The sequence below is a fragment of the Procambarus clarkii genome, chromosome 52 (assembly GCF_040958095.1).
Source record: "Procambarus clarkii isolate CNS0578487 chromosome 52, FALCON_Pclarkii_2.0, whole genome shotgun sequence".
In the NCBI taxonomy this organism is placed as follows: domain Eukaryota; kingdom Metazoa; phylum Arthropoda; class Malacostraca; order Decapoda; family Cambaridae; genus Procambarus; species Procambarus clarkii.
In genome coordinates, this window is record NC_091201.1 from 7,175,848 (window position 1) to 7,247,936 (window position 72,089).

Below are 72,089 nucleotides of genomic sequence, written 5' to 3' on the forward strand. Positions count from 1 at the left end.
GAGGAGCGCCTGAAGGAACTGTGCCTTACGACACTGGAAACAAGAAGGGAGAGGGGGGACATGATAGGAACGTATAAAAAACTCAGGGGGATTGAGAGAGTGGACAGAGACGAAATGTTCACACGGAATAGTAACAGAACGAGGGGACATGTGTGGTAGCTGGAAACTCAGATGAGCCACAGAGATGTTAGGAAGTATTCTTTTAGCGTGAGAGTAGTGGAAAAATGGAATGCACTTAAGGAACAGGTTGTGGAAGCAAATACTATTCATAATTTTAAAACCAGGTATGATAGGGAAATGGGACCGGAGTCAATGCTGTAAACAACCGATGCTCGAAAGGCGGGATCCAAGAGTCAATGCTCGATCCTGAAGACACAACAAATAGGTGAAGACACACACACACACACACACACACACACACACACACACACACACACACACACACACACACACACACACACACACACACACACACACACACACACACACACACACACACACACCACACACACACACACACACACACACATTCCGCATTTGGTGGAATGTAAAGTTATGGAAATGGGATCAGGTGACAGGAGACCAAAGGGACAGTACACAATGAAGGGGAACAGCCTACCTGTAACGATTCGAGAAAGAGACCTGGGAGTGGATGTGACACCTAATCTAACTCCTGAGGCACATATAAATAGGATAACGACAGCAGCGTACTCTACACTGGCGAAAATTAGAACTTCATTCAGAAACCTAAATGAGGAAGCTTTTAGGGCGCTTTACACTGCCTACGGGAGACCCGTCTTAGAGTATGCCGCGCCATCATGGAGCCCCCACCTGAAGAAACACATAAAGAAACTGGAGAAGGTTCAGAGGTTTGCGACGAGGCTTGTCCCAGAGCTACGAGGGATGGGATATGAAGAGCGGCTGAAGGAACTGAACCTTACGACACTAGAGAAAAGAAGGGAGAGAGGAGATATGATAGGGACATATAAAATACTCAGGGGAATTGACAAAGTGGAAATAGATGAAATGTTCACACGTAATAATAACAGAACGAGGGGACATGGGTGGAAACTGGAAACTCAGATGAGTCACAGAGATGTTAGGAAGTTTTCTTTTAGCGTGAGAGTAGTAGAAAAATGGAATGCACTTGGGGAACAGGTTGTGGAAGCAAATACTATTCATACTTTTAAAACTAGGTATGATAGGGAAATGGGACAGGAGTCATTGCTGTAAACAACCGATAGCTAGAAAGGCGGGATCCAAGAGTCAATGCTCGATCCTGCAAGCACATATAGGTGAGTACATATAGGTGAGTACACACACACACACACACACACACCACACACACACACACACACACACACACACACAGACACACACACACACACACACACACACACACACACACACACACACACACACACACACACACACACACACACACACACACACATTTGGTGGAATTACAAATAAAGCAAATGAGCTTGGAGAATGGGTACTAGAGGAGAACTCAGACATAATAGCCCTCACAGAAACAAAGCTCACAAAAACGATAACAAACGCAGTGTTCCCACAGGACTATTATGTTATGAGGAAAGAGAGGGAAGGAAGAGGTGGGAGTGGTGTAGCTCTGCTGGTAAGAAAAGGCTGGGATTTTGAGGAGATGGATATTCAGGGCTGTGAAGGTTTCAGTGACTACATAGCAGGTACTGTAACAAATGGAGGGAAAAAAAACATAGTCGTAGTCATATATAATCCACCACCAAATGACAGAAGACCTAGACAGGAATATGATAGAAACAACATGGCCACCATTAACATAATAGAAAGAGCAGCTTCTGTTGCTAGCAGGAATGGATCTGGACTACTAATTATGGGAGACTTCAACCATGGGAAGATAGATTGGAAGAACAGAGACCCGCATGGAAGACCAGAAACATGGAGAGCTAAGCTGCTGGACGTGGCAACAAGAAACTTTCTAAGCCAGCACATCAAAGAACCAACAAGAATGAGAGGAGAAGATGAACCAGCAATGCTTGATTTGATATTAACCCTAAATGAGTGGGATATAAGGGAAGTTAAGATGGAAGCGCCCTTGGGAATGAGTGACCACAGTGTACTGAACTTTGAGTACCTGGTAGAGCTAGGACTTATCTCCCCCAAAAAAGAACTGGGAATCAAAAGGCTGGCATACCGAAAGGGGAATTATGAACAGATGAGAAGTTTCCTAAGTGAAATACCTTGGGACACAGACCTCAGAGATAAGTCTGTTCAGGGTATGATGGACTATGTTACCCAAAAGTGTCAGGAGGCAGTAAACAGGTTCATCCCGGCCCAAAGGGAAAAATCCGAGAAGCAACAGAAGAATCCATGGTATAATAGGGCATGTATGGAAGCGAAGAAACTGAACAAAAGGGCGTGGAGGAACTTCCGGAATAACAGAACACCAGAAAGCAGAGAGAGATACCAGAGAACCAGGAATGAGTACGTCAGGGTGAAATGAGAAGCAGAGAAAAGTTTTGAAAATGATATAGTAAACAAAGCCAAGTCCGTACCAAAGCTACTCCACAGTCACATCAGAAGGAAAACAACAGTGAAAGAACAGGTATTGAAACTTCGAACAGGAGAGGACAGGTATACAGAGAATGACAGAGAGGTGTGTGAAGAACTCAACAAGAGGTTCCAGGAGGTCTTCACAATAGAACAAGGTGAGGTCACTGTGCTAGGAGAAAGGTAGGTAAACCAGGCGGCCTTGGAAGAGTTCGAAATTACGAGAGAGGAGGTCAAGAGACACCTGCTGGATCTGGATGTTAGAAAGACTGTTGGCCCAGATGGGATCTCACCATGGATACTGAAAGAGTGTGCAGAGGCACTTTGCTTGCCACTCTCCATAGTGTATTGTAAGTCACTGGAGACGGGAGACCTACCAGAAATATGAAAGACGGCGGATGTGGTCCCAATATACAAAAAGGGCGACAGGCAAGAGACACTGAACTACAGGCCAGTGTCCTTGACATGTATACCATGCAAGGTGATGGAGAAGATCGTGAGAAAAAAACTGGTAACACATCTGGAGAGAAAGGACTTCGTGACAAATCGCCAACATGGGTTCAGGGAGAGTAAATCTTGCCTTACAGGCTTGATAGAATTCTACGATCAGGTGACAGATTAAGCAAGAAAGAGAGGGCTGGGCGGACTGCATTTTCTTGGATTATCGGAAAGCCTTTGACACAGTACCGCATAAGAGGCTGGTACATAAGCTGGAGAGACAGGCAGGTGTAGCTGGTAAGGTGCTCCAGTGGATAAGGGAGTATCTAAGCAATAGGAAGCAGAGAGTTACGGTGAGGGGTGAGACCTCCGATTGGCGTGAAGTCACCAGTGGAGTCCCACAGGGCTCTGTACTCGGCCCTATCTTGTTTCTGATATATGTAAATGATCTCCCGGAGGGTATCAATTCATTTCTCTCGATGTTTGCGGACGATGCTAAAATTATGAGAAGGATTAAAACAGGAAAGGACTGTTTGAGGCTTTAAGAAGACCTAGACAAGCTAAATGAATGGTCGAACAAATGGTTGTTAGAGTTTAACCCAACCAAATGTAATGTAATGAAGATAGGTGTAGGGAGCAGAAGGCCAGATACAAGGTATCATCTGGGAGAGGAAATTCTTCAGGAGTCAGAGAAGGAAAAAGACTTGGGGGTTGATATCACGCCAGACCTGTCTCCTGCAGCACATATCAAGCGGATAACATCAGCGGCATATGCCAGGCTGGCCAACATATGCACGGCATTCAGAAACTTGTGTAAAGAATCATTCAGAACTTTTTATACCACATATGTCAGGCCAATCCTGGAGTATGCAGCCCCAGCATGGAGTCTATATCTAGTCAAGGATAAGACTAAACTGGAAAAGGTTCAAAGGTTTGCCACCAAACTAGTACCCTAGCTAAGAGGTATGAGCTACGAGGAGAGACTACGGGAATTAAACCTCACTTCGCTGGAAGACAGAAGAGTTAGGGCGGACATGATCACCACATTCAAGATTCTGAAGGGAATTGATAGGGTAGATAAAGACAGTCTATTTAACACAAGGGGAACACGCACAAGGGGACACAGGTGGAAACTGAGTGCCCAAATGAGCCACCGAGATATTAGAAAGAACTTTTTTAGTGTCAGAGTGGTTGAGAAATGGAATGCATTAGGAAGTGATGTGGTGGAGACTGACTCCATACACAGCTTCAAGTGTAGATATGATAGAGCCCCATAGGCTCAGGAATCTGTACACCTGTGTATTGACGGGTGAGAGGCGGGACCAAAGAGCCAGAGCTCAACCCTCGCAAACATAACTAGGTGAGTACAATTAGGTGAGTACACGCACACGCACACGCACACACGGAGTTTCAAATGTAGTTATGATAGAGCCCAGGAGGCTCAGGAATCTGTACGCCAATTGATTGACAGTTGAGAGGCGGGACCAAAGAGCCAAAGCTCATCCCCCGCAAGCACAATTAGGTGAGTACACGCACACACGCACATACACACAACGAGTTATTTCAGCATATACATGATGCAGTAGAGAGGCAGAAACAGGAGCTTATGCTCTATATTCAGGAAGAGATTAGGAAGGGAAGAGAGGACTGGGAGAGGGAATGTGCTCGGATCACACACGAATTAGGAAGGATTAACAGCATGGCTAAGGACAGAAGATTAGTGGGGGATGGGTTAGTGAGTGCGGTTGGGATGGGGAATCCCCATGGGACGGGCTACCAGCATGACAATGAATTACTAAAGAGATGGACCATTATAATACAAAGGTTATTCGAATCTGGGACACCAACAAGACAAGAGAGGATAGAGACGAAAAAATATGAATTGCATGAGATATTCTGATGTATTGGACCCGATTTTCAATTGCCGTATGTGTGATGGTAGCCCTGACAGATCGAGTGAATTAAAAAATTATTGGATAATTAACTGCTTCATCTTCTTCCGAAACAATGTCGACGAACTTGTATGTGACTGCCTCGCTTTGAATGTTAGACTGAATAATATTGTTAAGGTTTTAAACGTTTTGTTCTTGGCCACAAGAATAGCTCGTTCACTCAGCCAGTCGTGATTCTTATAATTGATCTGAATATTGGGAAATACTTTTTCAACCAATTCTTCTTTTGACGTCACTAAATTGCAGAAGTTATGAGGCAATGAAATTCGTCGTGAGGTCAGATCAACCGGCACGTTTACGTTCCCTAGTTCCAGAAATTGATATGAGAATATCTCAGCTGATGGATCGTTTTGCAGTAGCTACATAACTACACGCATATTTGTAGCTAATTTAAATGTCTTTACGTGGCACCGCAAAGTAGAGTATTTCAGGCAAGCATTTATTTCGTCCGCTGGTGTCGATCGAGGAATTACAAGTAATATTGGCCTGAAATTTACTGCAAGCAATATTAATGCGTTCCCAAATGGTCTGATGTTTCCACGTAAATCTTGTAATGATCGATCAAGAGCCTCGAGCGATTTTTTGTGGGGCATTGTGCATTCATCCCAAACAATAAATTTACATTTCTGCAATACTTTTCCCCATGCCGGATGCTTTGGAAATGTTGCACGTGGGAGTTTCAATGAATTGCATGTTCAATGGCGATTTCACAGCCGAAGTAGCAGTTCTTCCACCTGGTAGCAATGTTTCAGCAATTCCGGATGATGCAAGAGCTAAGGTTAAGCCGTTTTGGGATCGAAATGCTGCCAGAATCAATCTAATTAGGAAGGTTTTACAGTTCCTCCTGGCGCATCTAAGAATATTTCTCCAAGACCGTTATTGACAGTTTGAAGTATTTGATTGTTAATGCCTTTTCGCTCAAGCGTTAGCTTAGGAATATTTGATAAAACATACGACAACAGATCACCTGTGTTGTAATTTTCTTCACAACACAATTCTACATCGAACGAAGCAGCAGTAGATTGATTCGGTGATGGAATTTCCAATTGATTGATTGAGAAATTTGAGAATTGAGTTGAAAATTGAGAAATTTTCCAATTGAGAAAATTTGTGCACTATTTCTAAGCACAAGTCTTCAATCATTATAAACGCTGCGTTGCAGATTTTTGCTGTAAAATCCATGTTCATATTTGAATTTTCCTTTGCGTATTCGACGGATAATATCTTCAGCCATGTACAATATATATTTCTTCAATAACTCTGTTGAAGATAACAGAGAGCAGGTGGTCAATATGATTGTAAACAATGCACGAATTTTATTTGGATGTGACGTGTTGGAGGCGTCATTAATGCATACATCCCAGTGTCGGTCGTTCTCTAATAAATTCAGAGTTTGACATGAACTACGGGAAGTGGCACGTGTTACACTGTTGACAAATCTCAATTGCTGGATAGACGTTGGACCGGGCACATTTACCAACAGCATGCGAAGAAAAAAGCATTCATCCTGATTGGGATGCACGGTGTACAGTCTGCCTATCATAGTTTATTTGAATATGCCAGGTTGTCCATCGACTCGCTCTCCTCGTTTGCGTTGTTCAAATTATTTTCTACTGGTATTCCATGTGTAATACGTAGGCTCTTCCGAATATAACATTGTTTTCGCAAATACGTCATTTTGGCATAACGTGAAAAAAACAGTTAACGTTGTAGCCGGTGGATTCACAGCTGTTTGTTGCACATTTGCAGCTGTGAAATAAACGTGTTGTCCATTTTCGTGTTTTCAAAACAAAAACAAAAAACACTAACGAAATATTTCAATTCAAACACAGATCAATCGACACAGCTCAATTTTACCACCAATTGCATGGAAAAATAATAAGAACAGATAAAAAAAAACGAAATTAAAAACAATGAAAAAAGAAACAAATAAACTATACCCACGAAATTAACGGTATGGTAAACAATACAGCTCAATTCCAACGCAATGTCACACAAAATAATTAAATCAAAATTAAAATAAATGAAAATATATGAAAATTCAATTTATCAATGCAATCGGAAACAATGAAATGGAATCGTAACATATTTTGTATAGCTTGCGTTGGTCTTACGTGCAACAGATGGCGCTGCTTTAAAGAAGCATGTTTTTACCTGCCACAGGTGTGTCATCTAAATAGTAGGTATATAAAAATATGTACGTATTCAAATGGAACGGTGTGTCAAAATTTCCAAGCATTCGATGAAGAACTTTCGGAGTTTAAAGCATGTACTGCTCCTACGTCCTACAGATGGCACTGTTTTTAAAAAAAGCATGTTTTTTCCTGTCACAGGTGAAGCATGTATATAGTAGGTATCTAAAAACTCTCGCCTATTATAATGCAACTTTGTATCAAAATTTCAAAGCAGTTGGTAAAGAGGTTTCGAAGATTTCCCTTACATACAAAATGCATGAAAAACACAGTTTTTCAGAAAAAAAAAAATTTTTTACAGTCACAGACGTAACATCTATATTCTATGTATATATAAAACTGGCCGGATGCGAATGGAACATTGTGTGAAAATTTCAAAGCAATCGGTGAAGAACTTTCGGATATTAGCGATTTTGAACAAACGAACACTTCCATTTATATATATATATATATATATATATATATATATATATATATATATATATATATATATATATATATATATATATATATGTCGTACCTAGTAGCCAGAACGCACTTCTCAGCCTACTATGCAAGGCCCGATTTGCCTAATAAGCCAATTTTTCATGAATTAATTGTTTTTCGACTACCTAACCTACCTAACCTAACCTAACCTAACTTTTTTGGCTACCTAACCTAACCTAACCTATAAAGATAGGTTAGGTTAGGTTAGGTAGGGTTGGTTAGGTTCGGTCATATATCTACGTTAATTTTAACTTCAATTAAAAAAATTGACCTCATACATAATCAAATGGGTAGCTTTATCATTTCATAAGAAAAAAAATAGAGAAAATATATTAATTCAGGAAAACTTGGCTTATTAGGCAAATCGGGCCTTGCATAGTAAGCTGACAAGTGCGTTCTGGCTACTAGGTACGACATATATATATATATATGTCGTACCTAGTAGCCAGAACTCACTTCTCAGCCTACTATGCGAGGCCCGATTTGCCTAATAAGCCAAGTTTTACTGAATTAATATATTTTCTCTAATTTTTTTCTTATGAAATGATAAAGCTACCCATTTCATTATGTATGAGGTCAATTTTTTTTTATTGGAGTTAAAATTAACGTAGATATATGACCGAACCTAACCAACCCCTACCTAACCTAACCTAACCTATCTTGATAGGTTAGGTTAGGTTAGGTAGCCGAAAACGTTAGGTTAGGTTAGGTTAGGTAGGTTAGGTAGCCGAAAACGTTAGGTTAGGTTAGGTTAGGTAGGTTAGGTTGTCGAAAAAACATTAATTCATGAAAACTAGGCTTATTAGGCAAGTCGGGCCATGCATAGTAGGCTGAGAAGTGAGTTCTAGCTACTAGGTACGACATATATATATATATATATATATATATATATATATATATATATATATATATATATATATATATATATATATATATATATATATATATATATATATATATATATATATATATATATGTCGTACCTAGTAGCCAGAACGCACTTCTCAGCCTACTATGCATGGCCCGATTTGCCTAATAAACCAAGTTTTCATGAATTAATTGTTTTTCGACTACCTAACCTACCTAACCTAACCTAACCTAACTATTTCGGCTACCTAACCTAACCTAACCTATAAAGATAGGTTAGGTTAGGTTAGGTAGGGTTGGTTAGGTTCTGTCATATATCTACGTTAATTTTAACTCCAATAAAAAAAAATTGACCTCATACATAATGAAATGAGTAGCTTTATCATTTCATAAGAAAAAAAATGGAGAAAATATAATAATTCAGGAAAACTTGGCTTAGTAGGCAAATCGGACCTTGCATAGTAGGCTGAGAAGTGCGTTCTGGCTACTAGGTACGACATATATATATATATATATATATATATATATATATATATATATATATATATATATATATATATATATATATATATATATATATATATATATATATATATATATATATATATATATATATATATATATATGCGAACTAGCCTGAATGGTCCCCAGGACAATATGCAACTGAAAACTCACACCCCAGAAGTGACTCGAACCCATACTCCCAGGAGCAACGCAACTGGTATGTACAAGACGCCTTAATCCACTTGACCATCACGACCGGACATAATGAGGTGATAGCCGAGGCTATTTGAACCACCCCACCGCCGGCACTCGGATAGTAATCTTGGGCATAGCATTTTACCAAATCACCTCATTCTTTGGGGCACACGTGAGGAACACAAATGCGAACAAGCCTGAATGGTCCCCAGGACAATATGCAACTGAAAACTCACACCCCAGAAGTGACTCGAACCCATACTCCTAGGAGCAAGTGACTATTCGAGTCACTTCTGGGGTGTGAGTTTTCAGTTGCATATTGTCCTGGGGACCATTCAGGCTTGTTCGCATTTGTGTTCCTCACGTGTGCCCCAAAGAATGAGGTGATTTGGTAAAATGCTATGCCCAAGATTACTATCCGAGTGCCGGCGGTGGGGTGGTTCAAATAGCCTCGGCTATCACCTCATTATGTCCGGTCGTGATGGTCAAGTGGATTAAGGCGTCTTGTACATACCAGTTGCGTTGCTCCTGGGAGTATGGGTTCGAGTCACTTCTGGGGTGTGAGTTTTCAGTTATATATATATATATATATATATATATATATATATATATATATATATATATATATATATATATATATATATATATATATAAAATATATATATATATATATGTCGTACCTAGTAGCCAGAACTCACTTCTCAGCCTACTATGCAAGGCCCAATTTGCCTAATAAGCCAGGTTTTCATGAATTAATTGTTTTTCGACTACCTAACCTACCTAACCAAACCTAACCTAACTTCTTCGGCTACCTAACCAAACCTAACCTATAAAGATAGGTTAGGTTAGGTTAGGTTGGGTCGGTTAGGTTCGATCATATATTTACGTTAATTTTAACTCCAATAAAAACAAATTGACCTCATACATAATGAAATGGGTAGCTTTATCATTTCATAAGAAAAAAATTAGAGAAAATATATAAATTCAGGAAAACTTGGCTTATTAGGCAAATCGGGCCATGCATAGTAGGCTGAGAAGTGCGTTCTGGCTACTAGGTACGACATATATATGTCGTACCTAGTAGCCAGAACGCACATCTCGGCCTACTATGCAAGGCCCGATTTGCCTAATAAACCAAGTTTTCATGAATTAATTGTTTTTCGACTACCTAGCCTACCTAACCTAACCTAACCTATCTTTTTCTGCTACCTAACCTAACCTAACGTATAAAGATAGGTTAGGTTAGGTTAGGTAGGGTTGGTTGGGTTCGGTCATATATCTACGTTAATTTTAACTCCAATAAAAAAAAATTGACCTCATACATAATAAAATGGGTAGCTTTATCATTTCATAAGAAAAAAATTAGAGAAAATATATTAATTCAGGAAAACTTGGCTTATTAGGCAAATCAGGCCTTGCATAGTAGGCCGAGTACAACGTTCTGGCTACTAGGTACAACATATATATATATATATATATATATATATATATATATATATATATATATATATATATATATATATATGTCGTACCTAATAGCCAGAACGCACTTCTCAGCCTACTATTCAAGGCCCGATTTGCCTAATAAGCCAAGTTTTCATGAATTAATGTTTTTTCGTCTACCTAACCTACCTAACCTAACCTAACCTAACTTTTTTTGGCTACCTAACCTAACCTTACCTATAAATATAGGTTAGGTTAGGTTAGGTAGGGTTGGTTAGGTTCGGTCATATATCTACGTTAATTTTAACTCCAATAAAAAAAAATTGACCTCATACATAGAGAAAAGGGTTACTTTATCATTTCATAAGAAAAAAATTATAGTAAATATATTAATTCAGGAAAACTTGGCTTATTAGGCAAATCGGGCCTTGAATAGTAGGCTGAGAAGTGAGTTCTGGCTACTAGGTACGACATATATATATATATATATATATATATATATATATATATATATATATATATATATATATATATATATATATATATATATATATATATATATCGTACTTAGTAGCCAGAATGCACTTTTCAACCTACTATGCAAGGCCCGATTTGCCTAATAAGCCAAGTTTTCCTGAATTAATATATTTTCTCTAATTTTTTTCTTATGAAATGATAAAGCAACCCATTTCATTATGTATGAGGTCAATTATTTTTTATTGGAGTTAAAATTAACGTAGATATATGACCGAACCTAACAAACCTTACCTAACCTAACCTAACCTATCTTTATAGGTTAGGTTAGGTTAGGTAGCCGAAAAAGTTAGGTTAGGTTAGGTTAGGTAGGTTAGGTAGTCGAAAAACAATTAATTCATGAAAACTTGGCTTATTAGGCAAATCGGGCCTTGCATAGTAGGCTGACAAGTGCGTTCTGGCTAATAGATACGACATATATATATATATATATATATATATATATATATATATATATATATATATATATATATATATATATATATATATATATATATATATATATATATATATATATATTAGTATATTTTGGTAGCAGTCTTTCCTGTAGACATATATTATTAAATATGACCGAAAAAGTAAGATTAATAATTCTAACACGAATTTTCTCAATCTTTCGTACATTACGCTTCACTGTTGGAGGTAAATCAAAAATCACTTCTCCAAAATTCATTTTTATTTCTAGTCTGACGCGACACGGGCTCGTTTCGTAAAACTTATTACATTTTCAAAGACTTCACAAATACACAACTGATTAGAACTTACGTATCTCTGCTATTATATCTACATTTGAGTGAGGTGGGAGGGATGATGTGGCACATAGTGACGTGGCATTAACACAAGACAGAACATGAGAGGATATTAATAGGGTATTAAAAGTATCAACACAAGACAGAACAGAAACAATGGGTATTGAATAGAAGTGTTTGTAGAAAGCCTATTGGTCCATATTTCTTGATGCTTCTATATTGGAGCGGAGTCTTGAGGTGGGTAGAATATAGTTGTGCAATAATTGGCTGTTGAATGCTGGTGTTGACTTCTTGATGTGTAGTGCCTCGCAAACGTCAAGCCGCCTGCTATCGCTGTATCTATCGATGATTTCTGTGTTGTTTACTAGGATTTCTCTGGCGATGGTTTGGTTATGGGAAGAGATCATTAAGGAACATATAATCTCTTCCCATAACCAAACCATCGCCAGAGAAATCCTAGTAAACAACACAGAAATCATCGATAGATACAGCGATAGCAGGCGGCTTGACGTTTGCGAGGCACTACACATCAAGAAGTCAACACCAGCAATCAACAGCCAATTATTGCACAACTATATTCTACCCACCTCAAGACTCCGCTCCAATATAGAAGCATCAAGAAATATGGACCAATAGGCTTTCTACAAACACTTCTATTCAATACCCATTGTTTCTGTTCTGTCTTGTGTTGATACTTTTAATACCCTATTAATATCCTCTCATGTTCTGTCTTGTGTTAATGCCACGTCACTATATGCCACATCATCCCTCCCACCTCACTCAAATGTAGATATAATAGCAGAGATACGTAAGTTCTAATCAGTTGTGTATTTGTGAAGTCTTTGAAAATGTAATAAGTTTTACGAAACGCGCCCGTGTCGCGTCAGACTAGAAATAAAAATGAATTTTGGAGAAGTGATTTTTTATTTACCTCCAACAGTGAAGCGTAATGTACGAAAGATTGAGAAAATTCGTGTTAGAATTATTAATCTTACTTTTTCGGTCATATTTAATAATATATTTATATATATATATATATATATATATATATATATATATATATATATATATATATATATATATATATATATATATTATTAAATATGACCGAAAAAGTAAGATTAATAACTCTAACACGAATTTTCTCAATCTTTCGTACATTTCTTTTCACTGTTGGTGGTAATTCAAAAATCAATTCTCCAAAATTCATTTTTATTTCTAGTCTGACGCAACACTTGAGCGCGTTTCGTAAAACTTATTACATTTTCAAAGACTTTAGTTTACACATACACAACTGAATAGAACTTGCACATCTCCGATTTGTTTATATCGTTGTCAGTTATTTGTTGTCTTGAAGAGACAACTAACACAACACCTATACCCCCTATTAGACTATTTTACAGGAACTTCTTTTCCACAGCTCATAAAACGGAGGAAAGGGTCCTGAAAGATATTATTAATAGAAAAGTTATCCCTACAGACAAAAATCAGAGGATACAACTGACGATTTACTACAAAACCAGAAAAATGGCCAGCCTACTCATGAGAAACTCTCCAGACACAAAGCAGAACGCTTTAAAAGAGACCAACGTCGTCTATGCCTTCAAATGCCCTCTTGGGGACTGTAAGCTCCAAAAAACCCAGTATATAGGCAAGACAACAACATCTCTTTCTAGGCGTTTAACGATGCATAAGCAACAAGGCTCCATTAAGGAACATATAATCTCTTCCCACAACCAAACCATCGCCAGAGAAATCCTAGTAAACAACACAGGAATCATCGATAGATACAGCGATAGCAGACGGCTTGACGTTTGCGAGGCACTACACATCAAGAAGTCAACACCAGCAATCAACAGCCAATTAATGCACAACTATATTCTACCGACCTCAAGACTCCGCTCCAATATAGAAGCATCAAGAAATATGGACCAATAGGCTTTCTACAATCACTTCCATTCAATACCCATTGTTTCGTGTCTGTCTTGTGTTGATGAATTTAATACCCTATTAAATACCACCTCACCCCATCCACCTCACTCAAATGTAGATATAAACAAATCGGAGGTGTGTAAGTTCTATTCAATTGTGTATGTGTAAACTAAAGTCTTTGAAAATGTAATAAGTTTTACGAAACACGCTCAAGTGTCGCGTCAGACTAGAAATAAAAATGAATTTTGGAGAATTGATTTTTGAATTACCACCAACAGTGAAAAGAAATGTACGAAAGATTGAGAAAATTCGTGTTAGAATTATTAATCTTACTTTTTCGGTCATATTTAATAATATATGTCTACAGGAAAGACTGCAGCCAAAATATACTAATATATATATATATATATATATATATATATATATATATATATATATATATATATATATATATATATATATATATATATATATATATATGCGAAAAGCTTGAATGGACCCCAGGACTATATGCGACTGAAAACTCACACCCCAGAAGTGACTCGAACCCATACTCCCAGGAGCAACGAAACTGGTAACTACAGGGCGCCTTAATCCGCTTGCCCATCACGGCCGGACAAAAGGAAGTGATCACCACTACAATTTTGTCCCCATTGCTTCTGAGACACTCGGCGCCTGGGGTAAAAGTGCTACCAGTTTTTTGAAGGAACTGGGTTCTAGGCTCATTGAAACAACAAGGGACCCTAGAGCTGCCAGCTTTCTTTTCCAGCGCCTCAGCATGGCGATACAGAGGGGAAATGCGCACTGCATCCAGGGTTCCTGTCCGCCATCTGAGGAGCTGGAGGAACTCGACAACCTATGATAACCATCTTTGTAACCTATATGTAACTCATTTTTTGTAACAAAGTTCAAATAAAGCAAATATATATGTGTACATACAAAAGAATGGGGGTGGTAGAAGATAATATTAGTGTTCAGTGAGAAACCACAAGGTCTCCTCTGAATACTTTTTATTTTCTTCTCCGAGGCTATGGGTCCCCACATTGGCACCAGAGGTGGTACCCTCACAAATTTAAAAAAAAAAAATATATATATATATATATATATATATATATATATATATATATATATATATATATATATATATATATATATATATATATATATATATATATATATATATATATATATATGTATATATTATTAAATATGACCGAAAAAGTAAGACTAATAATTCTAACACGAATTTTCTCAATCTTTCGTACATTTCTTTTCACTGTTGAAGGTAAATCAAAAATCAATTCTCCAAAATTCATTTTTATTTCTAGTCTGACGCGACACGAGCGCGTTTCGTAAAACTTATTACATTTTCAAAGACTTTAGTTTACAAATACACAACTGAATAGAACTTACGCATCTCCGCTTTTATATCTACATTTGAGTGAGGTGGATGGGGTGAGGTGGCATTAATAGGGTATTAATTTCATCAACGCAAGACAGAACAAGAGGTGGCATTAATAGGGTATTAATTTCATCAACACAAGACAGAACACGAAACAATGGGTATTGAATAGAAGTGTTTGTAGAAAGCCTATTGGTCCATATTTCTTGATGCTTCTATATTGGAGCGGAGTCTTGAGGTGGGTAGAATATAGTTGTGCATTAATTGGCTGTTGATTGCTGGTGTTGACTTCTTGATGTGTAGTGCCTCGCAAACGTCAAGCCGCCTGCTATCGCTGTATCTATCGATGATTTCTGTGTTGTTTACTAGGATTTCTCTGGCGATGGTTTGGTTGTGGGAAGAGATTATATGTTCCTTAATGGAGCCCTGTTGCTTATGCATCGTTAAACGCCTAGAAAGAGATGTTGTTGTCTTGCCTATATACTGTTTTTTTTGGAGCTTACAGTCCCCAAGAGGGCATTTGAAGGCATAGACGACGTTAGTCTCTTTTAAAGCGTTCTGTTTTGTGTCTGGAGAGTTTCTCATGAGTAGGCTGGCCGTTTTTCTGGTTTTATAGTAAATCGTCAGTTGTATCCTCTGATTTTTGTCTGTAGGGATAACGTTTCTATTAACAATATCTTTCAGGACCCTTTCCTCCGTTTTATGAGCTGTGGAAAAGAAGTTCCTGTAAAATAGTCTAATAGGGGGTATAAGTGTTGTGTTAGTTGTCTCTTCAGAGGTTGCATGGCGTTTCACTTTCCTTCTTATGATGTCTTCGACGGAACCATTGGAGAAGCCGTTGTTGACTAGGACCTGCCTTACCCTACAGAGTTCTTCGTCGACTTGCTTCCATTCTGAGCTGTGGCTGAGAGCACGGTCGACATATGCATTAACAACACTCCTCTTGTACCTGTCTGGGCAGTCGCTGTTGGCATTTAGGCACATTCCTATGTTCGTTTCCTTAGTGTAGACTGCAGTGTGGAAACCTCCGCTCTTTTCCATGACTGTTACATCTAGAAAGGGCAGCTTCCCATCCTTTTCCATCTCGTAAATGAAACGCAGCACGGAACTCTGCTCAAATGCCTCCTTCAGCTCCTGCAGATGTCTGACATCAGGTACCTGTGTAAAAATGTCGTCAACATACCTGCAGTATATGGCCGGTTTCAAGTTCATGTCGACTAAGACTTTTTGCTCGATGGTACCCATGTAGAAGTTTGCAAACAGGACACCTAGGGGAGAACCCATAGCGACCCCATCTACTTGCTTATACATGTGCCCATCCGGGCTCAAGAAGGGTGCCTCTTTAGTACAAGCTTGGAGTAGTTTCCTCAGAATATTTTCTGGTATGTCCAGAGGAGTACAGGCTGGATCACGATGAATTTTGGAGAATTGATTTTTGATTTACCTCCAACAGTGAAAAGAAATGTACGAAAGATTGAGAAAATTCGTGTTAGAATTATTAATCTTACTTTTTCGGTCATATTTAATAATATATGTCTACAGGAAAGACTGCTACCAAAATTTAGTAATATATGTATATATATATATATATATATGCGAACAAGCCTGAATGGTCCCCAGGACTATATGCGAATGAAAACTCACACCACAGAAGTGACTCGAACCCATACTCCCAGAAGCAACGCAACTGGTAACTACAGGGCGCCTTAATCCGCTTGACCATCACGGCCGTCAACCAGTTGCGTTGCTTCTGGGAGTATGGGTTCGAGTCACTTCTGGGGTGTGAGTTTTCATTCATATATATATATATATATATATATATATATATATATATATATATATATATATATATATATATATATATATGTCGTACCTAGTAGCCAGAACTCACTTCTCAGCCTACTATTCAAGGCCCGATTTGCCTAATAAGCCAAGTTTTCCTGAATTAATATATTTACTATAATTTTTTTCTTATGAAATGATAAAGCAACCCTTTTCTCTATGTATGAGGTCAATTTTTTTTATTGGAGTTAAAATTAACGTAGATATATGACCTAACCTAACCAACCCTACCTAACCTAACCTAACCTATATTTATAGGCAAGGTTAGGTTAGGTAGCCAAAAAAGCTAGGTTAGGTTAGGTTAGGTAGGTTAGGTAGACGAAAAAACATTAATTCATGAAAACTTGGCTTATTAGGCAAATTGGGCCTTGAATAGTAGGCTGAGAAGTGCGTTCTGGCTATTAGGTACGACATATATATATATATATATATATATATATATATATATATATATATATATATATATATATATATATATATATATATATATATATATATATATTTAAGAAATTATGTGCAATAGCGCACTAACCAATAAAAAAAAATTTCCAAGGTATTTTGAAAATACAAGAAAACGAAGACCATATTTCCCAAACCGGGACCCTCTTCAGCAGTGAGCAGGAATGACAGCTGTCGTTGCCATTATGGCGTTAAGTAACGTGTCCTGGGGAGATACGGTGAGCGACTATATAACCCAGAGGTTATTTCTCACTAACTTTACGGGCTATTCATGCCCGTGCCACCTCTTGGGTGGCTTAATCTTTATCAATCAATCAATCTCACTAACTTTACGGGCTATTCATGCCCGTGCCACCTCTTGGGTGGCTTAATCTTCATCAATCAATCTGACTAACAACAAAGCGACGAGTAGTTTCATGCAACATTAATCTACCTTCACTTCTCTTCACTTCTCTTCACTTCTCTTCAGTTGTCAAATTTGTCCAAAGTTCTTTGTCTGATCTTATCATAAGAATGTTCTGATCAGTTCACCAGAAGAACAGATGAGAAGGGAACCCAATAAATTATTAAATAAATTTGTTAAGGAAGAAACAGAAGAAGAAAAAAATTGGTTCCAGGTGGAGAGATAGATGGAGAAATTAATGTCCCTATGGAAGTAAGCCTATAAGCCAGAGATTCGTATAGGCATACGCGGAAGTCTACGTCTATCAGAGGCTTCAGTGGATAGTAACATTTCACTGCTGAAAATAACCTTACTAGATTGATCCTTAATCTGTAGTTAAAATAAGAAATTTACCTCTGTCGTATCGTAATATTTCTCATGAAGAAGTTAACATAAGAACTCTTCAGATCTTACCTCTGTCGTATCGTAATATTTCTCATGAAGAAGTTAACATAAGAACTCTTCAGATCTTACCTCTGTCGTATCGTTAGCTCCCTCATAACGAAGAACTTGAAGCCGTGGAACGAAGTTTCCTGGCAGAACTCCGAGACACTTTCCACAGCTGTGAGGGCATCACAGTGCTTGCTAACGTCTCCCTCACACACGCCCTGGTCAGGCACCCAGCGCTCTGCTGGATACATCGGGTTGGCCTCAGCCCGTCGCATCTTGTCCCTTGAGAACGAGTCCCTCCACGCTGCCATTCGTGACCGGTTCATGGGAAATGGAAGAGCTGCAGTGGTCATATTGATCGCCTCTTGCTTGCAGGTCCCTTCAACCTTCCTAGAAGAGAGAGAGAGGAGAGGAGAGGAGTATGATTTAAGATGCTTCGAAGATATCGAAACCAATACTACCTTGTTTCCGGATTTGTTGTTCTTTGTGTTCAGGTTGACCTTGATATTTTTCATTGGACAGTCTTGTACGGTCAAAGTTGACCCGTGGTCTCATCACGTGTGAGTGGTCAAGGCCCTCTACTTGTCAGGTGTGGGTGGTTAAGGCCTTCTACTCGTCAGGGGTGGGTGGTCAAGGCCCTCTACTCGTCAGGGGTGGGTGGTCAAGGCCCTCTACTCGTCAGGTGTGGGTGGTCAAGGCCCTCTACTCGTCAGGTGTGGGTGGTCAAGGCCCTGTACTCGTCAGGTGTGGGTGGTCAAGGCCCTGTACTCGTCAGGTGTGGGTGGTCAAGGCCCTCTACTTGTCAGGTGTGGGTGGTCAAGGCCCTCTACTCGTCAGGTGAGGGTGGTCAAGACTGTATTACTCCTCTGTTGGTTTGAGAGGTCAAGGGTGGCCCTGTCATGGTCAAGCGTGAGTGGTTAAGGCTGGCTCCCTCCTCGTCAGGTGTGAGAGGTCAAGGGTGGCCCACACTCCCCGCACTAACAATGTCTCACCTGTGGAGGCAGGTGGTCCACTGAGCTCCCGACTGGTGTCGGCTCACTCCTGATCAATATCAATCACTCATTGTAGACAGAGGGAGGCAGGTCCTGTACCACCCTGTAGGCAGAGGGAGGCAGGTCCTGTACCACCCTGCAGGCAGAGGGAGGCAGGTCCTGTACCACCCTGCAGGCAGAGGGAGGCAGGTCCTGTACCACCCTGCAGGCAGAGGGAGGCAGGTCCTGTACCACCCTGCAGGCAGAGGGAGGCAGGTCCTGTACCACCCTGCAGGCACAGGGAGGCAGGTCCGGTACCACCCTGCAGGCATAGGGAGGCAGGTCCTGTACCACCCTGCAGGCAGAGGGAGGCAGGTCCTGTACCACCCTGCAGGCAGAGGGAGGCAGGTCCTGTACCACCCTGCAGGCAGAGGGAGGCAGGTCCTGTACCACCCTGCAGGCACAGGGAGGCAGGTCCTGTACCACCCTGCAGGCACAGGGAGGCAGGTCCTGTACCACCCTACAGGCAGAGGGAGGCAGGTCCTGTACTACCCTGCAGGCAGAGGGAGGCAGGTCCTGTACTACCCTGCAGGCAGGTCCTATACCACCCTGCAGACAGAGAGAGGCAGGTCCTGTACTACCCTGCAGGCAGGTCCTATACCACCCTACAGGCAGAGAGAGGCACTACCTGTACTACCCTGCAGGCAGAGAGAGGCAGGTCCTGTACCACCCTGCAGGCAGAGGGATATAAGAGAAGGGATGCTACTCATATATGAATGTAAGAATATTATTATTTGTTGGTATAGTTGAACATCTGTGTATGTTCGAGAATTTGTGTATTAAAAATGTGTACTTTATGTGTTGTTTTTGCTGACTCCAAGAGGGTTTATATTAATTTGCAAAGTTGGTATTGTATAGTTGACCTGTGGAGACAGGGAGGAGCAATCTTGACTGGTCTGTTAGTTTGGGTAGGCGGTCCCACCTTGTTGTGTGGGCTCTGTTTGAGCAATGTTTTATAGTAGGGATAGATAGCTATTGTCTTCTTACCAGTAAGATAAGAATGGGATTATTGTGTGGATCAGAGTTAATAAGTGTTATCACTAAATTCTCAAATTGCAATGCCTGTGTGGACTGTAACTCTGGAGAGGAGATTCGAGACATAGTCAAATTTACACACAGACATCACAATAGCGTGAGGTATCAAATGAACAAATCCACCAGGGCCGTGACGAGGATTCGAATCTACGTCCGAGAGCATCCCAGACGCTTGCTTAATAGACTGAGCTACGACATGGTCAAAAGAGTTGAAACCAGAAGTTCTACTGAACTTACTTGGATCCTGCAGCCTCAGGAGAAGGTTTGTGTCTCGGAGAGGCTGCAGGATCCAAGTAAGTTCAGTAGAACTTCTGGTTTCAACTCTTTTGACCATGTCGTAGCTCAGTCGATTAAGCAAGCGTCTGGGATGCTCTCGGACGTAGGTTCGAATCCTCGTCTCGGCCCTTGTGGATTTGTTCATTAGTCAAATTTCATTGTTTGTGAACTTTAATTTTTGAGAGGAGACTTCACTAGATTTTTCAGCTACTGTGAACTTTAACTTTTGAAGACGAGTAATTGACTTTGCCATTCGTCAGTCTTAATGACTCTAACTTCAGCAGAGTTTCTTGACTCGGTCATAGTTTCAGTCATTGTGGATTCTGACTTGTGAGAAGAGTTTTTCGACTTTGTCATTTGTCAATCCATTTGGGACTTAGTTTTTCAGAAAGCAAAGTGATAGTTTACTGACGTGCGTTTACTGATGTTCATGCTGAGACATTAAACACACTGGTTACTTAACATCACCACTCACCATCTCCACAACTTAGCAGGCAGTCTTAAGCTCTCTAGTGTACCCATGGTATTAAGTCATCTTTCCTTAGTGACATCTAGCTACTGTGGCTTGTGCTTTGATAGTTAACTTCCTTGATAGTTACATAGTTGTGGGTATGTATCCCTATTGTAAATAAACTGTGTCATGTTGATAAGTTCGCCCCAGTAAACTGGTGGGTCTTACTTACCCTTTCACTCAGCCCTTTCACTCATTTTGAACTTGCATATTTGAATCCAGGAGTTTCACTGTTTCGTGGGAAAAGTTCTACTCCACGAGCCTTACTTGGGATTCATGACGTGACAAAACTCCCCCACACGCCTGTTCACAAAGTACCTTGTTTCTATTTGCTGCTTGAACAGGGTCATTAGATGAACGGCACCGTGCCAAACAATTTCCTTCCCGACTGGAAATGGCTTGTGTATGTAAACGTGCCTCAACTTGTCGCTGTGTCTGGCTACTGAAGTTCGCTCTAACATACACAATAACATTATTGTGCAGAACTGTGATTACAGCTGTACCACAGTAATTACAGCTGTATCGCAGTGATTACAGCTTATAACAAGTTTCTTATCGTGTTATCAGGTGTTTGCTACGGACTCCACGGGTGAGTGTGTTGACGGAGCATGACAAACACCGCTCAAACTTCGGGCGCCGCTTAACATGGTGACACAACGAGTCTGTTATCGACCACCTCCACACAGCGCCACCTGCCTTAAAGAACCGGGAACGTACAGCATATGTTAACGGTATGTATACCATACCGGTATACCGGTATATTTAGCATGTATGGAAGGGAGTACCACCTTGGGCTGGAAGAAGGGGACCCTTAGCCTCGGAGGAAACCACGCATAACGTATTAGAGGGAATGTTTAGATCCCCTCCAATACTGTTTCCGTGTGCTTTTCTCCTACCACCCGCTTCCTTTTGATTTTTTTTGCTTTATTATGTATTAAAAGGTTAAACCTTTAAAGGTTATTATGCATTTTATTATATATAAATAATAAATAAATATATATATATATATATATATATATATATATATATATATATATATATATAATATATATATATATATATATATATATATATATATATATATACATACATATATATATATATATACATATATATATATATATATATATATATATATACATATATATATACATATTACTGAAAACTCACACCCACTCACTCACACCCGCGACTGAGTTTTCAGTCGCATATAGTCCTGGGGACCATTCAGGCTTGTTCGCATTTGTGTTCCTCACGTGTGCCCCAAAGAATGAAGTGATTTGATAAAATGCTATGCCCAAGATTACCATCCGAGTGCCGGCGGGGAAGTGGTTCAAATAGTTTCAGCTATCACTTCCTTTTGTCCGGTCGTGATGGTCAAGCGGATTAAGGCGTCCTGTATATACCAGTTGCATTGCTCCTGGCAGTATGGGTTCGAGTCACTTCTGGGGTGTGAGTTTTCAGTCGCACATAGTCCTGGGGACCATTCAGGCTTGTTCGCATATATACATATATATACATATATATATATATATATATATATATATATATATATATATATATATATATATATATATATATATATATATATATATATATATATATATATATATATGGCTCCAGCTCTGCTCCCAGATACAGACTGCAGCGGATACAGGCAATGTAAGGGGAATGTATGACGGCATCAAGCAGGCCCTTGGCCCAATCCAGAGGAAGACCGCTCCTCTGAAATCTGCCACTGGCGAGGTGATTCAGGACCAGACACTGCAGCTGAAGCGCTGGGTCGTGCACTACTCTGAGCTATACGCCAGGGACAATGTGGTCACCGAAGATGCCCTGAGCGCCATTGAGTGTCTGCCTGTGTTAATGGAGCTCGACAGTGAACCGACCCTGGAAGAACTCAGCGATGCCCTAGACTCCCTTGCTTCTGGTAAAGCTCCTGGCAAAGATGGCATTCCTGCTGAGACCTTGAAGTGCTGCAGAGGTAGCCTGCTCATGGAGCTGCACGAAATTCTCTGCCTCTGCTGGGAAGAAGGAGAGGTGCCACAGGACATGAGGGATGCCAACATCGTCACACTGTATAAGAATAAAGGTGACAGGGGCGACTGCAACAACTACCGTGGAATCTCCCTCCTCAGTATTGTCGGAAAGCTGTTTGCTCGAGTCGCATTGAAGAGGCTCCAAGTACTTGCAGAGAGAGTTTATCCAGAATCACAATGTGGATTCAGAGCTGGCAGGTCCACCATCGACATGGTCTTTTCCCTCAGACAACTGCAGAAGAAATGCAGGGAACAGAAGCAGCCACTCTTTGTAGCCTTCATAGACCTGACGAAGGCCTTCGACCTCGTCAGCAGGGATGGCCTGTTCAAGATCCTCCCCAAGATCGGATGCCCACCCAGGCTCCTCAGCATCATCAGATCTTTCCATGAGAACATGAGGGGCACCGTGGTCTTTGATGGCCTAACATCAGGCGCCTTTGACATCCGAAGTGGAGTAAAGCAGGGCTGCGTACTGGCTCCAACCCTATTCGGGATTTTCTTCGCAGTTATGCTGCGGCACGCCTTCGGATCTGTCACGGAAGGCATTTACCTCCGGACCAGGTCGGATGGGAAGCTCTTTAACCTCGCCAGGCTGAGAGCCAAGACAAAGGTTCGGCTGAGGTGTCTGCGCGACTTCCTCTTTGCCGACGACGCAGCAGTCACTGCCCACTCAGCTGAAGACCTCCAACGGCTCATAACCCGCTTCAGCGAGGCCTCTCAGGCTTTCGGACTCACCATCAGTCTGAAGAAAATACAAGTCATGGGACAAGGAGTGGACTCCCCACCTGACATCGGCATCTCTGATTCCAAACTGGAAGTTGTTCACGACTTCGTGTACCTGGGCTCCACAATCTCTGACTCCCTCTCTCTTGATATGGAGCTAAACAAACGCATCGGTAAGGCATCTACTACTATGTCCAAACTGACAAAGAGAGTGTGGGCCAATAATAGGCTAACTGAGTATACTAAGATTCAGGTTTACAGATCCTGTGTCCTGAGCACTCTCCTTTATGGCAGTGAGTCTTGGACACTCCGCGCCCGTCAGGAAAGACGGCTGAATGCCTACCACATGCGCTGCCTTAGACACATCTTGGACATCACCTGGCAGGACAAGGTGACAAACAACAACGTCTTGGGGAGAGCAAGAATCACCAGCATGTACACAATGCTGAAACAGAGACGAATGCGCTGGCTCGGGCACGTTGTGCGAATGGGCGACGGCAGGATCCCCAAGGATCTCCTGTATGGAGAGCTGAGGCAGGGAAAGCGTCCAGTAGGCAAGCCCCAGCTACGGTACAAAGACGTATGCAAAAGGGACCTGAAAGCCATGGACGTCGATCTCGCTATATGGGAGACACTGGCTGCAGACCGTTCAGCCTGGAGGCAGTCTGTTCAACGAGGTCTCTCCAAGTTCGAGGAGTCACTTGCCAAGGAATCGGAGGCAAAGAGACAGAGAAGGAAAGCCGGTAACCAGGAAGACAGACCAGAATCGGACTTCGTTTGTGCTCGGTGTGGGATGGACTGCCACTCTCGGATTGGCCTCATCAGTCACACCAGACGCTGCACCAGGATTGACAACTAGGGCGCAACTCCATTGTCTCCCGAGACTGAAGGATGCCTACTACTATATATATATATATATATATATATATATATATATATATATATATATATATATATATATATATATATATATATATATATATATATATATATATATATATATATATATATATTTATATATATATATATATATATATATATATATATATATATATATATATATATATATATATATATATATATATATATATTAGTATATTTTGGTAGCAGTCTTTCCTGTAGACATATATTATTAAATATGACCGAAAAAGTAAGATTAATAATTCTAACACGAATTTTCTCAATCTTTCGTACATTTCTTTTCACTGTTGGTGGTAATTCAAAAATCAATTCTCCAAAATTCATTTTTATTTCTAGTCTGACGCGACACTTGAGCGCGTTTCGTAAAACTTATTACATTTTCAAAGACTTTAGTTTACATATACACAACTGAATAGAACTTACACATCTCCGATTTGTTTATATCTACATTTGAGTGAGGTGGATGGGGTGAGGTGGTATTAATAGGGTATTAAATTCATCAACACAAGACAGAACACGAAACAATGGGTATTGAATAGAAGTGATTGTAGAAAGCCTATTGGTCCATATTTCTTAAAAGCTTTTATATTGGAGCGGAGTCTTGAGGTGGGTAGAATATAGTTGTGCATTAATTAGCTGTTGATTGCTGGTGTTGACTTTTTAATGTGTAGTGCCTCGCAAACGTCAAGCTGTCTGCTATCGCTTTATCTATCGATGATTTCTGTGTTGTTTACTAGGATTTCTCTGGCGATGGTTTGGTTGTGGGAAGAGATTATATGTTCCTTAATGGAGCCCTGTTGCTTATGCATCGTTAAACGCCTAGAAAGAGATGTTGTTGTCTTGCCTATATACTGGGTTTTTTGGAGCTTACAATCCCCAAGAGGGCATTTGAAGGCATAGACGACGTTGGTCTCTTTTAAAGCGTTCTGCTTTGTGTCTGGAGAGTTTCTCATGAGTAGGCTGGCCGTTTTTCTGGTTTTATAGTAAATCGTCAGTTGTATCCTCTGATTTTTGTCTGTAGGGATAACGTTTCTATTAACAATATCTTTCAGGACCCTTTCCTCCGTTTTATGAGCTGTGGAAAGAAGTTCCTGTAAAATAGTCTAATAGGGGGTATAGGTGTTGTGTTAGTTGTCTCTTCAGAGGTTGCTTGGCGTTTCACTTTCCTTCTTATGATGTCTTCAACGAAACCATTGGAGAAGCCGTTGTTGACTAGGACCTGCCTTACCCTACAGAGTTCTTCGTCGACTTGTATCTATCGATAGATACAACGATAGCAGGCGGCTTGACGTTTGTGAGGCACTACACATTAAGAAGTCAACACCAGCAATCAACAGCCAATTAATGCACAACTATATTCTACCCACCTCAAGACTCCGCTCCAATATAGAAGCATCAAGAAATATGGACCAATAGGCTTTCTACAATCACTTCCATTTCAATAACCATTGTTTCGTGTTTTGTCTTGTGTTGATGAAATTAATACCCTATTAATGCCACCTCTTGTTCTGTCTTGTGTTGATGAAATTAATACCCTATTAATGCCACCTCACCCCATCCACCTCACTCAAATGTAGATATAAACAAAATCGGAGATGTTTAAGTTCTATTCAGTTGTGTATTTGTAAACTAAAGTCTTTGAAAATGTAATAAGTTTTACGAAACGCGCTCGTGTCGCGTCAGACTAGAAATAAAAATGAATTTTGGAGAATTGATTTTTGAATTACCTCCAACAGTGAAAAGAAATGTACGAAAGATTGAGAAAATTCGTGTTAGAATTATTAATCTTACTTTTTTGGTCATATTTAATAATATATATAAATATGTATGTATATTTTGGTAGCAGTCTTTCCTGTAGACATATATTATTAAATATGACCGAAAAGTAAGATTAATAATTGTAACACGAATTTTCTCGATCTTTCTTATGTTTCTTTTCACTGTTGATGGTAATTGAAAAATCAATTCTCCAAAATTCATTTTTATTTCTAGTCTGACGCGACACTTGAACGCGTTTCGAAATAATTTATTACATTTTCAATGACTTTTAGTTTACACACACACAACTATATCCTGCAAACACTAAACAGAGTTCTTACTTATGCTATTATTTAAACAGCTTTCATTTTTCATTTTATACCCGCATTTTGGTGAGGTGATATGTTACAACAGTTTTTGGATGAGGTGAACAAAACTTTCAACACAGGATAGAACACGAAACAATGGGTATTGAAGGTAAGAATGGAAGTAATTGCAGAGGGCCTATTGGCCCATATTTCTTGATGCTTCTATATTGGAGCGGAGTCTTGAAGTGGGTAGAATATAGTTGTGCATTAATTGACTGTTGATTGCTGGTGTTGACTTCTTGATGTGTAGTGCCTCGCAGATGTCAAGCCGCCTGCTATCGCTGTATCTATCGATGATTTCTGTGTTGTTTGCTAAGATTTCTCTGGTGATGGTTTGGTTGTGGGAAGAGATTATATGTTCCTTAATGGAGCCGTGTTGCTTATGCATCGTTAATCGCATGGAAAGAGATGTTGTTTTTCTTGCCTATATACTGAGTTTTTTGAGGCTTACAGTCCCCAAGAGGGCATTTGAAGGCATAGACGACGTTGGTCTCTTTTAAAGCGTTCTGCTTTGTGTCTGGAGAGTTTCTCGTGAGTAGGCTGGCCGTTTTTTTGGTTTTATAGTAAATCGTCAGTTGTATCTTCTGATTTTTCTCTGTAGGGATAACGTTTCTATTAACAATATCTTTCAGGACCCTTTCCTCCGTTTTATGAGCTGTGGAAAAGAAGTTCCTGTAAAATAGTCTAATAAGGGGTATAGGTGTTGTGTTATTTGTCACTTCAGAGGTTGCATGGCGTTTCACTTTCCTTCTTATGATGTCTTCAACGAAACCATTGGAGAAACCGTTGTTGACTAGGACCTGCCTTACCCTACAGAGTTCTTTGTGGACTTGCTTCCATCCTGAGCTGTGGCTGAGAGCACGGTCGACATATGCGTTAACAACACTCCTCTTGTACCTGTCTCGGCAGTCACTGTTGGCATTTAGGCACATTCCTATGTTTGTTTCCTTAGTGTAGACTGCAGTGTGGAAACCTCCGCTCCTTTCCATGACTGTTACATCTAGAAAGGGCAGCTTCCCATCCTTCTCCATCTCGTAAGTGAAACGCAACACAGAATTCTGCTCAAATGCCTCCTTCAGCTCCTGCAGATGTCTGACATCAGGTACCTGTGTAAAAATGTCGTCAACATACCTGCAGTATATTGCCGGTTTCAAGTTCATGTCGACTAAGACTTTTTGCTCGATGGTACCCATGTAGAAGTTTGCAAACAGGACACCTAGGGGAGAACCCATGGCGGTCCCCATCTACTTGCTTATACATGTGCCCATCCGGGCTCAAGAAGGGTGCCTCTTTAGTACAGGCTTGGAGTAGTTTCCTTAGAATGTTTTCTGGTTTGTCAAGAGGAGTACAGGCCCGATCATGATACACTCTGTCCGCTATCATCCCGATTGTTTCATCGACAGGTACGTTGGTAAACAGTGATTCTACGTCCAACGAGGCTCTTATCCCTGTGGCCCGTGTTCCCCGCAGTAAGTCAACAAATTCCTTTTGAGACTTCAGGCTGAAGGCGCAAGGGACATAAGGAGTCTGCAAGCCATTGAGTCATTTCGCCAGTCTGTACGTGGGTGTGGGTATCTGGCTGATGATTGGCCGACATCATCAGTCTTAGTCGACATGATCTTGAAACCGGCCATATACCGTTAATTGTTAAAGATTAAAATTCCACAGGATAGTTACCAGTTGCCACGTTATCCTGTTTCTGACATTTACCATATCACAACTATATTCGTTGTACATTTATTTGCTATATTTCACCATGTTTCGTCTCCAAGCTTTTCATAACGATCCAGCAGGTGAAATAGGGACCTTATGTTGTGCCAAGACGACTGAATTACAAACTCTTGCACACGAGTATCAACAAGATGTTCCCCATGGAGCCAACAAAAATGAATTGCATAACTTAATTATGGATCACCTCTTAGATGAAGGGAAGATTGACTCTGAAACTCACGAAACTTATTCTATTGCAGATAAACATGATCTGGCAACTTTGAAACTCAAACTCGAACTTGCAAAACTTGAAAGGGAGCAACAGCAAGAAGCTCTTCAGATCAGAGAACGAGAGGCCGCCTTGAGGAAAGAAGAACAAGAACGAGAGGCCGCCTTGAGGAAAGAAGAACAAGAACGAGAGGCCGCCTTGAGGAAAGAAGAACAAGAACGAGAGGCCGCCTTGAGGAAAGAAGAATAAGAACGAGAGGCCGCCTTGAGGAAAGAAGAACAAGAACGAGAGGCTGCCCTGGCGAAAGAAGCTCTACAAATAAGGAAAGAAGAAACTGCAATAAGGGAAAGAGCGGCTGTAATCAGGAAAGAAGAACAGGAACGTGAGACTGTACTACTCAGAGAGCGTGAGCGAGTACAGCTTGAAGCAAAACATCGTCACCTGGAGATGCAACGCGAGCATGATAAAAAGCAAGCGGATATGGCTATAGAATGTCGTCAATGAGAACTCACGTTGGAAACTACACACCACACTCAGCGCCAACAAGCTACCGCTAGTCTTCCAGTAAGTTTCAATGTCTCCCATGCAAGTAAGTTATTGCCACCATTCGTTGAGACAGAGATTGACGTCTTTTTTACCACCTTTGAGACCCTAGCTAATAAACTTAGCTGGCCTGCAGATCAATGGTCTACCCTTCTCAGAGTGCATATCACAGGTAGAGCTGCAGTTACTCTCAGTACCTTAGCGTCTGAGAATGACTACCAGACCCTGAAGCAAGCAGTTTTGGACGCCTACCTTCTCTCCACCGAAAGTTACAGACGAAAATTCCGTGATTATCTAAAGGCAAGTACCACCACCTTTTTAGAATTTGCCAATACCAAGAAAAGATATTTCATGAAATGACTGGAAGCAGCACATGTCTCTACATTTGCAGAACTCATCAACCTCATGCTATTTGAGGAATTCTTGAGACGTGTTCCCCCTTCCGTCCATTTATATCTAGCAGATAAAGAAGAAACCGACTACATCAAATGTGCGAAGTCGGCTGACACCTACAGCCTCATCCACCGGCTGACACCATCACCACCTCCCAGTAAGAAGTCTTGGTACAGTTACGATAAAGTGAGTACAGATGAAGCGAGCTCACAATTGTATTATAAGTAGTGCAAACTCTATGGACATACCATAGATAGATGTGCGAAGGCTCAATACAAGAGCAATGAATCTACTAAACACAAACAGACTCCTCCTAAGTCAGGTAAGCCTGTGATGAATGTTGGTGTTCATGTTAATGATCTTTCTCTCTTCAGTAAACACCTGTATCCTGGAACTGTCTCTACCAACGGTACAGATTCGGAGGGACGTTTCAAATTGAAGATCTTGAGGGACACAGCGGCTCTTCAGTCCATTATATTGAAATCAGCTGTGCCTAACATCACCTACACCGGGGAAACAGTCCTTATCACTGACCTCACTGCTACCACTCCGTATCCACTCGCCAGAGTCCATCTGGATTGTCCCTTCGTGACCGGTGAAGTCCAAGTCGCCATCAGGGAAAAGCCTTTTCCCATGCCTGGAGTGCAACTTCTCCTGGGCAACGACTTGCCAGAAGATCTGCAACCGTCCAACCTGATCACCACGGACAAACCCCAGGTGTGTACCTCTGTAATGGATAATCCCATCTTTGAATATGTTCCAGCAGAGGTCCAAGAAAGTGATAAAGTTTCTCCTCCGGTTTTGGTGACCACCCGTGCACAAGCTGCACGACCGCAACCAGCTGACTCTACTGCTACCGCAGTCCCTCAAGACCCTCAGAATCTACCCCCAAATCTTACCAGTTTGGAGTTCCGTAAGTTACAGAGGGAAGATCAATCATTAACACCATTGTTCTTCCAGGCTGAGACTCAACCTGACAGTATCCCTGGGTTCTTCCTAGAGAATGAGTTGCTCTACCGCAGATACAGACCCAGCAAGCTGAAGGAGGATGACGATTGGGCCAATGTCGAACAACTAGTGATTCCCACCAGCCTACGGCCCGATATTCTACACCTGGCCCACGGAGCTCTTTCTCACTATGGTTTCAACAAAACCTACCACGGAATCAGACAAGACTACTACTGGCCAGGTATGGTAAAAGACGTTAAAAAGTACGTACAACAGTGTCATACATGTCAGATGGCAGGTAAACCTAACATCTCTATTCCCCTGGCTCCACTAAAACCCATCCAGGTGCCTGCGGAACCTTTCCACAGACTCATCATAGACTGTGTTGGTCCTTTACCCCGGACCAGTTCTGGCAACGCCTATATATTAACTATCATGTGTCCTACTACCAGATTCCCCATAGCAGTTCCAGTAAAGAACATTACGGCTGCTACTGTGGTGAAACACTTATTGAAGATCTTCACCCAGTATGGATTTCCAAGAGAGGTTCAAAGCGACTGTGGCACCAACTTCACCAGTGATCTCTTCAAGAAGACACTGGAGGAGTTCAACATCACACAGGTACTGTCCAGCCCCTATCATCCTGCTTCACAGGGTTCTCTTGAACGTAGTCATCAGACTATTAAAGCACTCCTAAAGAAATTCTGCAATGACACCTTGAAGGACTGGGATAAACAACTTGATCTCATTATGTGCATTTTCAGAAGTCTCCCCAATGAGTCTTTTGGAGTATCTCCTTATAAGATGCTCTACGGACGTAAGTGCCGTACTCCTCTCAAAGCTTTCAAAGACTCTCTACATAATGCCACCTTCAGTGACCCTCAGAATGTGCCCCAGTTTCTTCAAAACTTAAAACACATTCTAGAGAGAGTACGTAAATTATTTGCTAATGACAATCTATTGAAAGCTCCGGAGAGGATGAAGACTCATTTTGACCAAAGCAGCAAATTAAGGAAATTTAAACTAGGAGACTTCGTGTTGGCATATTTTCCTATCCCAGGTTCTCCATTGCAAAACAAGTTTTCAGGACCCTACCGCATCAAGGAGTGCAGAAACAATCACAACTACGTTCTTGAGACTCCAGATAGGCGGCGGAAGACCCAGTAATGCCACGTCAACCTCCTGAAGCAATATCAAGGTACTCCCCCACTGTGTTGGCATCAGTCTCCACATTTAAAGGTCCATACCTCCACAGTGAAACCTTCCCTGCTTCTCCCGAAAGCACTAACACCGAGTCGGTGCCTTCCAACTCGGAAATCCTTACTAATCTTCATACCTATTTGCAGGACAATAATAGTACACCTTTCATCAGAATCTTCAAGGAACACCAGAAGTTGTTCAACGATGATCCACACGAGTGTAATGTGGTTCAGCACGACATCCAACTACTCCCCGACACCCGGCCGATTCATCAACCTTTCTACCGAATCAGCCCGAGTAAGAAGGAAGTCATGCGTGCTGAGGTACAGTACCTCCTGGATTATGGGCTGGCCACCCCTTGTGAGTCCCCTTGGGCCTCACCCTGCATCTTGGTGCCAAAACCGCATGGTAAGATGAGGTTATGTACCGACTATCGGAAATTGAATCTTGTGACTGTCAAGGATGCGTACCCATTACCTAGAATAGATGACATCCTTGACGCCATTGGTAATGCGCGGTACCTATCGAAGCTGGACTTACTAAAAGGATATTACCAAGTATGTTTGACGGAGCGAGCTAAGGAAATATCTGCCTTTACCACTCCTTTTGGCCTTTACAGATACGAACGCCTTCCATTTGAACTATGAAATGTCCTGGCCACCTTCCAGCGAGCTGTCAACCGCGTCATCCAGGGTTTAGATAACACCTACGCCTACTTGGATGATATCGTTGTGGCAACCAACACCTGGAGCGAACTATCTGCTCCAGCTGCAACGATTATTTGCCAAGTTCCTGACATCCGGCCTCACCATCAACTTGGGCAAGTCCACCTTTGCCAAAGGTAAAGTGCGTTATCTTGGTCATGAGATAGAGAGTGGCAGCATAGCTCCGTTAAACATACATACCCTAGCCATCCAGCATTACCCACAGCCTACCACCAGGAAGCAGCTCCTGCGCTTACTTGGTCTTGCCTCCTACTACCGTAGGTTTGTGAAGAACTTTAGTACGGTGGCGACACCATTGATCACTTTAACCAGCCCCAAGCAACGGTATCATTGGACCATGCAGCAAACCGTTGCTTTTGAACAACTTAAATTCCTGCTCTGTTCTAATCCTATTCTCGCCTCGCCAGATATCACGAAGCCTTTCATCCTCCATGTCGACGCCAGTGGTACCGGCATCGGGGGTGTCCTGATGCAAGAACGAGTCGAGGAGATTCTACCTGTTAGCTACTACGGCTACAAGTTAAAACCACACCAGAGGAACTACAGCACGATCGAAAAGGAGCTCCTCTCCATCGTCCTGAACTTGCACCACTTCGAACCGTACCTACAAGGTACTCGGTCTACCACCATCTACTCGGACCACAATCCCCTACGCTTCCTGCAGCAAGCCGAATTCAACAATCAACGGCTTCTACGATGGGCTTTATATCTGCAGAATTTCAGCCTGGAGATCTTCTACATCAAGGGTTCTGACAACATCATAGCAGACGCCCTCTCCAGAGTCTATGAGGTAGAGGACAGCTCCACCTACCACTCTACCACCTGAAGACGTAACTTCACCCGGAACCGCAGGCTTTTGCAGGTAGCACGAGCCGGATGAACCGACGGCCGACACAGAACGGCAGCAGCCTCTACCACAGGGGGAACCAGGCCACACACAGCAGGAGGCTCCGCAGCCACCCCAGCACCCAGCACATACGGGACCCTAGTCACGGACACAGGGCCAGGCGCAGCATCTGAAGACGAGGGAGAAGACTAGCGACGTCACACAGGGAGCTCCAGGAAGGCCCACGGAAGCAGCTGGGACAGCAACAGGATCAGGCAGACCAACCGACAGTACCGCAATACTCGGAGGAGGGTCGGCAACAACCGGAGGAACGTCAGGCGTCGCCAGGGGAGCCGCAGCAGCAAACGGGACTCGCAGCCTCCTCATCATCTATCACCGGAGACTGCCTCCAGTGGGAGCGGCGGGAAATCCTCTTCTCGGAACAAGTTGACAGGAGCAGCTGGGGCCTCAGAGCACCTCAGAGGTCAGGATAGTTCGCGGGGGAGGGGACGGACGTGTCGTCGTTGCGCTCCGTTAAAACACTGGAATAAACCGGGCTTTTTTAGGATTACAACCATGGATTACGGCCCACAGTGATCACCAAGTGCATAGTGACTCATAGGAAAGTTGAATACAGAAATAAACAATGGAACTTTGAGTTAAATACAGAATAAAGGTGGTCCCACGTGGTGAGCCAGTGCCACCAGGCTCGTGTGTACAGGCATAAGCGATATATATCAAATATAGCGAGCAGTGATACATTGAACAGTGAAGTGGAACGTGTAACACAACATATAAATTAGTGGATAGTGTTAAAGAATTGTACATACAAAAAGTATAAATGTAAAGTTGTGGAGGAGGCATCACACGTGGCTGTTTACACCACAGCCACGAGGCCTACACAGTGTAGGGGACGTCCCGCAGTAACAGTATACTCCCTCAGTGATAATATACTGGCAATATATACTGTAATACGGGCAAGTGGATCTAGGAACTAGTAATAGAGTAAGTAAATAACATTGCAAGCTGGAAGAAAGCAGAAATTCCCTTAGGATATTACAGGCAAATAATCAGTATATAAATATAATAATATAAAAATAATTTTTATTTAGGTAAGGTACATACATAAAGAGATTTTACAAAGTTTGTTGGCTTTATAGATAGAGCTAGTACATACAATGCCTAAAGCCACTATTACGCAAAGCGTTTCGGGCAGTAATCAAGTAACTGGCAACCAATCTGGTAACTGGTAACTGGTAACCAATCAAATCAAGTAACTGGCAACAGGTGGCATCCTGCCCCCGACCTGGGACAAACAACGGTCAACTAGACGGTCCCAAGAGGACCATATTTTCTCCACAAGGCGATAAGTACCCCCACATAAACTTGAACATATAAACATATGTAATATTATAAATATACTGTATACATATTATATATGTGAGGGAATGTAGATTCCCTCAGCTAGTTTTCCTAGTTTTCTAGATTTGGCTAGTCGCTCTAGGTACTCTAGTCAAGAAGTTTTCAAACTAACATACACTTGTGGGGTGTTGGATGAAAGCTCTTGCTATGGCCACCCAGGCCACCCGCGCGGCCAAACCCCCATGGGAGCCGGTCGGCCGAGCGGACAGCACGCTGGACTTGTGATCCTGTGGTCCTGGGTTCGATCCCAGGCGCCGGCGAGAAACAATGGGCAGAGTTTCTTTCACCCTATGCCCCTGTTACCTGGGCCCCCTTGGGCCCCTTGGGCCCCTTGGGCAAAACGTACCCAAGAAGCCCCCCCCCCCCAACTCCACACACCCTCCATTCTGGCTCGTCGTCAACCAGCCAACTACCCATCCCAGCCTGCCTGCTCCTGACTGGTGACTCGCCGACCACACACCTGCACACTGCACCTCAGCGCCATCTACCTGAGTCGACGTCTGAGCCTAGACCAGCCATCAACTTCAGAATATTCTTTGTGCTCTTAGAGTTGACATCTCTCTCTGGCATACTAAGCTCTCTGGCTTTTGTATACTAAGGGAGGTCTCAGCCATAGCCAATAGTCTCAGCACCATTTTACCATTTATTATTGTGTCTCACATTGTTTTTTGCATTTATCTTTGTTATTCAATTACACTATTCATTTACCCGAGATTTCTCTTCATTTTCATTTATGTTTAAAGTAAATATTAATGTTTCATTGTTCATACTTTGTGTTTTACGTGTTCCTCCCTCTCACTTACCACAGACAACAGGCAAGCAGTTTATCTTTTTTTTTGTAAGTGTGACCAGGCATTGACACCTGCCATTGGAGGACTGCCGAACATCTATACCCCAACACTTTCCCGTCACAATATATATATATATATATATATATATATATATATATATATATATATATATATATATATATATATATATATATATATATATATATATATTTTTATATATATATATATATATATATATATATATATATATATATATATATATATATATATATATATATATATATATATATATATATTTCGCAAATAATATTGAGTCCCGAAGAGTAATATGTTCTCCTTCATTGTTGCAACACCCACGCTCTCTCTCACTGTTGCAACACCCACGCTCTCTCTCATTGTTGCAACACCCACGCTCTCCCTCACTGTTGCAACACCCACGCTCTCTCTCATTGTTGCAACACCCACGCTCTCTCTCATTGTTGCAACACCCACGCTCTCTCTCATTGTTGCAACACCCACGCTCTCTCTCATTGTTGCAACACCCACGCTCTCTCTCACTGTTGCAACACCCACGCTCTCCCTCACTGTTGCAACACCCACGCTCTCTCTCATTGTTGCAACACCCACGCTCTCTCTCATTGTTGCAACACCCACGCTCTCTTTCATTGTTGCAACACCCACGCTCTCTCTCATTGTTGCAACACCCACGCTCTCTCTCATTGTTGCAACACCCACGCTCTCTCTCACTGTTGCAACACCCACGCTCTCCCTCACTGTTGCAACACCCACGCTCTCTCTCATTGTTGCAACACCCACGCTCTCTCTCATTGTTGCAACACCCACGCTCTCTCTCATTGTTGCAACACCCACGCTCTCTCTCATTGTTGCAACACCCACGCTCTCCCTCACTGTTGCAACACCCACGCTTCTCTATTTCTCCAATAAATGAACACAAAACAGAATGCGAAACAATGGCTATCAATTGGATAAGTTTAGGTTCAGGATAGAATTGAATTTAAATACTTTATTCGTAGAAGCTTGTTTTGTACATTTATCGATGTGATTAGTTTACACAAATTTACAGTAAATTTACAGATCGTTACAGTAATGGCTTCGCTAAATAGGTCGTTACAACAGGCTGCGCTAAACGGGTGTAAAATAGTGTAAATCAAAGATTATATATTGGATTCAAGTGAGCAACATTTTGCTTACAGTTTGAAAGATGATATACAATGGAAAAAAAAGTGTAGTTTACCATTAGAGCAGAGACGATTGTGTCAACACTTTACAAAAGTAGGAAGATGAGAATACAAGTTAAGGGTCTAATATTAGCTAATCATTCAATGAATTTATTATAAAATGTTCACACCCTCAACTCTCTCAATCAACAGATTCTAGGGCATCCCGGATCTTACTCCCAACACACAGCTCATGTAACCTGGATCTGGCTTCAATAGGAATCAAAATGGGTGTCAATAATGCATGTCTCTGTGACAGAAGTTCCTTCATGATTTCCAATACCCAGCCAGGGGTGTCTCCCAGCTGGCTACCAGTGTTGTCCTCTACACCCGCGCCACCATTATGTATCTCTCTCATTCTTAACTTGGATTTCTCACAAGTTCATATTTCTGGAAAAGTTGGCGTAGCCAGGGACAAGTGAATGCCTGGAAATAGAGATGAATGGGTTTGCTGGATGGATGATTGATATCATTCAATAAAATTATATCATTCGCTTGTGAATTATTTCTTCAAGTGTTGGTGTTGAGCATCAGGCCTGATACGAGATGGTACCAAGACTGAGGTACCAAGATTCGTCTTTGAACATTTCCTCCATTCACAATTATGTTTACCAATTTCAGCATTTAAAAGTCCCATAAGTCACATATAAACAGGCTTAGATATTGACTGTACACTAACAATACTTTCGAGCAGGTAATAACATCTCTGTACAATAGCATCCACAAAATGGACAAGTGGGCCCTTGGAGGAATTACTGGTAAATCTTTGGTTTAAAACAAAGTTGTTGACTTTGGAACAGTTTATCAGGAAAGAGACCTAGGATTCTTGGGTTGTTTCAAACGTAGGTTTAACAAGTGTATGAACTATCCTGGGTGGATATGGCTTGTATCGTACATTAGGCCTTCAAAAGTTTCGTTAATTCTTGCTTTTATTATGACGGCGTTCTTCAGGATGCATCCCACAACAGCTGTCCATTGCCAAGTACGTATTTACTGCTAGGTGAACAGAAGAACCAGATGCAGTGCAACGCTCCTCAACGTCTCGGCCTACACTGAAATCCAATTTGGGTCCAACCAGTTTTTGTGGATATATATCCACTTATGATAAGTTAGTTATGACCTATAGGTGTATTACAGAACAAGGAAATACATGTACCTTGTCTGGCTGTTGTTATAGATTCATCTACTCGGAACATGTTCCAAGTAGCACGGGCTAAGGTGAGCCCGTAACTTACCTGGCACAGGAGCGGGGCAAGTAGCACGGGTTACGGTGAGCCCACAGTGGACTTACCTGACACAGGAGCAGTGCTGTCCACGGTGTCTGGCTATACCATTATGACTATAAAGCACTGGAAAGGGATCAGGATAAAGATTTGGGAAGGGACGGGGGATGGAATGGTGCCCAACCACTTGGACGGTCGGGGATTGAACGCCGACCTGTTTGAAGCGAGACCGGCGCTCTACCGTCCAGCCTAAGTGGCTGGTCTTTAGAACAGAGAGACTGCTTAATCAGCGACACAGAGCGTCATATGGCGCCACACCATGGATAGAGAGGCGTCAGTAATGTTTCCCTTTCAGGGTACATAAATAAATCGAATTACCACATAAATGTTAAGTTAATAGTTCGAAATTTATCATATCTTAGGTAGTTAACTGACGGCTCTGATAAAAGAAGTGATCTCGCGTTAATATCGAAAGTTTAGAGTAGAGCGGACACCTCACATCCGCCCTGTTTAACCACTTGTGGTGGACGGTAGAGCGATGGTCTCGAGTCATGCAGGTCGACGTTCAATCCCCCGACAGTCCAAGTAATCCTTAACCTGACCCCTTTCCGAGTGCTATATAATCGTAATGGCTTGGTGCGTTCCACTGATAAATCCCTCCATCCCTCACGTGCCCCAACTAGGGACAAAGTACCTAGTACAGGGGATGGGGGAGGAGGAGGGGACGAGGGAGTTGGAGATGGTGGGAACGAGTGGACGGGGAAATGGAGAATGTTGGGGAGGAAAAGGGAACAGGGGAGAGGGGGATGGTGGGGGAGGACGAGGGGACAGGGGAGGCAGGGAATGGTGGGGAGGACGAAGGGGGGGTTGCGGAATGGGGAGTGGTTGGGAGGACGAGAGGACGGGGGAGCGGGGAATGGTTGGAAGGACGAGAGGATGGGGGGACTGGGTACAGTTAGTCTATATAAATAAAAATGTAAATGTTCGTTTGTTCAATATCGATATTCTCCGAAAGTTCTTCACCGATTGCTTTGAAATTTCCACACAATATTCCATTTGCATCCGAGAGGTTTTTTTTATATGCATGCTATATAGATGTCACATCTGTGAGAGGAAAACCATGCTTTTTTTCGAAAAACTGTGTTTTTTAAGAGGTTTTCATGTAAGGGAAATCTTCGAAACCTCTTTACCTATTTCTTTGAAATTTTGATACAACGTGCATTTGAATAGGCATTATACCTACTATATACATGCCTCACCTGTGACAAGGTAAAAACATTACTTTTCTTTAAGAAACAACACCATCTATTGCACGTAAGAGCAACACACACTATACTATATATGCTACAATTCCATTTCAATGTTTTCAATTTCATTCATATATTGAATTTTCATAGATTTCAATTTATTTTCATTTTGATATAATTATTTTGTGTGACATTGCATTGGAATTGAGCTGTGTTGTTTACCATACCGTTTATTTTGTGAGTATAGTCTATTTTTTATTTTTTTTTATTTATTTTTTTAACTGTTTTTCTTATATTTCAGTGATGGGAACATCAGATCATTTGATGTTCCCAATTTTCTGATGGGAACGTCAAAAGTTTTGGGAATGCATCGGACGAGGGCGTGGGGAATGGTGGGGATGACGAGGGGGCAGGGGAGGATGAGAAGACGAGGGAGTTGGGGATGGTTGGGACGAGGGGACATGGGAATGGAGAATGGTGGGGAGGACAAGGGGACAGGGGGAGTGGGGGATGATGGGGAGGACGAGGGGACAAGGGGAGTGGGGGATGATGGGGAGGACGAGGGGTGGGGGAGTGGGGAATGGTGGGGAGGACTGGGAGTCAGAGGGAAGGTTGCTGTGGCTCAGTAACGCACATGTGTTGCTGAGCCACATCAACGTATGACTGGGAACAGCTAGTTATTTAATAAGGGTGTAACAATGACGCCATTCCTACGACAACCAACAACACCCCACTTAGCTATTGCTCTTCGCCACAGTTAACTACCTAATTATATAGTGTGCCAAGACGGCCATTGAAAGTCTTAACAAAATAACATAAGGCTTTGGGAACCAGGATATTTACCCTAAGCTTCATGGGACGATTTTGGCCACATCAGATTTGCTTGGTCGTGATCCTTGCATAAATGATATATTGTCTTGGTAATCTTTTCTGTTTCAGGAATTTAATGTTAACGCAGGCTTAGTGCCCTTCAGGAGGTTTGTGTCAATTGCAGACATAGTAATAATAATTAAACTTACAAGGTCAAATAATCTTTACCAGTAATTTCCAGTCATTCCATAAATTCATGTGATATGTTGCAATAAACTACTCTACTTCAGTGATAGTTTAATACTGAATAATTTATTTTAATAACCAATTATTATTGGAAGTTAGGCTATCCAGGAATCGATTCAGTCACTAGTACTTATTGCACTAAATATCATTTAATCTCTATGGTAAGATCTTAATTTAGATATTGCCAGCAGTTAGTGAGAGCAGCACTTATCCTGTCAGGACCTTCCTCACTGTACATATTGAACCTCTCGTAGCCAGGACCTGCATCATCTACCACAATGTTGTAGCTCAGCTGTTATTTGTAGTTTCCTTTAATTTATATAAATAAATACATAGCTTCCTTCTTCTAATGTAACATAATTTGTGAGAAAGTGTTATCAATAACTAAATTATAGTTGTGACCCGATTGCTCTAATGTGCTAGATAAAACAAATGAACAGCCAATGTAATTATAGCCTGTCCCAGTGAAATTTTAGTGTGATAATTAGGAATCATTGGGAATAACGAGTCCCTTCGACGAGCCCCTGCCCACTTGTCCCCGTCAAGGTCATTACAGAGATGGTGACCTTCAGGCATATTTCCTGCTGCATATTGATCAACGCCAAAAAAAAAAACACAAAAAGATGTTTAGAGAACTGAATTGAATTATCAAGATAAAGCGCCAAGCCATTACGACTATATAGCACTGGGAAGGGATCAGGATAAGGGAACGGGATGGGACGGGGGGAAACCAATGGTGCTCAACCACTTGGACGGTTTGGGATTGAACGGCGACCTGCATGACGCTCTACCGTCGCTCTACCGTCAAATCCAAGTGGTTGGGTAGATGTTTAGAGAGTTGCTCCATCTCTATAACTCAACCGTCAACAACACAACCTACCGGTAACCCACCTACGGCACAACCACCTTCTTGATCACCATAGCCCGTGCTACTTGGAACTTGTTCCGAGTAGCTGAATCTATAACAACAACAACGGTTATAGATAGGAGCTGCCTCGTATGGGCCAATAGGCCTTCTGCAGTTACCTTTGTTCTTATGTTCTTATGTTCTTATCAATCTGTCTTCCTATAAAGAACGTCGCCTTTCGCTCGTTTGCATTACAGAAGGGCAAAAACTATCATACTAAAAAATGCTAGGCTCGCGAAAGTGAGGTCCTGTCCCGTTTTCTGTTTTTGGTCCTCTGGTAGGTTAGGAGAGGACATTTTATATTTACTGTTTTCTTGACGTTGGGAAACCTTAGGAGGATGAACAGTGTAGACATATGTGTGTGTGTGTGTGTGTGTGTGTGTGTGTGTGTGTGTGTGTGTGTGTGTGTGTGTGTGTGTGTGTGTGTGTGTGTGTGTGTGTGTGTGTGTGTGTGTGTGTGTGTGTGTGTGTGTGTGTGTGTGTGTGTGTGTGTGTGGCCTGGTTCCTGTCAACAGCTAAGTTGCTGTTATATTAGTAGTTCCTTATTATAGAGAGTCAGAAAACTGAAAATCCCACAAAACGGTAGTATCAAATGAGACAATAATTATTTAAATCAGCTTAATGTGTCAGGAAAGACGAAGTGATACTTTGTGTCGTTAATTATTATCAGTAGATAGAAAATAATAGCTATTTAAAATTAAAATTTAGATTACAATTCTTTTTTTATAATTCAATAAACATTTATAACATTTATTCGACAGTGAGGCGTCAGTCACAGTGAGATGGTTTATTAGCTGAGCTCCAATTGTATTTTTATTAATTGTATTATCATTGTAATAATGGAAGGTGGAGTGAAGGAATTGATGAATCTTTGTGGAGCTCTGAAGGCAGAGGTGGATTTCCTGCGAGATGAGATCCGACAGATGCAGTAACTAAAACATATGAAACAACATCAAGAGGAAGCAAAGAGGAAGAGCAGCAGCAGAAAGCCTTCGTCTTGGAATGTCACAGACAAGGGTCTTCACAGGACTCTAAAAAGGCCACCTACAGATATTGTTATGACTTGTTGCTGTTGCCAACTCGTTGGAACCTGTGGTAGACGGGGTTTGTTTGGGTTTAAACAGTTAGTTGATAGTGGTATGGGAATTGATATGGAGAAAGGAGGAAATTAAAGTATGTGTTTGTTGGAGAGACAAATTGGCAAAATGAACAGGGAAAGAGAAGGGCCTCAAAATAACAATACACTTAAGGTATATCGCACGAACAGTAGGAGTCTAAGAAACAAAATAAACAATTTAAATGCTCTTGTCTGCACAGAAAAAAATAGATATTATTGCACTTACCGAAACATGGATGAATGTAGAAAATAGAGAATTATTAGCTGAATATCAAATATACGGATTTATACTATTTCACACAGATAGATATATTAGACGAGGAGAGGGAGTAGCCATATATGTTAGGGAAAATTTGAAATGTAGTCTCAAAGAGGGAATCAAAACTGAGCCAAATACAGAAACTATCTGGCAATATTAAACGAAAAAGCTAAAATCATATAATAGGAATTTTAGACAGGCCACCAAACTTAGACAGAATGGAAGCAAAGCACCTATGGGATGAAATATGTAGAGCATCTAGGTGAAGCAGTATTTCTGTCATGGGTGACTTTAATTTTAGTGGAATATATTGGTTTAACAGAACAGGGAATAATGAAGCAGAAGATTTTCTAGAGTTAATTGACGATTACTTTCTTAATCAACACATTAATGAACCAACGTGGGAAAATAATATTTTAGACTTAGTGTTAACTAACAGGGATACACAAATTAATGACATCAAGGGCAACACTTAGTGGGCCAGACAAAGGCTTAGGGCCCGTGCAGGAATTTCCCTGCCCCCCAAAAAAATGACATCAAAATAGGGAGTAAGCTATGGAACAGTGATCACAAAGAAAACAGATTTAGCATAGAATGGAATAGATTTGTAGGAGAAAATTCTGTTAAAGTGCCTGATTTTAAGGGTCTAAGATTTTTTATTTATTTTTTTTTTTGGGGGGGGGGTTAAATGGATGGGAAAGTCCTGGGCATGTAGGGTGGGCCGGTCTTGGAGCGAGACGTGAACCCCCGCAATGGGTGATGAAAAAAATGGATTTCGATGTGGATTCAAAATATAACTTATTTAAAAATGTTCTAAGCAAAGCACAGGAACGTAGTATACCATACAAATTGAATAGATCGAATACTAATGACCCAAAGTGGAAAACAAAGGATCTGAAGAACCTTAAAGGTAGAAAGAGAGCTTGGTACAAAAGGATTAGGAATGGGGAAGTCAGTTTAGAACAAAAATTCGTCCAACTGGTTAGAAATGTTAAAAAAGAGATGAGGAGGGCAAAAAGACACTATGAAGTTCGAATGGCATGGCAAGCAAAGACAAATCCTAAAGAATATTTTCAGTCATATCAAGCAAAGATTAGAGAAAGGATAAGTCCATTAAAAACTGTGACAGGTCAGATAAGCGATAATGACGAAGAGATGTATTGTATTTTTAATAAATATTTCTCTCTGTATTCACTAAAGAATGTCTGAACATTATGCCTTCAGCTGAACCCAGTGGGGAAGTGGACAGGTTGACTGGTTTAGCAGTTACCAAGGAGGATGTAATTAAACAAATAGTGAAACTCATGCCAAACAAAACCCCAGGTTTTGTTTGGCATGTTTGCCAAACAAAAGGCATGTTTGTTTTGTTTGGCAACGCCCAGGGCCAGACGAAGTGTTTGCCAGGGTGTTTAAGGAATGCAAAGAGTAGCTTTGCGAGCCAATGTCTACCATATTTAATAAATCATTAAAGTCAGGCAGAGATCCAGAGTCGTGGAAGGTTGCTAATGTGGTTCCTTCTTTCAAGAAAGGAGATAGATCACTTGCGTCAAACTATCGGCCAATTAGCCTAACGTCTATTGTGGGAAAGTTACTTGAACCGATAATTGCAAATACCATTCGCCTTCATCTTGAAAACCCTAAATTAAAATGATTCACAACACGGCTTTGGAAATGGCCGTTCATGTTTAAGAAATTTGATATCATTTTATTTCAGCATAGTTGAGACAGTTGATAGTGGTAAGGTTTGTGATGTTGTGTACCTTGACTGTAGCAAAGATTTGATAGAGTGCTACATGAAAGACTAATTAAAAAGATAGAGGCTCATGGTATTGGGGGTGCTATATTAAGATGGATTACGGCATGGCTATAATAAAGGATACTGAGAGTTAGTAAAAATGTGGGTTAAGTCAGACTTGTTGTTGTAAGTTGAATGGCTCAAGGCTCTGTCCTGGGACCTCTGTTATTCATAATATATATATATATATATATATATATATATATATATATATATATATATATATATATATATATATATATATATATATGTATATATATATATATATATATGTATATATATATATATATATATATATATATATATATATATATATATATATATATATATATATATATATATATATATATATATATATATATATATATAAATGATTTAGATTCAGGTTTGAGCAGCAACATTTGCAATTTTGCCGATGATACAAAAATCAGGAGGGAAATAAACATTGAAAAAGATTCACTATCACTTCAAAGCGATCTAAATAAGATTTTGAAATGGTCAAAATATTGGCAGATGCAGTTTAATGTTCACAAATGTAAGGTTTTGATGCTTGGGCTAGTGATGATAGAGTTACAAGATACGAGCTAGATGGTGTTGAGATTGGAAAGTCGGATTGCAAAAGGGATCTGGGAGTTATAATTAGTAAGAATTTAAAACCAAATTATCAATGCATAAATGTTCGTAATAAGGCTAATAGGACACTGGGATTTATAAATCGAAGCGTTACTAATTAGACACGTGGGTGTTGTTCTTCAGCTATATCTTGCTTTGGTTAGGCCCATTTAGATTATGCAGTTTAGTTTTGTTCGCCGTACTATAGAATGCATATAAATTCACTTGAACGTGTAAAGCATAGGATGACAAAGTTAATCCCCCAAATTAGAAACCTGTTATATGATGAAAGATTAAAAAGCTTAAATTGCACTCACTGGAAAGGCAAAAAAAAAAAAAAAAAAAAAGAGTTAGGGGTGACATGATAGAGGTGTTCAAGTGAATGAGTGGATTTAACGAAGGGGGATATTAATAGTGAATTAAAAGTATCAGCACAAGACAGAACACGAAACATTGGGTATAAATTACATAAGTTTAGATTTAGGAAACACCTGGGTAAATATTGATTCAGTATCAGGGTTGTTGATTTGTTGAGCCATTTACCGTGTATTGTGGAGGTGGGGTTCCTTGATTGTTTCAAGCATGGGCTGGACATGAATATGAGTGGGATTGGGTGGAAATAAATAGGAGTTGCCTCGTATGGGCAATAGGCCTTCTGCACCTCTCTTGCCTGTTCAGTCGTTACGTGGCCGGTGTGGGGTTTGTTTACTACCCGGCGTGGTGTGTGGGCCCTGGTGTGGCTGCTGACGTGGCTTGAGTGATGTGCGTTCCTGAGGGGCCCCAGGGGCCATGTCGGCCTGCAGTATGGGGAAGCCTGTGCGCCCTGTCGTCAGGCAGAACTCCATTGGCCTGGAATTCTCTGGCAATGCTTCCTACCAGACGGTAGAAGTGGTGATCCTGGACATGTTTCTTGTTCCTGTGGAGGCTGTGTGGTGTGTAGCTGGTTGCTGGGAGGCAAACGATTGTGAAGTTCGGTTCTTCTGTGATTTACCGTGATCTCGTCGTTTGCTATGAAGGGTGCTTGTTAACTCTTCTTGGTGATGGTGGATCAGTGACTTTCTCCGATCGCAGTGGTACGACGACGTATATGACAGTGCATGGGACGCCCTTCGAGTTCCCTGGGGACCTTCTACGTTGGTACTTTGGCCGTTTTGGGCGGGTACTGCATGTGTAGATGAAAGCTGTCCCCACCAGGAGGTGGAAGGGGGTTCCGTGGGACCCGCACTCTCGCCATCCGCCTTAGGGATCATTTACCGTCCTCAATCATGCTGCTGGGTTTCCCCTCTTCGTGTGTTTAATGTGGGCCAGTTCTGGACATGTTTCAGGTGCGGCCTACCTAGCCACCAGGCTGCGGGGTGTGAGGCACGCTGGATCACTCTTATTAACCTCTTCCTGGAGGAGGATTTTCTCACGTTGTCTGTCCCGGACCCGTCTCCAGGTGCTGGGGTGTGTGTTTATTCCCTGCCGTCTGATGCCCCAGTGTCGGATCCTGTAGGTCGCCTGGGTGCGGATACGGGGCGCCTGACAGCTGGGTGGACAGTGATTCGGATTTGTAGTCCCGAGGTTCCGAGTTCGATCGCCGGTGGAGGCAGAAACAAATGGGCAAAATGTTTCTTTCACGCTGATTCCCCTGTTACCTAGCAGTAAATAGTACCTGGGAGTTAGACAGCTGCTACGGGCTGCTTCCTGGGAGTGTGTAACAGAAAGGAGGCCTGGTCAAGGACCGGGCCGCGGGGACGCTAAGCCCCGAAATCATCTCAAGATAACCTCAAGAAGATGATGTTGACATGAAGGTTGGTGCGGCTCAGCCCCTGCCACCGACTTCTCCGCCTCAGCTGTCCCTGCCCTGTCTTTGCCACCCCTACCTGCTATGTCCCTGGATTCCGTGTTTCCTGTCACTCTGGCTGTCCGCGATGGGCTGTCTCCTGTGGTGTGTGGTCCGGTACCCTCGGTTGTGGAGGCTGTGGTTCTTAGGGGTCGTGCTGTGAAGACACGCCCGTCAGAGGGATCTGTTATGATGCAGGATGATGGGGGTGATAGCTCGGACGACCAGCAGCCTGTCTCAAAGCGCTTGAGGCGGGTTCAGAGTGTCTTTCCCCTTCGTGTTGAGCCTTGGGTGGAGGTGGGGGAGTATGGTGCTCCGGCGTCTCCTGCCAACGTTGACAGAACTGTGGAAGGTTATCTTGAGATGATTTCGGGGCTTTAGTGTCCCCGCGGCCCGGTCCTCGACCAGGCCTCCACCCCCAGGAAGCAGCCCGTGACAGCTGACTAACACCCAGGTACCTATTTTACTGCTAGGTAACAGGGGCATAGGGTGAAAGAAACTCTGCCCATTGTTTCTCGCCGGCGCCTGGGATCGAACCCAGGACCATAGGATCACAAGTCCAGCGTGCTGTCCGCTCGGCCGACCGGGTCCCGCTCGGCGGACTGGGAGGCTCTCTGCATTGCTTCATGTGCTGCCCCCTGCACCTCCTGCTGTTGGCTCTCTGCAGTGCAAGGCTGCCCATGCTGATCGGGACCTCGTCGTGGTGCTGAGGAAGGATGTGCACTGGGGAAGCCTTGGCTCCTGTGCCCAGTGGCAGGGTCCTTTGCACCCCTGCGGTTCCCTCCAGTATGATTCCCTTTTCTGTGGGGACCCTTGTTACAGCCTCCTGGGAAGTGGTCTGGGAGGGTCAAGCGTTCGAACTCTCTTGGAATGACCAGGTGCATCCAGTCCCGTGGAGCTCTTCTACTATTTGGGTGCCACGGGTGAAGGAGTTTATTTCTGGGGTGCCGGATTTGATGTTTCGGCCTTGTGCGATGCCGGGTGCCCGATGAAGTCATGCTAATTTGGTAAGCGTACTGCTTGTGCTTTCTGGCGCAGGAGTTCCTGGATAAACATGTGTAGTGCTGACCAGACCACACACTAGAAATTGAAGGGACGACGACGTTTCGGTCCGTCCTGGACCATTCGAAACGTCGTCGTCCCTTCAATTTCTAGTGTGTGGTCTGGTCAACATACTTCAGCCACGTTATTGTGACTCATCGCCTGCATGATGTAGTGCTTGTGGTTGTTTTGTGTGCTCCCTGTATTTATGTAAGTGTGGCCTTGTCTGGTATGCGTACGTCATGTATCCTGTTTTTGGCTCGCCCTGTTTGGGCATTGTGTTTTGTTTGTAATGTACTATGGTTTGTTTCTTATGGGTGTTTCATACTGCTCTCTTTCCTGTGTTGTGTTCTTGTGCTGCTTGGTGTGTGAGTGACTTCTGGTGTCGGAATTTTGTATGTGTGTTTTGTGTTTTGCTGGTTCCTGCGTGTTTCTGGTTCCTTCGTGTTTGCTGGTTCCTGCGTGTTTCGGTGTTTTGCTGGTTCCTGCGTGTTTCGGTGTTTTTTCATGTATGTTTGGGTGTGGTTGTACTCACCTAGTTGTGCTTGCGGGGGTTAAGCTTTGGCTCTTTGGTCTCGCCTCTTGTTTCCCGGTTTCTGTCCGTTCCGGTGTTTTGTTTTTTTCTGTGTGTTTGTGTGCGTGTTATTTCCTTATGTTCTTCCTGGTTCCTGCGTGTTGAAGTGGTGTGTTACTGTCTGTGTTTGGCGTTTTGCCATTTGCCTGTGTCCCTCCTGGCTACGTTTATCCCTAATGTGTTATAGTATTCTTTTACCGTGTTTTCTTTTGCCACTGGCTAGTTCTGTGTATATTGATATATTTTGTGTTTCCTGTGTTATTATAGTGTTTCATGTTTTATGCTTGTTTATTTTCTGTATTGTATTTCAGTTTATTCAGTTCCTTTATGCTTTGGTAAATGCTTGTAGACCGTATGGGTTCCTTTCTGTTTATTAGTAATGTTCTTTGTCAGGATATTTTTATTGTATATATTGTTCTTTCTTTTATAAATAATAAAAAAATTATCTAGCACGTTCTGCTTACGGAATCTGGTATGTGGTATATGTAAATTGAATATATTCGAGTCAGTAAAACGAGAGAGAGAAGAGTGTACTCACCACATGATGCCAGCAGACGTACCGAGACTGCAAAAGTGTTCATCAGTGATTATCACTAATATCCGTCAGCCTATTGCTACGATAGTTATCTGGAGCGGATAAGCATTGATTCCACAGTGTGCTGTTAAAATCTCTTAGTGAGATAACTGTATTTACGACTAATTTGTGCACTTAAGTGTTTTGCCGCTCAAAGCTGTGCCATCCCCACCAGGTGTATTCACCTAGTTGTGCTTGCGGGGATTAAGCTCTGCTCTTTCGGTCTGCCTCTTAGTTGTTAGTCAACTGTTACTAAATACTAACTATTTTTTCCACACACACACACACACACACACACACACACACACACACACACACACACACACACACACACACACACACACACACACACACACACACACACACACACACGCACACACGCACACACGCACGTGTGTTACAGCCCGTGTGCCCACACTTGTCATCATCACCCAGTGAGAGTTTGTTGCCTGCCACCCAGCTGTTTAAACACCGAGCTTAGCGTGTCCCAGTGCCCTGACTGTCAGCCGCACCTGCCACCTGGGCACCCCCATGTGTCTCACAGGAAACCACGTGAGGTCCTTGTGAGAGTCAACATCAGTCACCCAAATCGCCACCCATCAGCCACATTTACCCACATCGGCCCAGGCAGAAGTGGAGCGCCACAACCACTTGGGACCCGTCTGCACGTTGTCAGGGCCAGAGGCGGAACCTGAAGCCCAGATAATGCAGGGGGGGGGGGTGCAACGGGGTGCACCGTTGCACGACGCATGACGTCAGCAGCCTCAACAACATGGTGACCGGCCTCAACTCTGTAGGAGGTCCCACACCCACACCAACACGCAGCACAGCAGGGACGGAGAGACAGGAGCCACAGGGGAAGACAGAGGGTCAGATGCAGAAGACGGGGGAGGCGGAAGAGGGAGCACCCTGGGGATCCACAGCAGCATCAGGAATGCCATCAGGAACAGTAGTTCCAACCGAGGATGGCACAACCTCCGGAATACAAGCCCCACCAAGATCAGGCGCATCGTCCTCCACAGGATGCGACACAGCAGCCGAAGGCTCATCCACAACCTTCCTCACGAAAAAGATTCACCGGAGCGACGACATCCGCCGAGCAGCCAGCAGTCAGGTGGTCTAACAAACCACAGCGAAAGCAGGTTCGAGGACGTTTGTTTGGGTGTAGTAAACGCGGATGTAATATCCCATGAGCTGCATCAAGGACGGGATGTATTACCGCAACCACATGCCCAGAGTGCGTATACTAGTTCGGACACCCTTAAGTTTCTCGGAGGAAACCATATTAATCCTCACACTCATGACAGTTCTAAACTTCCCAAAATACGTCCGCAGCAGCTCCTCCGGGAACTCCAGGGGACCACCATGAATGCTGACAAGAGTGAGAGCACCACTCCGGTCGGAAACAGTACCTTACCAGCAGCGTCAGGCAGGGGCAAGGACTGCCCCTCATAGTGTCGTAAAGACACCCAGTAGTCTTCCTTTTCCGCAAACTTCACAATAACCCGAAGCGAAGATATCAATTCCACACCATAGATCGCAGCTACAGAGACACGCAGCATGTCACACAAAACGAATTCCACTGCAGGATAATCGGCCCGTCCAGTAAATTCCAGGCCCACCGAACGAGCCCGCAAAACGGGGGGAAGTGAGCCCCTCATCACGCAAGCCACGTCAACAACTGACGAGTGTCCAACCACCACGCATGCCAGGCAACTAATGAAGCACAGGTGGGCATCTCTGCAACCCCTGGCGGCCGGGCCGGAACTACATTGTCTCAAGTCACACCTTGTTCCGGCTCGTCTGTGTGACAGTGGAATTAACGTAATTCATTTGATTTGTTAACTGTCTGAGTGACAGATTGTTAATGTAATTATTCATCTTGATTAACTATCTCTGTGACAGAAGATTAAAGTAAACATTTTCTGTTTTGATTTGTTAAACTGTCATGGTGTCAGTGTTAAAGTAATTACTCATTGATTTGTTACTATCAGTGTGACAGGATTAACTTAATTAATTAACGTAATTAATTAATGTAATTAATTAGTTGTATATTTGATTTGATTACCGACTAAGGGACGAGTGTTTACGTAATTGAGTAATTAACAGAGGATTGTCTTAGTGATAAGGCTTGTATTGTTTTGATTGCTATTGTATTGCATCATCGTTGATTGCCACCGCAGGAGTTCAGTGCAGTTTTGGTCCGAGTGTTCAACTAGTGTTCAGTTAGTTCATATTTGTTCTCTTTGCCCATGCAAGAGGGTTCGAGACCAGGTCTCGTTAATTACCAGCAGAGTGGTGGGACAAGTTCTTGCTGCTGTGGTATTGATTAGCTGTGTAGTGACACTCGGGAATTAACGTAACATTAATAACAATTATTATTATAATAATAATTGTTGTATTTAATAATTATCACTCTTCCTTCTACTTGGTCTTGAAGGAGGCCGGCCTCGGGTGAAAGGGAGCTGTGAAGATCCTTGTCTGGAACCCGTAGGTGCGGGACCGGGACGCCCACCTCCTGAGGGTCGTGCGGCCCCCCCCCCAGGCTCTGCCTCAGGAGGCTGGGGTCGTTCATACCCTTGATGGGGTGGTTCTTCTCCGGCCCCGTACCACGGCGGTCTCCGGGGTTGGAGGTCCCTGTGCCCTTCTTCACCACTTTCGAGGGTCAACCCCGGAACTCACAGTTCCTGCGACGGCGCTGGAACCAATCGTATTGGCGTAGTGCCTTTCCATTGGAGACTTTCAGCGCCGTGGAGAGGGGGACCTGCTGCCTGGGTAACAGCTTCTCCCCCGAATCAACCTACCCTGGCTTTGCGCCCTGGTGAGGCCACTCCAGACCGATAACCAGAGCGCAACTCCATAGTCTCCTGAGACTGATGGATGCCTACTACTAAGATTGTTATTACTTTGTATTAGTAAGTAAGTTTGTTGAATAAATTTGTTATTGTTGTAAAGTGTCTTTTAAGTCAAGAACTTTTGAGAGTACTGCCTCCTATGTTTCTGCACTGATACTTTAATTGCTAAAGTCTTGTACTTAACTGAGTAAACTCTAGCTTCAAGCCAAACTAGCCCAAGCACTAAATACCAAAGTTTGGTGTGAGAACCCATTTACTACTCTCTAGATTGCTTATGCAGTTGAGGAGCTAAACGACCTAGTGATTGGAGGAACAAGAAATTGGACCTCGGCGTTTGCCCTTGCCTTCTCTAGTTAAAGGGAACAATACTATCACATCTGGCACCCACTCTGGGGCTAGATTTGTGTAGGGGCAACTAGGGATACGATTCACACTCCCCAACAGCTTAAAGAAAGTTTTGAAGGTACCTGAAGGCTGAAGACGTCTGCCCTAAGCTGAGCCAAATATCAAAACAAAGTTTGAGGGGAATAATATCCATTTTCTATATTTTGATGGCATAAACAAATAGAAAATACCCCTACACAGAAAAAAAATAATTCTTACAGTATCATTTAACTTCAAAACTGTGTTTGTGCGTGCGTGCGTGGGAGCCTTCAGTCCCTCTGCCCTAATCTTCAACCACCTGATATTCTAAATTTTTATTCATTTTGTTATGGTTCTTCCTTATATTTCCTGTTGATCTTCCTTATAGATCCTGTTGGACGACATATTCGACCTCGAGACAGAAAAGAAGGTCACCACCAAAGACACCTTACAAGCAGAACTTATTGCGGAAGGAGGAAAGAATCGAGGCAATTACACAAGCACCATACTGTCCCCCGAGCTCAAAGCGGCAGCTAAGAGCCTTCGTGAAAACAAGGAGATTGTCGTCAGGAGAGGTGACAAGTGGCCAATATGTCATTCTTAAAAAAGACGAATATCTGGCGAAAATGAACCTCATTCTCTCTGACCAAACTAAATTCTAAAGGGTAACGAAGGACACTACAGCCGAATTGAAGGCAAAGGTCAACAAATTGATCGAAACTGTGAACGCCAAGAAATCCGGACTCCACCTGCCAAAGATTATTGGGGGAATATAATGCCTGGATACGCGTATGGAAATGTCAAGACACATAAGCCTGGAAACCCACTTCAGCTAATCATTAGCCAGATACCCACACCCACGTACAGATTGGCGAAGCGAATCAACGGCTTGCTGACTCCTTATGTCCCTTGCACCTTCAGCCTGCAGTCTCCAAAGGAATTTGTTGACTTACTAGGGGGAACACGGGCCACAGGGATAAGAGCCTCATTGGACGTAGAATCACTGTTTACCAGCGTACCTGTGGATGAGACAATCGGGATGATAGCGGACAGTGTATCGTGATCCGGCATGTACTCCTCTTGACATACCACAAAACATTCTAAGGAAACTACTCCAAGCTTGTTCTAAAAAGGCACCCTTCTTGAGCCCGGATGGGCACATGTATAAGCAAGTAGATGGGGTCGCCATGGGTTCTCCCTTAGGTGTCCTGTTTGCGAACTTCTACATGGGTACCATCGAACAAAAGGTCTTAGTCGACATGAACTTGAAACCGGCCATATACTGCAGGTATGTTGACGACATTTTTACACAGGTACCTGATGTCAGACATCTCCAGGAGCTGAAGGAGGCATTTGAGCGGAATTCTGTGTTGCGTTTCACTTACGAGATGGAGAAGGATGGGAAGCTGCCCTTTCTAGATGTAACAGTCATGGAAAGGAGCGGAGGTTTCCACACTGCAGTCTACACTAAGGAAACAAACATAGGAATGTGCCTCAATGCCAACAGTGACTGCCCAGACAGGTACAAGAGGAGTGTCGTTAACGCTTATGTCGACCGTGCTCTCAGTAATACCTCAGGATGGAAGCAAGTCGATGAAGAACTCTGTAGGGTATGGCAGGTCCTAGTCAACAACGGCTTCACCAATGATTTCGTTGAAGACATCATATGAAGGAAGGTGAAACGCCATGCAACCTCTGAAGAAACAACTAACACAACACCTGTACCCCCTATTAGACTATTTTACAGGAACTTCTTTTCCACAGCTCATAAAACGGAGGAAAGGGTCCTGAAAGATATTGTTAATTGAAACGTTATCCCTACAGACAAAAATCAGAAGATATAATTGACGATCTACTATAAAACCAAGAAAACGGCCAACCTACTCATGAGAAACTCTCCAGACACAAAGCAGAACGCTTTAAAAGAGACCAATGTCGTCTATGCCTTCAAATGCCCACTGGGGGACTGTAAGCCTCAAAGAATTCAGTATATAGGCAAGACAACAACATCTCTTTCCAGGCGATTAACGATGCATAAGCAACAGGGCTCCATTAAGGAACATATAATCTCTTCCCACAACATGACCATCACTAGAGAAGTCTTAACATAAAACACGGAAATCATCAATAGATACAGCGATAGCAAGCGGCTTGATATCTGCGAGGCACCACACATTAAGAAGTCGACACCAGCAATCAACAGCCAATTAATGCACAACTATATTCTACCCACTTTAAGACTCCGCACCAATATAGAAACATCAAGAAATATGGGCCAATAGGCTTTTTGCAGCTACTTCTATTCTTCCCTTTAACTTACAAAAATATTATACCCATTGTTTCGTGTTCTGTCTTGTGTTGAAAGTTTGTTTTCACCTCATCCAAAACTGTTGTAACATATCACCTCACCCAATTGCATGTATAAAATCGAAGCTGTTTGAACTCTGTTCAGTTATAGTTGTGTGTGTGTAAACTAAAGTCTTTGAAAATGTAATAAGTTTTACGAAACGCGTGAAACGCGTTCAAGTGTCGCGTCAGACTAGAAATAAAAAATGAATTTTGGAGAATTGATTTTTCAGTTACCATCAACAGTGAAAAGAAATATAAGAAACATAGAGAAAATTCGTGTTAGAATTATTAATCTTACTTTTTCGGTCATATTTAATAATATATGTCTACAGGAAAGACTGCTACCAAAATATACTAATATATATATATATATATATATGTCGTACCTAATAGCCAGAACGCACTTCTCAGCCTACTATTCAAGGCCCGATTTGCCTAATAAGCCAAGTTTTCATGAATTAATGTTTTTTCGTCTACCTAACCTACCTAACCTAACCTAACCTAGCTTTTTTTGGCTACCTAACCTAACCTTACCTATAAATATAGGTTAGGTTAGGTTAGGTAGGGTTGGTTAGGTTCGGTCATATATCTACGTTAATTTTAACTCCAATAAAAAAAAAATTGACCTCATACATAGAGAAAAGGGTTGCTTTATCATTTCATAAGAAAAAAATTATAGTAAATATATTGATTCAGGAAAACTTGGCTTATTAGGCAAATCGGGCCTTGAATAGTAGGCTGAGAAGTGAGTTCTGGCTACTAGGTACGACATATATATATATATATATATATATATATATATATATATATATATATATATATATATATATATATATATATATATATATATATATATATATATATATATATATATATATATATATATATATATATATATATATGTCGTACCTAATAGCCAGAACGCACTTCTCAGCCTACTATTCAAGGCCCGATTTGCCTAATAAGCCAAGTTTTCATGAATTAATGTTTTTTCGTCTACCTAACCTACCTAACCTAACCTAACCTAGCTTTTTTTGGCTACCTAACCTAACCTTACCTATAAATATAGGTTAGGTTAGGTTAGGTAGGGTTGGTTAGGTTCGGTCATATATCTACGTTAATTTTAACTCCAATAAAAAAAAATTGACCTCATACATAATGAAATGGGTAGCTTTATCATTTCATAAGAAAAAAATTAGAAAAAATAGATTAATTCAGGAAAACTTGGCCTATTAGGCAAATCGGGCCTTGAATAGTAGGCCAAAAAGTGAGTTCTGGCTACTAGGTACGACATATATATATATATATATATATATATATATATATATATATATATATATATATATATATATATATATATATATATATATGTCGTACCTAATAGCCAGAACGCACTTCTCAGCCTACTATTCAAGGCCCGATTTGCCTAATAAGCCAAGTTTTCATGAATTAATGTTTTTTCGTCTACCTAACCTACCTAACCTAACCTAACCTAGATTTTTTTGGCTACTTAACCTAACCTTACCTATAAATATAGGTTAGGTTAGGTTAGGTAGGGTTGGTTAGGTTCGGTCATATATCTACGTTAATTTTAACTCCAATAAAAAAAAATTGACCTCATACATAGAGAAAAGGGTTGCTTTATCATTTCATAAGAAAAAAATTATAGTAAATATATTAATTCAGGAAAACTTGGCTTATTAGGCAAATCGGGCCTTGAATAGTAGGCTGAGAAGTGAGTTCTGGCTACTAGGTACGACATATATATATATATATATGTCGTACCTAGTAGCCAGAACTCACTTCTCAGCCTACTATGCGAGGCCCGATTTGCCTAATAAGCCAAGTTTTACTGAATTAATATATTTCCTCTAATTTTTGTCTTATGAAATGATAAAGCTACCCATTTCATTATGTATGAGGTCAATTTTTTTTTTATTGGAGTTAAAATTAACGTAGATATATGACCGAACCTAACCAACCCTACCTAACCTAACCTAACCTATCTTTATAGGATAGGTTAGGTTAGGTAGCCGAAAACGTTAGGTTAGGTTAGGTTAGGTAGGTTAGGTTGTCGAAAAAACATTAATTCATGAAAACTAGGCTTATTAGGCAAATCGGGCCTTGCATAGTAGGCTGAGAAGTGAGTTCTGGCTACTAGGTACGACATATATACATATATATATGTCGTACCTAGTAGCCAGAACTCACTTCTCAGCCTACTATTCAAGGGCTGATTTGCCTAATAAGCCAAGTTTTCCTGAATTAATATATTTACTATAATTTTTTTCTTATGAAATGATAAAGCAACCCTTTTCTCTATGTATGAGGTCAATTTTTTTTTATTGGAGTTAAAATTAACGTAGATATATGACCGAACCTAACCAACCCTACCTAACCTAACCTAACCTATATTTATAGGTAAGGTTAGGTTAAGTAGCCAAAAAAATCTAGGTTAGGTTAGGTTAGGTAGGTTAGGTAGACGAAAAAACATTAATTCATGAAAACTTGGCTTATTAGGCAAATCGGGCCTTGAATAGTAGGCTGAGAAGTGCGTTCTGGCTATTAGGTACGACATATATATATATATATATATATATATATATATATATATATATATATATATATATGTCGTACCTAATAGCCAGAACGCACTTCTCAGCCTACTATGCAAGGTCCGATTTGCCTAATAAGCCAAGTTTTCCTGAATTAATATATTTTTTCTCATTTTTTTCTTATGAAATGATAAAGCTACCCATTTCATTATGTATGAGGTCAATTTTTTTTTATTGGAGTTAAAATTAACGTAGATATATGACCGAACCTAACCAACCCTACCTAACCTAATCTAACCTATCTCTATCGGTTAGGTTAGGTTAGGTAGCAGAAAAAGTTAGGTTAGGTTAGTTTAGGTAGGTTAGGTAGTCGAAAAAACATTAATTCATGAAAACTTGGCTTATTAGGCAAATTGGGCCATGCATAGTTGGCTGAGAAGTGCGTTCTGGCTATTAGGTACGACATATATATATATATATATATATATATATATATATATATATATATATATATATATATATATATATATATGTCGTACCTAGTAGCCAGAACTCACTTTTTGGCCTACTATTCAAGGCCCGATTTGCCTAATAGGCCAAGTTTTCCTGAATTAATCTATTTTTTCTAATTTTTTTCTTATGAAATGATAAAGCTACCCATTTCATTATGTATGAGGTCAATTTTTTTTTATTGGAGTTAAAATTAACGTAGATATATGACCGAACCTAACCAACCCTACCTAACCTAACCTAACCTATCTTTATAGGTTAGGTTTGGTTAGGTAGCCGAAAAAGTTAGGTTAGGTTAGGTTAGGTAGGTTAGGTAGTCGAAAAACAATTAATTCATGAAAACTTGACTTTTTAGGCAAATCGGGCCTTGCATAGTAGGCTGAGAAGTGCGTTCTGGCTACTAGGTACGACATATATATATATATATATATATATATATATATATATATATATATATATATATATATATATATATATATATATATATATATATATATATATATATATATATATATATATATATATATATATATATATATATATATATATATATATATATATATATATATATATATATATATATATATATATATATATCAGGTAGAGATTATTAGTAAAGAGGTCTACACTAACCCCACCAGCTCCATAACTGGTACAGCCAGCCCTCCAGGGTTGAAAACCACCATGAAGACCCCTATCTATCGCCAGATCTCATGTATCAGCTATTGATACTGATAATTGCTCCAAAGAGCCTCCACTTACGGGCTCACCATAGCCCGTGCTACTGGAACTTCTTGTTCTGAGTAGCTGAATCTAAAACAACAACATCGATTATTAGTGATTAATGTGGAAGCACAGTATCCACTCAGTGTTTGGTGAAGTGAACCAAATATATTTATGTGCAAGTGAGAGGAGATAACTAGTATCAAGGTGACAGGTCGCGACTAGTTGAATGGATCGAATATGAATACGATAATATACAGGATAAGACACCTAAAAGGGCGAGCTTGGAAGTGGGGACAGAAGAAGTTAAGGCGGGAGAGAGGAAGTATATTTGTAGGAGAAAAAGTGCCAGGGCTAAACCCAGCTGCGTGTCGTTTGGTTGCGGCATTCGAGGCAGGGACTCAGTCGGGTGTTTCAGTGACAACATCGGGACATCACAAAACTCACAACATCGCAGTGATTGGCTCAAAAGCGTCAGGGCTGAACTTTTACGGATGGTTTGTTCTGGTTGTTGAGAGCTGAATATGTATTGATGTCGGGTGTTGTGAGCTAAAGTTGATCGAAATACAGAGTTAGGAGGAGGATCATGGATGGTAGAGAAGAGGTCATGGGTGTTTCGTGGTCGTCTGAGAGTGTGTAGGAGAAAATCAATGCGTTGTTCATGAGAAGTGAGTAGTCCATCAAGTTGTTTGTCTAATAAAGTTTTCCAGTAGACATTGAGGGCAAGAATGTTGGTACTTTCATGGAGACTTTCACAGGTATTGAGCTCTTGCCATCGGGTGTTGAGTACCCATCTAAGTGCTTTATTTTGTATTCTCTGAAGCTTTAGTTTATTAGTAGGTGCAGCTAAGGAAAGAGCTAGTGGAGCATATGTTAGGAGAGGACTAATAAGTGTTTTGTAAAGGTGCATTTTTGTGTCAGGTTTTGCAAATCTAAGTCTGTACAGTTTTTTCATGGCTTGGGGAGCTATTGCATGTTTCTGTGTAATGTGTGTGTGAAAGAGTAGTTGTCGATCAAGTGTGAGTCCAAGAACTGTGGAGGAGGGAGACACAGAGATATAAGTAGGATTTGGAGTGTATGAATAGAGTTTAAGAGGAATAGGGGTGAATAGTTCTTTTACAGAAAAAGTAGGTGATTTTGGATTTGTTGGAGTTGGTTTTAATACGCCAGTTATACTCTCATTCTGTGACAACATCAAGTTCTGTTTGTGCTCTGTTTGTTAGTGTATCAATGGTGGTGCTGGTGATAAGGTGAGAGACATCATCGGCGTAGCATATGGTTAATGAAGTGTGATGAACAGGGTCAGGAATATCGTTGATGTATAGGATGTAGAGTGTTGGGGCAAGAACAGAGCACTGGGGAACACCGGCATGTAAGTTGAAGTAGTCAGAGTGTTGTCGGAGGAACTTAATTCTCATTGTCCTATTGTCTAAGTAGTTAGAAAGAAGTTTGGTGGTGATAAGGGGAAGATTAAAGTTGTTGCATAGTTTGAATTTTAGGCCGTCATGCCATACAATGTCAAAGGCCTTCTCCACGTCCTTAGTGATGAGTGCAGTCTTAAGTCTTTGGTGCTGAGGTAATTGGTCATGATGTTTAAGGCGTCGTGAGTGAACCAGTGAGGCCGAAATCCAAACTGTTTGTTAGCGAGTAAGTCATTGTCTTCTAGGTGGGTTCTAAGTCTCTGGTTGATCAGCCTTTCAAAGACTTTGCCAAGTGTCTCTAGAAGGCTAATGGGTCTGTAGTTCTTTGAGTCAGTGTGGAGTTTCCCAGGTTTTGGAATAAGAACGGCAGTGGCAGACTTGCTGATGGAGTTGCCAGAGGTGACGTGTAGGATTGTTGCCACCATCCATCAGTGTAGTGATCATCACCTGTGATCCTGTGTAGACTTTACTCGGTAAATCTCCTTTTATTTTATTCACCTGTTTAAGTTATCTCCTCCATCTCATGAATAATTAGTCTAGCGATTTATTGTTGCACACCACTCATCCTGTCACTGAAATCTATACTAGAAACTATTAATAAGACATCTGATTTAATATTGGTGGGTCGTGGTCGTACGATAACCCAGCTGGTGACCTATTGGGGTGCATACACGGGACGCAGCCAAGTGTATATCACCCAGTGAGCTGATTTGTTCTTTTGTCGGGCGAACTCAGCCGAGGTTCCCAAGTTTCTGTGTCGGTGGCTAAGAGGAGGGGTCGAGCTCATCTCACTCGCAAGTACTAAGTTTTGATTCATATTAAACAAGTACCAAGTTTTGATTCAAATTAAACAAGTACCAAGTTTTGATTTATATTAAACAAGGACCAAGTTTTGATTCACATTAAACAAGCATCAAGTTTTGATTCATATTAAATAAGTACCAAATTTTGATTCATATTGAACAAGTACCAAGTTTTGATTCACATTAATCAAGTACCAAATTTTTATTCATATTAAGCAAGCACCAAATTTTTATTCATATTAAACAAGCACCAAATTTAGATTCATGTTAAACACGTGCCAAATTTTGCCGAAGGCAATAATGTGACTCTTCTTTAAAATTACAAGATTTAGTTATAAAGAATTGTTAGATAATATGTTTACCTTATCACATGAGCAATGAGTTAAAGGTAAAAATCTGGAGAAAACGAAAATATCTGAAAAAAATGGAGAAAACTTAGAGTAGTATGGCCACAGGACTTGGAAAGGATATGAGACAGACTAAGAACTGTGGTACGAGGACAAAGTACAGTAACGATGGCAAACTATTAAACCATCGGGAATTAAACATTAGCCTTCCACAAAAACGAAGTCACAGCAGTATTGACCAGCCTATGTTGATGAAGATAAGTAGGGAACATAATATATATTGCATGCAGTTGTCAGCAGTTGCAGTTTCACCTCCCAGTGACCCCCGACCCTTAGTGATGGTGGAAAGTGGAGAGATGACGCGGTAAATCAACTGGCTAAGCCTTCAACACAAGGATTAGAATGTTGATTTATTTAGAGACAAATTATTCAATCCCAGTGTTGATATGGAGACAGTCTTTGTGGTGCAGTGGTAAGACACTCGCTCCGCGCTCTTGGCGAGCATTTGGCTTGGATTCGTATCCTGGCCGGGAAGGACTGACTAGGCGCCACTCCTCAACTGTATGCCTCTGTTCACCCAGCAGTGAATTGGTACCTTGTTGTTGAACAATTTGGTGGGTCGTATTCCAGGGAATATTAGGATTAAGGACCTGCCCGAAACGCTCTGCGTGCTGCTGGCTTTACAAGATTGTAAGAACTTTTGAATATATAATTAAATGAAAAATATGAAAAATATATATGCACTAAACTGTGTAACTAGATTACCAAGGCGGTAATTTGCTTAGCTAAGGATTTTTTTTGGGGGGGATCAGTTCTTAAGCCCATTATGTGCCTCAAACATTTTTTAAATGCCGCCTAGAGGATGGGTATGGGTCGCAAGCCCCATACCCACACCAACAAGTTATTCCTAAAATAATGCTGTAAATATCTCAAGTAAATTATTATTCCAGTATTGCAAAAATGATTTCTTTCAAAACATTTCCACTCACAGTGTTCAAGAGAGAACTATCAACATAAGAGGCCCGAGACTGTTCAACACGCTTCCACTACACATAAGGAACATAACTGGCCGACCCCTCACAGTGTTCAAGAGAGAACTATCAACATCAGAGGCCCGAGACTGTTCAACACGCTTCCACTACACATAAGGAACATAACTGGCTGACCCCTCACAGTGATCAGGAGAGAACTATCAACATGAGAAGCCCTAGACTTTTCAACACGCTTCCACTACACATAAGGGACATAAGTGGCCGACCCCTCACAGTGTTCAAGAGAGAGCTTGATAAACACCTCCAAAGGATACCTGATCAACCAGGCTGTGATTCATACATCAGGCTGCAAGCAGCGCGTCCAAAAGCCTGGTTGATTAGTCCAGCAACCAGGAGGCCTGGCCGAGGACCGGGCCGCAGGGATGCTAAGCCCCGAAATCATTGCAAGATAACCGCATGGGGTGCACAATAAACTACGACTCTCAGGATGAGTATGAGGTGCACAATAAACTACCACTCTCAGGATGAGTATGAGGTGCACAATAAACTACCACTCTCAGGATGAGTATGAGGTGCACAATAAACTACCACTCTCAGGATGAGTATGGGGTGCACAGTAAACTACCACTCTCAGGATGAGTATGAGGTGCACAATAAACTACCACTCTCAGGATGAGTATGGGGTGCACAGTAAACTACCACTCTCAGGATGAGTATGAGGTGCACAATAAACTACCACTCTCAGGATGAGTATGGGGTGCACAGTAAACTACCACTCACACAATGAGTATGGGGTGTACAATAAACAGCAACACACACACATGAGTAAGAGGGGCACAATAAGTAAGTAAGTAATTATCAAAAAGAAGGCACCAAACCGGGAAGGTTATGTAGCACCATCAAATGTGCGGAATAATCAGAGGGCGCTAAATATCACCAAGGATGCCAATACGAGAACAGAAATGCATAAGGAGAATGATATCAAAAGTATCCGATTCACCATGAATTCTATCGAGGGACAAATAACTGCGAGGGACGGTTGGAAAGCAAGACACACGCTCATCCTGGAAGTCAGGACATTCAACAAGGATATGCACGACTGTAAGAGGGACAGTGCAATTAGGACAATAAGGAGCAGGGCGGCACTTCATTAAGTGACCATGAGTAAAGCGAGTATGGCCAATATGCAACCTCGCCAGAGCTGTTTCCTATCGCCGGTTACGGTGGTAGGAGGATGGCCACGAGGACACACAACTCTTAAGAGTACGCAGTTTGTTACCAGTAACAGACGACCAAGAAGCCTGCCAACGGGTAAGGACTGAGGAATAGATAACCGGGTAAAAGTCGGAATAAGGAATACCTTTACGAAAGATGCGACAAGAGCGGACAGCTTCCCTGGCGGCAGCATCTGCACGCTCATTTATAGAGACACCAATATGGCTGGGAACCCAGCAAAACTCAACCGACATAAATTTACTGTGAACAAGAAACAGCCAATGATGGATCTCAACAACCACTGGATGAACCGGATTAAAGAACCCGAGAGCCATGAGGGTACTACGAGAGTCAACAACAACTACAAAGGAAGATTGACAACGAGAAAGCAGGAGACACAAAGAACATAGAGAATAGCATAAAGTTCCGCTTGTGAAGATGCTAGTCTCCGGAGGTAAGCGACACATATAAGTGCGATCAGGAAAAACAACAGAGTAGCCAACACCGTCCGCAGACTTAGACCCATCGGTGAAGACGGAAACGGAGCGGGAGTGAGAAGAAAAGTGCTCAAGGAAAAGGCGTTTGAGAACCGTAGGAGGGGTAAAAGCTTTAGTGATTCGGGTTAAGGATGTACAAAACAGCAGAAGAAGGACTCCTCTCCACAAGGGCAAAGAAGGAACAACACGAGGAGAAATATTAGAAATGCGAACTGAAAGAGAATCCTGTAAGCGAGATAACCGGACAGAAAGAGGGAGGTGGTGAAGAGGAACAGGAACCGCAGGAGGGGTAAAAGTTAAAGCATGACAGAGGCGAGCGGAAGGATGTTGCAAGGACCGTGCAAGATAGCGAAGACAGTAGCGATCACGGCGGTCCTGGAGAGATAGGAAGCCAGTGTCAACATATAAGCTGAGGACGGGAGTCGAACGAAAGGCACCAGAACTGAGGCACAACCCAGTATGGTGCAAAGCATCAAGACGGCGAAGAGTAGAAGGAGAAGCTGACGAGTAAGCAGGGCAACCATAATCGAGCTTAGACAGGACGAGAGAGGAATGTAAAACAAGGAGAGTGCGCCTATCCGCTTCCCAAGAAGTATGGGACAATACCCGAAGGAGGGTAAAGGCCTTAGAGCACTCAACACGGAGGTAAGAGATATGGAGCGACCAAGACAAACGAGTGTCAAGGAATAACCACAAAAGCTTTGCGGAATCTTTGTACTCAAGGGGATGACCATAAAGTGACAAAAATTGACGATGAACGACCCGCTTCCGAGTAAAAGTCATGGCACAAGTCTTAGTAGTAGAGAACTTGAAGCCATGATTGGTGGCCCAAGATGACACGGCATCAATCGCAAGTTGAAGCCGCCGTTGAAGGAGAGGCGAATCATCACCCCGACAGCAAAGAGTAAGATCGTCAACATAAAGAGTGGAGAGGAAGCCAGAAGGAAGGGAGGAAAGAAGACCACTGAGGGCAACCAGAAAAAGAGTAGTAATAAGAACACTACCTTGGGACACACCTTCATACTGCCGAAAAGAGGCAGAGAGAGTGGTACCAAGCCTGACGCGAAAGATACGATGAGAGAGAAAGCCTTGAAGGAAGAGAAGGAGATTACCACGAAGGCCAAAAGAACGAAGTTGGGACAGAATATGGTATCTCCAAGTCGTGTCATAAGCCTTTTCCAGGTCAAAAAGGACGGCAACAACGGAGGTCTTCGCAGCAAAAGCAGTATGAATATAGACCTCCAAGTTCACCTGGACATCAGTCGTGCTGCGGCACTTGCGGAAACCAAATTGAGAAGGGAAGAGGAGGTGATCGAGTTCTAAGAACCACATCAGACGAACGTTAATCATACGTTCAAAGAGTTTGCAGACACAACTGGTGAGGGCAATAGGGCGAAAGTACTTAGGGGGATGTTCCCAGAGACCCTGGTTTGCGAACAGGGAGGACAACGGCATCGAGCCAGTCCTCAGGGACTGACGACGACTCCCAGATCCGATTATACAGACTCAGTAAATACTGAGACGTGCATGGAGGAAGATGGCGAAGCATCTCAAAATGAATACCATCGGAGCCCGCAGGCCTAGAACCGCAGAGGGCCAGGGCAGACCAAAGTTCAGAGAGAGAGAAGGGGTCGTTATAGGGAAGGCGAAGATGAGTATAGAAATCCAAAGGACAAAATTCAAGGACAGGTTTACGAAGAAGGAAAGATTGGGGAAGATGAAAACCAGAGCTAACAGATGAAAAGTGGGAACCCAGTTCTGTAGCGACCTGCAATGGGTCCCCACAAGAGTACCACGGAGGTGAAGGACCGGTGAGACATCAGGAACGAACTTACCCGCTAATTTGTGGATACACTTCCAAATCTGCAGCAGAGGAGTGTCGGACGTAATGGTGGAGACATAAGATGCCCAACATTCACGTTTAGCTATATGGATGGCCTTATGGGCCACCGCACTCGCCTTCCGAAATAAAAGAAAACAATCGGCAGTCTGCCGGCGGCGGTGTCTCTTCCAGGCTGCACGCTTACAGCGGTCAGCCCAAGCACAGTCCGTATTCCACCAGGGAACGCACTTCCGTGCTGAGCCCCGAGAGGAAGAGCGAGAAATAAAGCGAAGGGCAACGTCGAAGACGGTGTCATAAAAAAAGAGGAGGGAGCGAGGGTGAGGTCAGAGAGAGTAGCACTGAGAGTAAATAGGTTCCAGTCTGCCTTAGCAAACTCCCATCTAGGGAAGGAGAGGGGAGGGTGATAAGAGAAAAAGGTAACAACGATGAGGAAATGGTCACTGCCATGGAGGTCATCAAGAACCTGCCACGTGAAATCCAAGTAAAGAGAAGACGAGCAAAGAGAAAGATCAAGACAGGAAAGGGTACGAGTCCGAGAGTCTAAATACGTGGGCTCACTAGAATTCAGAAGAGACAGGGAAGAAGAGAGGATGAACGGTTCAAGAAGGCGACCCCGGGTGTTCATCAGAACATCTCCCTAAAGGGAATGACGAGAATTGAAATCACCCAGCAGGAGCACAGGCTCCGGCAAGGAGTCCAGGAGGTGTTTCAGATCGGGAAGAGAACTTGGGACACTCTTATCTTGAGGTTATCTTGAGATGATTTCGGGGCTTTAGTGTCCCCGCGGCCCGGTCCTCGACCAGGCAGCTGTCGCGGGAAGCAGCCCGTGACAGCTGACTAACTCCCAGGTACCTATTTACTGCTAGGTAACAGGGGCATTCAGGGTGAAAGAAACTTTGCCCATGTGTTTCTGCCTCGTGCGGGAATCGAACCCGCGCCACAGAATTACGAGTCCTGCGCGCTATCCACCAGGCTACGAGGCCCTGCACTAGGCTACGAGGCCCTCCACTAGGCTACGAGGCCCAAGAACCGCAGAGGGCCAACTCTTGATTCGCTCCGATGTTCCCTTTGTCCCCTTACTTTTTCCTTCGCCTCTCCATTGTTCTGCTGCTCGTATCTTTGTGAGGAAATGGTACACCGTTTGTTCCATTTATCTCCCCCACCCCACCACTCGGGGGTGGGGGAGATAAATGGAACAAACGGTGTACCATTTCCTCACAAAGATACGAGCAGCAGAACAATGGAGAGGCGAAGGAAAAAGTAAGGGGACAAAGGGAACATCGGAGCGAATCAAGAGAGCAGAAGAGTTAGAAGCCCCAGCAACAGCTGTGGGGGGGGGGGGAGAGGAAGGAATAGCCACGAAAGCAACCAGGACGAGCACCAAGCATCGGCTCCTGGAAACAGACACAAAGGGGCGAAAATTGCAAAATCAGAAGCTGGAGTTCAAGGAAATTGGCGAAATAACCTCGAACGTTCCATTGAAGAATAGACATCGACGAGAAGAGGAAGGACAGCAACAGAGAACAACGAAGAAACAAAGGAGAAAAGGGAACACAGCACGTTAAAGAGGCGCAGGATCAGGGTCAGCGAAGTCAGGGTTAGGGGGCATGGGTAAACTGAGTAAAGAAGGGGGGGAAGGTAGCTAGAGGACCGACCAGGGGCGGATGAGTAGGGTCCGGAGGAGGAAGAAGGGAATAACCGAGGGTCAAGGACAGCAGCAGGAGGGGCAGAAACCAGGGGACGCACCTCAGCAAGGGCACCAACCGAGAGGGAAGCAGGGGCAAAAGAGACCTCCATAACAGAAACAGGGGGCATAACCACCGAAACGGGAGGGGGCGGAGTGAGAGAGTCAGAAGTAGGGGGCGAGGAAGAAAGTGAAGCCATTTTACCCACCGGGGAGGAGGAAGGAGAGGAGCCAGGCTTATGCTTCTGACGCAAAGAGACAGTTGTCCCAGACACCACGTACTGGGCAACGGATTCCCACGTCTCAACAGGATAAGCTGAACGAGAGCACATACGACGGCTGGTGGGAGTGCAATGGACATCAGCCTGTACCGACAGGTGGCGTGGAGAGCCAATAGACAGAGAAGGAGGATCGGAGGAAGACGAGGAAGAAGACACAGGAGACATGACAGATCGGGCAGAAAGAAGGGGAACCTCAGGAGGGGGACCCTTCGTGACAGAACTCAAAGGAACAGAGGAGGGGGCGGTGGGCGTATCAGGGTCCAAGGCCCGGAAACGGTTTTGAGTCTGAGGATGGTGGGAAGGACGAGGAGAGGAAGAGCGCAACACGCGAGCATAAGAGACGTTACCATAAGTTGGGAGCCGGCAAACCTGGCGCCTCGCCTCAGTAAAAGATAAACGCTCCCGGTGCTTCAAGTTGAGGACGGCTGCCTCAAGCTTGTAATGAATACACGCACGGGAGAAGGTAGGATGGGCCTCACCGCAGTTGAGGCAGTGAGCTTGGGGAGAAGTGCACTCCGACTTAGAGTGACCTTCGCCCCCACACAAAGGACTTTGAGAGACAGTCCCAGAGCAGTGGAGGGCACCATGCCCAAACCTCCAGCACTTATTACAGAGCCAAGAAGAGGGAATGTACTCCTGGACAGAGCACCTGGCACCAGCAAGAATGACAGAGGGTGGAAGGGTCCTACCATCAAAGGTAGGAAACCCGAAGCGGGTGACGGCGACGACCACGAGGGGGACGAGTAAACGTGTCTATCTGGAGGACAGAATGGCCTTGGGCATCGAGGATATGCTGAATATCATCGTGGCAGTCCTGCAGATTCCGAACACCGGTTGCAACATGGGGCGGGAGGAGAATAGTGCCAACACTGGTATTCAACCGAGCGTTCTTTGACACCCGAACAGGGGTCGCGCCAAGGCAGGATAAGGCAGCCAATCGGGAAGCTGCATCCTGAGAAGAAGTACCAATGACACGTGTACTGAGACGAGTGGGGTTGAAGGTAACAGACGCATCTACGGAATCAACAAGATGCCGATGGAGGGAGAAATCGCCAGGAGGCGTAGAATCCAGAGGGAGGAGATTAAAGTATTTGGCCCACGAAGCGGGACCAAACAAGGCCTGATACGCATCAGTACGGAAAGGAATCGAGCAAGTGCGCGGACGGCGTTGAGAACCCCCAGAAAGAGAGGTTATCTTGAAATGATTTCGGGGCTTTAGAGTCCCCGCGGCCCGGTCCTCGACCAGGCCTCCACCCCCAGGAAGCAGCCCGTGACAGCTAACTAACACCCAGGTACCTATTTTACTGCTAGGTAACAGGGGCATAGGATGAAAGAAACTCTGCCCAGTGTTTCTCGCCGGCGCCTGGGATCGAACCCAGGACCACAGGATCACAAATCCCGCGTGCTGTCCGCTCGGCCGACCGGCTCCCCGAGAGGGGTTAAAAGGCGCAGTAGTCACAACGAGAGACTCAGCCGCGCCAGGGGACGAAGTGGTCACCACTGGGGGCTTGTGGCTTGACCCAACCACAGAAGAGGGAGGGGAGCCGAGGGAAGAAGTCAGGAGGGTCAAAGGAGGAGCAAGGTCGGGGCCCAACGCAGCGGGGGCTACAGAGCCTGGTCTTCCAGTACAGAGCGACTCGGGGGCTTGGTCGCCCACCCCACGAGCCTGAGAGGGTACAAGAGAAACATTCAATGACATAAAGACGAAGAGAGACATTTTCATTCACGAATGTGCCCCCATACCCACCATGGAGCCACAATTAGAGGCAGGACACCCAACAAGAAGCTATCGCCGATCATGCCGGGGCCCCCCAGGGGTGCGTCGTGAGTATATGCCCGACAAACGCCACCTTAAGAACCGTCAGTCCGTCGAGATGGTGTTCAGTGACGAAAGGAGGATTGACAATAAATCCCCTCGCTCTCGACGTTGGGTACTACAGTTCTACGGGTGCAAGGGTCCTCCTGAAACACCTGGGCGTCAAAACAAAAGAAGGCCAAAAGAATGATCAAAACAGGCACAAGGTCAGCAGGAAATGAAAACGAGAAAGGACAAGAGGGCAGGAGAAAAACGAAACAAAAGGAAAAGGCGTCCAACAAAATTTGTGAGGACAGCAGCAGGAGCACAAGGCTACAAAAGGACAGGGGACCGCCTTAAGGAGCATCACACTCTGCCAGCCGGCCACCAAGCCCCTCCATGGCAACAACGTGCTGGACAGGGAGGGGAGGGGCACAATAAACTACCACTCACACGATGAGTATATGGTGCACAATAAACAGCAACACACACACATGAGTATGGGGTGCACAATAAACAGCAACACACACACATGAGTATGGGGTGCACAATAAACAGCAACACACACACATGAGTATGGGGTGCACAATAAACAACACTCCACTACTGGAGGTAACAATCAATCAAGACCACCCAAGGCATTAAATTAATAACGCACAACACACCACAGATAGCGGCCGGTAAGCTTGTGTCTTATATTATATAAAAATGCTTGACATATTTAGTCTGAAATACCCATAATACCGTTGCTTCAACATGAGTTCAGGTCCTTTTAAATCTGTATAAAACTATTCTTTTTTCAGCTGCAAATTACATTTTCTACGATTGATTCTGGACCAAATATTTCCGTCCAAAGTTTAAATTCTTTGTTTCAATTAACTTTGCTTTTCCTCGTCTTTTCCTCTGTATTCCAGTAGTGTGAGAGGATGTTGAACACAGAAGAGGGGAGCCTGAGTCGTCAGTGATATTCAGCGCCTGAAGATATGGTTTTAAGGCGTAATGAAGTCACGAGCCGTCCACTACCAGCACATCACACACGCGGCTGGACCTGCGAGGGATTCCTGGGCCCCATATAAGAACACACTCTTTCCACCATCTTGGACGAGTAGAAGACTATTTCGGCGGCACTAAGCAGACTAAAGCCCAGGAAGAGGCCCAGCAGACCGCCTATGTTAGCTGCAAAAACGTAAAATTTTAATGTTAGTAATCTAAACTTGAGCAATTTAAGCCTATAACATTCAAGGGAAGTTTGGCTACAGTCAAACGTCCATCACAAAGGGAACCCCAAATGTGCAGACCAGACAACAGTCACAAGTGCCCAGATGGGGTTACGCTGCAAAAAAAAAAAAAAACATAAAGGAATGGTAAACAGGTTGTGTACTCATCTAGTTGTGCTTGCGGTGGTTGAGCTTTGACTCTTTGGTTCCTCCTCTCAACTGTCAATCAACTGGTGTACAGATTCCTGAGCCTACTGGGCTCTATCATAACTACATTTGATACTGTGTATGGAGTCAGCCTCCACCACATCACTGCTTAATACATTCCATCTGTTAACTACTCTGACACTAAAAAAGTTCTTTCTAATGTCTTGTGGCTCATTTGGGCCCTTAATTTCCTCCTATGTCCCCTAGTGTTCGTGCCCCCATGTGTAAAATAATATCTAACCTCACGAAGGTGGCAGGGAGGCCACCTCCAGGGAGACCTAGAAATGATGTTATCATGTTTGTGGAAGTGCTGGATGCTTTACTTGCTGTTAATATCTGAGGCCATGGTAGGGAGGCCACTATGTTTGTGTCCTCTCTAGCATTTGACCGAGTTGGTGGTAGAATCTAGACATTTTTAGCCATTCTTCTCCTCCTCCTCTTGCTAAAAATAATCCTGGTCAATAGAGTTGTGGCTGTTTTCATAGTGGCGGTCTGTCGGTTTTATTCGCCTGGTACTTTTATATGAAAAGCTGGACATTTCGTGTTAAAACATTCTTTCCTATCTAAGGAGTTTTTGCAAAGTTCTGGGTTAAAAAAAATCACAGCTTTCGGTGCATTTACCTGTACTAAGAAGGATTCTGCACTTTCTAGGGTGATCGTACTTAAGTATTCCATTTGTTCTTGCCGATATCCCATGTTTACAGGTACCCCATTTATAGTAACGACAGGTTTCGGGTCCTTGTTTTGTTTGTTTCCCTTTGCCAGAGACCGCGCTCTGCTGTGTTAACTTGCGTTCTGTATTTTCCATCCTACATCAGCCATAAATTAAATGAGAATGCCATCCTTTTGAGGACCATGCTGGATAAAGTCCTGAACCTTCCACTGGACGACTCTCAATAGGAGTAAGCAACCCTCCCTGTAAATCAAGGCGGCCATTGTGTCTGCACAGCCTCCCATATTGCTCTACCACACTTCCTTTCTTCCTCCCAGGCACCGTACGACCTCGTAAGAGATATCCTACCCGGATCCGTGAGTGATTCATCCGGATACATAATCCTGCTTTCACTGAATGTTCGAATCAATGGCTCTTGCAGCCCCAGCAAATCCAACAAAAAAACACAAATAGTCGAGCTTGGAA

At 42.6% G+C, this 72,089-nt stretch overlaps 1 protein-coding gene and 1 long non-coding RNA gene across 2 annotated transcripts in view; one reads left to right on the forward strand and one right to left on the reverse strand.

Annotated features, from left to right (window-relative positions):
- The first annotated feature begins 21,848 nt into the window (after nt 1–21,848).
- LOC138351995 (uncharacterized) lies at nt 21,849–52,248 on the forward strand. The gene is made up of 2 exons (XR_011222681.1): nt 21,849–21,961; nt 51,735–52,248. It is a non-coding gene; the product is annotated as an uncharacterized lncRNA (long non-coding RNA).
- An 18,233-nt stretch (nt 52,249–70,481) lies between these two features.
- Nucleotides 70,482–72,089, reverse strand: part of LOC123763745 (pickpocket protein 28-like) — a 206,111-nt gene continuing 204,503 nt past the window's right edge. Inside the window, exon 14 of the mRNA XM_069304242.1 lies at nt 70,482–70,703. Within this exon, the coding sequence (XP_069160343.1) occupies nt 70,558–70,703 (146 nt within the window). The 3' untranslated portion in view covers nt 70,482–70,557. The remainder of the gene's footprint in view (nt 70,704–72,089) is intronic.